Consider the following 61,507-nt stretch of genomic DNA (forward strand, 5'->3'; position numbering starts at 1 on the left):
GTCTTTCCCCTCTCCTCCCCGCTGCACATGGGATGACTTTCTGGTCGCTTTGGACCGTGGCCGCTGCCCTCAGACCAGCCCACTGCTGGGGCTGAGCTAGTCGTCACCTCCTCATCCTTCCTTTCACCAAACTCACTGTGAATTTCCCACAATATGGCCAGACAGCTTTGAACTTGCTCTGTGAATGAGCATTTTCTCCATCTTGTCTTTGGCTCCATAGCCCAATTCCCCCCATCAATTTTCCATTTTTGAAAAGATTCAGAGCTAGAAAAACCTGGGGGTGAACCTGGGAGCCTCCATGGAGGTAGGGATGCCGGACTGATTTTTGTTGGGAGTTTTGCCTAACTCAGGTGGCAGGCATGGACACCCGAAAGCATCGCTCTGTGCACACACCTCCTGCAGTGTGCACTTCTGGAGAAAAATAAACAAAACAACAAAACCCAGGCCTGAATCTGGGCTAAAATTCAGAAGGACTCGGAGCCAGTCGTGCTGATGAGCTCCCCCCAGGACGACAGATGCCAGCAGTGTGCAGCTCACATTTTTTCGGGGCGCCTAGGTTTGGTGGCTGGGGCCTGGCCGGCTCCACCCTGCCCCCAACATCCTTTTCTGTTTATTACTCCTGCCGTAATTGGGAGGCATGTGTGGATGAATTAAACATAGCAGGACGGATGAGAAAACTCTCCCTCTTAGCTGGCTGAATGAGCAAATTTAACTGAGCCTGTTACCCACTGAGTATCGTGCCGACATGCCAGGGTCCGGTTTCCTTTGAGCTCGCCCTTTCATGCAGAGTCCCTCCGTGCCCCCCGCCTTGCTCCGCACAATATCAAACAGCTGGAGTTTCTGCGGCCCCGAGGAGGAGCCTTTGCATCCGACAGCAGCAGCAGTGGGAATTTCAGAGAAGGACGGGGCCGATCCAGGCAACACGGTAGCTGAGGACTGGGGGGCTCTGGCACTTCCCGAGGGGGACAGGTCCCCCCTCCAGCCGCAGCCTATGCCTGGTCAATGCCCACGGTAAAAGCTTCCTTACGCCTGAGGGAATGGGGCTAAAGGAGGGGGTTTTGACTTTCACACTACTTTTGAGTTTCAGACAGGCCAGTGGCACCCAGAATTCAGTTCTGGTGGGTAGTTTGAAATAAATGGGTGCCAGCCTAGAGGCAAGCAGAACTGCCGCTGGCTTGTCTGGGGATGCTGGGGGGACTTGGCCATACGAATCAGCACCCCGCTTCGTCCCCAAGGCATTTCTTCCAGCGCTAACAAAGGAGGCAGGTGGGAAGAGCAGCATACTGCGCCTCGAGTTTCCTGCTCCCTAGGGATAAACAGGGAATGTAATCCTGCAGGGCTGCAATCTTTTTTCCTAGCATTAACCAAGCCCTGGGGCACTTCTTTGCACAAGGTAGCACTAACTCTGCTCCCTCGCCTCTTTCTTCCCACCTCTGTAAGCCTAGAACTAGTCAGGGCTAATTCAATTCCTGTTTTAATTTAGGACAGTTTACGACTGCTCTAAATTAGGAAACCACTGTTTTTCAGACAAGGCAGGTGCTAGAGGTCTCAGCACTTGTAAAAATTAGGCCACTTAGTGAGGTGTCTACATATGGATTTAGCACCTGAGGACTGTGTTACTGAGCAGCGTAAGGAAAAACCTGGAATTTGGGAAACAGTTCTTTAAAAGATAATTAGACACTAAAGTTAAGGCTGTGGAGGAAGGAAGTTTGTGTTCAACCTGATAAGCCTACCCATTCAAATGCAAGTTGAAGAGCCATCAATACATATTCCCTCGGAACTTAAGAAATCCCGCAGAAAAAACAGTTTTGACATTTTCAGTACCTCTGTCATAAAGCAAGGAAATTAGAAACCCCAAATCCTTCAAATCACCCTTATGTGTGAGAAATGGGTAATCCAGGAGCACAGGCCCCTCCTACAGTGCCGCTAAACAGCACTAACTCTGAAACCTAATGATGACATGAAGATAAACTTTAACTCTTTCACCTTCTTCTCTGACTGAAGGACTTCAGATTTAGAAACTACAGATGATGTTTATCATCTATGGTCTGTGCATGGCAAAGGTGTGAGAAACCCATCCTGACCTTTCAGTGACAGCAGATTTGTTTCAAGCTAGTCTTTACTGAAAGGCTTTGAAAGATGGAGCATTTCCCTGCACCTCTGGGTAAATTTATGTTTTGGGGCATGTATTCATCCTTTGGGGTGGGGGAAGGCAGTGAGCAGGAGCTGGTTTGGTTTAATCCCAGGGAGTGGTGTCATTGCTTTTTCTGAAAATTCGTGCCTGAGACACTTTCCCTCAGAGCAAGCACCTGCCAGGAGGGATGGTTGGAAGAAAAGGTCTTTTCCTTCTTGTCTCAGTTTTCTCCACGTCACCACCAGAGAAGCTGCACTTCTTCTTATGGGTTAAGAGAAGGAGTCAGTCACCTTCCTTGAAACCAGCTGGCTAAAATCACGCATACACTGTTTGACCTCCGTGGGAAGGGAAGGGACTGTCTTCATTTAGCAAAATATTAGCCCCCACGCTTTGGGGGGAAACTGCAACTTGAAATAAACATTTGGGTGCATCTTATTTAACCTGGATGCATGCAAAGTTTTGTCTTTTACATAGTCATTTCTCTTCCTCTTCCTCTCTTTCCCTGCCTTCACTTTTGTTTCAGGCTTCCTGACGTCCTGATCCGGATGGTCTGCCCCAGGTCCCACACCAGGGCAAACAGGATGGGAACCCTCTCCTGGAGGGAATGAGCCTGTGGGTGATGCCAGGCAGGGAAAGCACCTCAGCTCCCCTCACAAACACTGGTTATGCCTGTGAAGCAGCGAAGCAGATGCTTGAACTTCAGCCGCACAACCAGGGAAACTGAGGCACGTTGAGTGATGACGGGACTTGCCTAAATCCTGTGGCAGTGCTCACGTATGGTTTCTCCTGCGTCCTTCCAGCAGGTGCCTGGCGGTGTAGGGACAGACGTACAGAAAAGGTGTTCCCTGGGAAGCTCGACAGGTGTTTGGTGCAATTTCTATGCAACTCCCTGGGCTTGGTCCCTTCAGGGAAGAGGCAAGGTGTCCCAGGAGGTCTGCCACAAAGTGCCGTTTATCAGCAGCCCATTTCATCACAAGCTAACGACTGCCCAAGGCCCCGTCACCCGTGACTGGTTCCACAGCCGGGATGAGGCGGGATGGCCGCCGGTGCAGGGGCCACCCGGGGGGGGCTCTCTCAACTGCTGGGCTCGGCCGGGGCGACCGCTTCGGTCAGCGAGACCTGGCAGCTGCCACCCCACCACCGTCCCCCGGGGCCTGGGGGCCCCGCCGGCCCCGTACCCCACCGCCCCGTACCCCACGGCCGGCGGGGCGGCCTCCCTCCGCCCAGGCCAAACTTTTCGGCCCAACTTTCCCGCTTCCGCCTGCCGGGGGCGGGCGGCGGGGAGCGGGGAGCGGCCCTGGGGGTGCCGGCGGCCTCCTTTGGGGGCAGGCACCGGCCAGATGATGCCGGTTAGTGTTATTGGGGGGGTGGGTGGGCAGGGGACAGGGGTGGGCTGCTGCCCGGCTTGTGGGGAAGGGGTTTTATTTTGCGTTTTCTCCCTCTTCTGGCTCCTCCTCTTCTTCCCTCCTCCTCAGGGGGAGGGGAGGAGGGAGGCTCTGGGGCAGGAGTAGCCAGAGCAGGGAATTGTTTGGGAGTTCAGTCATCCAAAAGCCGTCTCCCGTATGGAGGATCTGGCTTCCCGCATCCCGGCGCCTCTTCCCTCCTCCTCCTCCTTCTTCTTCTTCTTCTCCTCCTCCTCCTCCCGCCGCGCCTGAGCTCTGCGCGGCCCCCCATCCCCAGCAGCAACCCGCAGAAAAAACACAACCACCCCCCCACCAAACCAAGGGCCCCCCACCTTCCCCTTCCCCCCCAAAACAGGCTTTCCCCCTCTTTTTTACTCTCTTTCTCCCTTTTATTTTTTTTTTTTATTTTATTTTTTTTTCTCTGTGTGTGTGTGTGCTGAATTCCCCGCAGATCCGGCCTGGAAGTTCCCAGCTCCTGGAGTTAAGCCTCTTTGTTGCTTCCCTTCGTTTGGGGCATCTTTGTGTTTCCCCCGCCTGCTCCACTGGAGACCGCGGTGAGTGAAGCGAAGGGGGCCCGGGCCCGGACCCGGCGGGGCTGGCGAGGGGCCGGGAGGATGGCTGTGGCGGGCGGCGGGGCACGGGGCTTTTCCCCCCTTCTTCGGGCCAGCGGCGGCCAAGCTTTGTGTGTCAGAGTTTGGGAAGTTGGTGTGGGGATGCGGGGAAGGGGGATCCGCACAGGGATGCGGGAGACGTGACAAGGGAGGAGTGGAGACCCGCTGGTCCCCACCAGCACGGGGCTTGTTTTCGCTCAGGCAGGTGAGATGGGGAGGGGGGGGGGCTCGGCGGTTTTGCTTCAGCTCGTCCTCCTCGGTCGGTCGGCGTTAATGGAGGGCCCAGTGCATGCACACACACACGCACCGCGGTGCTCCGGCGCTTGCCTGAAACTTCCCCAAAATCTTGGTCCACCACGTCGCCCCGTTCCTCGCCGCCGGCTAGTCGAGGAGGGACGGACGGTGCGCGGCGGAGCGAGGGAGAGGGAAAAGCTGTGCGAAATAAACCCCAGGTTTCATCCTCCGTTGCTCCAACTCTTGTCAAAAGCTGATGCGAGTTTGCAGGCAAGACCCGGCTCCTGCAGATGCGAAGGCATTTGGGTTTGTACCCTGTGAAGGAAAGGGCTGGTGCTGCTGCTGCTGCTAAGAAAAGCAGGGGTGGGTAATCTGCGAGTAAAACTTTTGTCTTGTGCAACCGTAGAGTTTTTCACGGTTGGTGCAAGGATGTGGAGTTAATTTGGGTCGGGGGAAGTAATTTTCTGCTTTGCGGTGGGATGCTGTAGGATTTGTGCACGCGTGCCTCGCTGCTTGGACTGCAACTTTGGCAGGTCCTCTGGATGGTGCCTGTAAATAGAAAATGTGTTGGGGAGAAAGTGGGATGCTGAATTTGTAGCCGTGTCCAAACAAGACTTTTTAAAGTGCTCTGAAGATATTAATGCTTACTTTGAAAAATAATAATAGACTTTAACCAATACCCCTGACTGCCAAGAGGTATTTAATACAAATCTTGTATCTTTGGGCACTTCCCCAGCTAGTTCTGGTACCCCAAGTGTTATTTCACTGGCATTGTGGGAAAGGCAGTTCAGGTCTATTAAAGGGGTTTTTTTGTTCCTGTTTGTTTTAAAGAAACTCTCTTGACCTCTCCGCAGCATTATGCGAGTGGGATAACAGGAATCCACACACACACTCCGCGCCCTCGCATAATTCCCGGCATGTCTTAAATTGCTTGTTTTTCTTGGTGCCCAATTCTCTTAATTTCTACATCGCTACTGTGGTGTCTTTTTGATACGTTCATTTGCAATCTGCCATTAAAGCTTCTCTTCCCATGGGCTAAAAAACTACTGTGGAAAATATTAGAAGAATGTGGGTGTTTTGTAAGTAGGATTTTATATTAGTTTTCTCTTCTTCTGAAACTAACTGCCTCAGTGTACATACGTTTAGAGGAGGGTTCTTGCATATTTATGCATATATACGTACATGCAGATACTTTTATTTAATGGGTTGGATACTGAGGCTTATGCCTTGGGGAAGGATTTCAGCAGAAACACATCATGGGTTTGCAGTGAAGATTTGTGCTGTTTATTTAAGTGACCGAAAGAAATGAAGGTGAAATAACTTCCCATGCTAATAGGAGTCATCTCGGGATCTTCTGAAGTAAATAGGACAATTGGGGAGAGCTGTGAGCTCCCTGCTGGGTGCATGATATTCTCTGACAAGAAATAAATGGAGTTTTGTTCCATGTACTTTTCTTAACCCTCCCCTCTAGATACAATTACAGGGACTCATCCTGCACGTACAACGCAGGCGAGGTCCCAGTAGGTGTTTGCTGTGAGAGTTGAAGTCAGATGCAGTGCAGTCCTCCCTGCTGGTGTAGTTCCTGCTGGGGAAAATGAGGCAGGTTCATCTGAGGGGTGCACAAGGATCCTATGCAGATTTGAAAGGCAAGTTCAGTTTTCTCCCTCTCTCATACACGCACACACCCACCCACAGGACCTTTCTGTGAGAGATATCCCAGTACAAGTAGCTGAATCCACACACATCTCTTCTCTGCTTGGTGCAAAGAAGTATTACAGGTGAATGTATGTGCTACAAACTGGCATGTAAGTCTTATGGCTGCTATGTATCCCTACAATCTGGAAAATACAGCTTTTCTGTACCTTGTACTGACATGATACAGAAGCACAGAGCAAGAGGTTCTTAAAGATTGCAAAGTGAAACCCAGTGCCTGGTGTTTGCAGAGGTCTTTCCAGCTGTTTGGGTGTGAGACTCCTGGCTTGGAGTTTTGCTCCGTCAAAGGACAGGAGAATCATTGCCCAGTCCTCCCCACTCCTAGAAACTCCGTTCTGTCCTCAAAACTAACAGCAGACAGATCCCTCCAAGCCTTTAGTACCAAACTGGCAGCCCTGCAGTGCTTTCAGGGTGCTGGTACAGCTGTGAAGCAAGCAGCCTGCTTTGTCCCCGTCCTCCCCAGTGATGCAGAGAGGAAACTTCCTTTCCTGAGTTAAGACAACTAATCTGTTTAGGGCAGACCTGAATTTTTGTAGTGTCTCATCATTGTTACTGAATGACCCCACTTGACTGAAACACCACCAGATCTACCTGCCAGTGCTTCCCGGCCTCTTCCTGAATCGCATGTCCTCGGGAGCACAGAAACCTTGCAGTGTGATAACATGCACAGCAAAAAAAAAAAAAGAACTATTACTTCTTCTACCCGGGCTTTGGGAGGGAAGATGGGTGATAGAGCAGGAAAAACACTCTTCAGGTGAAAGCACGGGTTTGGATGTGGAGGTGTTTGGGCTGTGTCCTCAGCCAACACACGCGCGCTCTGTGAGCTTAAACAGTTTCTTCCGCAGCCCTGTGCCTTGTTTTTCCCATGCAGAAAACGGGCTTAAACCCTGTGCCGATGGGGTGAGCACTGTGGAGGGCAGATATTGCCATCCGTGTTGACTCTTGCCAGCTGACCGGCACCCACCCTTGTGTCTCTCGGAGCAGAGCTCAGGCACACCAGGGAGGACCCGCTCTGCCGTGCTGAGCCTCCCCAGGACTGCCGCAGGGCTGGAGAGGCACCTTTACGCCTCCAAAATCGCTCCCTTTTCCCAGGCAGACAGACACCCCCCACCACCACCACCTTGTGTGCCTTACGAAGCAGGGGAGAAGTGGCAGAGAAGAGTGCATTGGGGACCACGTTGGTTGTTTTAGCCCAGGTTGGCCCGTGGGTGGGTTCTCAGAGACCTTGGGCTCACTTAGTCTCAGTTTAGTCGCTCAGCCTGCAAGATGTTACAGCAGCAGTAGGCCAACGTAACTCCAGGTTAACTAAAGTTTCTTTGGCAGTAAATAATGGTGGATTGTTTGTTTTAATGCCTGACGCCGAGTGCCTCAGAGGTATGAGGCACAATTCTCTTGGACTTCTAATGTGCAAAGATGGCTTGATATATTACTGCTGGCATGTTATGGACCAAGGCTTGCAAATCTCTTGGTTTAAACTGTTACCTCCCGGGCTAAAAACTTTACAGTGCGAAGTTACAGTTAGGATGGGATAACCCGCAAGGAAAAAGCTCTCCTGCAAAATCTTCGGAGACTTCCTGTTTCTGGTTAGACTAAAAACATCCTGAGGGAAAAACCTGCTGCTGTGTGTTTTGGTGCTCCTGTGGTCAGTCTCGGTTTAAGAGGTTGTTATGTATTCCAGTTCCTAGGCCAGGAGAACAATTTAAGGTGAATAATGACTAAATGAATTGCAGGTCCTTAGGTAGAACGGGGGTGATTATCATCTTAGAGTTTTCTAAACGTTCTTTGGGTAATTGTTCAACAAAATGTATCGCAAACATCTTTTTTTATTTCCTGGTGTTTGGTTTAGTTCCTCTTGGCCCTGAATCATACAACATTGTTTCTGGTGTTTCGTTGGCTGAACATAGTGCTTGAAGCCAGTTTTCTGGAGGGAATGCTTGCAGGATGGGAGGCTTTCAGAATTTGCTTTGTATGCATATTTGCACATAAGTTTTTTAAAATCAACTCTCCACAGGAGCGTGTGCTCCAGCAACACAGCTGTATGAGTGTCCATGGGAAGCTAGGACAAAAGGAGCATGGATGCAGTGGAAGCAAGTCAGCTGAAGAGCTCAGAAAGATATTTGTTGCAGGGGAAAAAAACACTCGATGCTTACACAGTCCCAAAGCTGCTGCAGGCAGTGCAGGGCTTTCTACAGAAACAGGGAACAACAGGTCCCTGCCCTGAGGATGCTGCATGCTCCTTTTATTAAAATGGCCTCTCCTTCCCTGTGAAAGGACAAATGGGATGGGAGGCTCAGCTGTGCTCGATGGGGTTGTTAGCAGAGCACCTGGCACGGTGCAGACAGGGTGCCTGAGAGGGGCTCTCAGGGCTGCTGTTGTGTGTTGTAGGAGCTCTTGAGTAAGAGGCAGTGCCAATTTATTTTGGCTCTGGTGGGATCGATGGAGGGAAATGTGCTTCAGGGAGCGTGTGGGACGTGCTTGAGCTTCTTCGCCCTCCTCGCAGGCAGTGTGCCAGCACAGAGGTGAGAGCCAAACTTTACCCTTGCTTTCTGCTCAGCTGCTCTGGGGAGGCTGCTGCCCTGTGGCCGAAACTCTTCCCTGAGCTCCCCTTAGACGTGAGGATGGTGACTGCACCTTGTGCCCGTGCAGCATGTTGGAGGCTTGCTGGGCAAAGTCCAAACCACACCACAGCGTGTTGCCCCTATGAAAACCCACTGTTGTCAAGTTCACAGAGGTTTTGGGCTGTGGTGTCTCTATATATGTCTGTGAAAGCCAGATGGTGTTTTGGAAACCGGTCATTTTTCATTAACTTCTGTGCCCGGCATAGGCAGTAAGTCTTTCACCCTGAGCCCTGCGGCGGCAATGCCATTTTGGCTCTCTAAGGTCCACTCTGGCAAAGAGATTAGCCAGCAGGTCATACTCTTATGCAGAACCACAGTCCTGGTGCCCTGCCAAATGCAAGGATGTGTTCACTGGTTGCGATGTCAGCGAGTCTGAACAAGCTTGTGTGTCTAAAGACTGTGCATCAGGCCCTTCTGCTGTTCTTTAGATCATAAGAGTGGAGAGGAAAAGGGTGTAAAGATCCCTGTCAGAACTGCTTCATCAGCTTTCAAATACCAAAATGAGGTTGCTTTTTATTTTTCTTCTAACAAACAAAAGGACAGGTTAGGCAGAGCCCTGTGAATCAACGTGTTAAGCTTAGTGTGTGTTAAGAAAGCTTGCGGTGATGTAAACCTGAGGTAGTCTTTGAGAAGTAAACCTCAAATGTGGATACGCTGGCCTAGAATTTTGTATTTATATGCAAAATGCAGTTTCCTCTGATAATGTCACTGTAATTTATCCTGGTACTTTCAGGTAGAGCAGCCACCTCACTTAGTGATGCCAGTGTTTTAGGGCGCAAGCCTGGGATGTGAGGAGAGCTGGGCTTGGTTCTCTCCCCTATACTGCAGATTTCTCCCCAGGTTGGGGCAGGTTGCTCTTTGCCTCAGCTCTCCACCTGCAAAACCTGTAAGTGGCACTTCCCTGCCTCCTTGTGGTGTTGAGGATAGGTCTGCTGGAGATGGAGAGAGACCGTAGGTTTGCTGGCCCTCGAAAAACCTCTTGAATGAGGACCACAGTTGGTTTCAGCAGAGAGCCTCTTGCGGCATTGGCAGCCCGATGGGAGGCTCCTGCGGTTGCCTCTGGGGACGTCCGCCCCGCGCTGGCTGGATGCGGGCTCTGTAAGGGCTGCGTGATGCTTTTGGTTTGGAGGGTAGGCTGGGTGTGTGGCTGTAGAGAAGCCCCTCTCTCAGCGTGACCCTTGGGGAGTCTAGCGTAGGTAGTAGCACTGCAGCTGCAGCGAATTTATGGCTCCAGCCAGTGGTGGTACAGAGAGGCCATTGTAATCCTATGTACTGTACAGTGTACATCTCAACAGGCAAAGTGGCTCCTGGGTTGGGTTTTTTTTTTTCCCCCTCCTCCTCTCCATCCCTTCACGTCTAGCTTTATGAAGTTCCTCCCCTTAAATTGCAAATTTGGCCTTATCTTCAAAGAAGCCCTTTGGTGCCAAGCTTTTAAAGGTAGGGAGGAGGCGAGAGCAAAAACATCAAATCCATTAACAGCCCAGTTGCCAGAGAAAATGTTTTTTAAAACAAAATCTGAAACCTTAGTGTTTGAGATCCAAAGCTGAGATTGAATACAAGTATGGGCCTTGTCCCCGGAGAGTCGCAGCGCTGGGAATATGCTGGCAGAGACCATGGAGCGAGGATTCTTGTGCATGCACGCACACAAATAGACAATTATTTGGAAGCCAATAGTAATCTGGATGCTGAATAATAATTTACTTCATCTGGTGCCTTCTGTCCCAAGTTGCTCCCTGAGCTGTAGCTGACATGGAGAATGTTCTCGTCGTTCCAGCTCTCCGCTGGATGGCAGTCCCCTCTGGGGCAGGAAGGTGGTGCTTGCTTGCACGTTCCTTGGCCGTGGGTGGTAAAAAGGACTAGCTGGCTCCGCTTCTTTAGAGCCTGCTGCTGTCAGTGAGAGATTCCTTTGGGTCCCCTGAATGGTGATGGGAATGTGATTCCCGCCCCCCCCCCCAGAAGAAAGCTGCTTGTTTAACAAACCCAAGCAGTGTCAGATTGAAGGGGTGGGTTTGAGTCCCAGCGTCAAGAGATGTTTTCAAAAACGTGCTGGGTGGGATTTTTCAAAAACACCTGGGATGACTTTAATGATGTGGTGGAGAGTCAATGAGGCTTGTGCATTGAGAGACCAAACAGCTCTCCCCTCACTTTTAAGTACAAGGTCATGCTTGGCGGGTTTGTGGGATGGTTCCACTGTCACCAGTGTAACAACTGCCCAAATTAGTCCCGACCACCTACTCTTGCATGGAAGTGGACTCTTTATTTCAAAAGTGGCTATCAGGCACATCTTAGCTTGCAAGCAGTTGGAAGTGCAGCTTCTAAGCCAGAGCCATCTCAGCAGAAAGAGAGCAAGATGGCTCAATTATCCAGCCATAATGGGGTCTGAATCCAATGAGGAGCACCCCATCACTGGCTCCTCTGGGGCCTTGTGGCACAGCCAGCCAAACCACAGCAGATTTGTGGGACCCTGGCAGGAGGAAGGCTTGACATCTACTAGCTTTTGAGTCCCTTTGGGGACTTCCCTACCCCTCAGCTAGCCAAGCAGGGTATCTGGCTTGTAGCTGTCAACCACTGCTGGAGCTGCAGGCTTGTAGGGTGACACAGGGCTGTGAGAAGCTGGAGTGTGGAGGCCTCCTCAGAGAGGCATGCCAGCTGCTCTGGATGCATCCATCATCACTGTTTCATCGCTCCGATGTTGCTGTTGGGGTGTCTGGGACTGGCCTGAAGGGAAAAAGTCTTTGCTTCCCAGCAGGTGAGGCGCAAAGCTCATGGTTGCATGCCAGCTTGTGCCTGAACACTTCTGTAAGGCTATAGAGAAAGAGTCCAAGGCACCACAAGGGCTAGTTGCTTTTGAGGACCTTGCTGCTCTGGGTGCCTGAGCTGCCGTGAATGTCAAGAGTAGCTTAGCACCTTGGCACTCCAGCTCCAGGCCCTGCCAGAGATGGCTGCCCAGCCAGCAGAGAGGGAGAAGGTCTTGGGATCATGGTCAACTATGCTGGGTGACCATGCAGCCCATTCGCTCGATGACAGATGCTGAGAAAGGGAGGTCAGTACCAATGTATGGAGCTGGCGCCTGGGTGTGCGTTTGCTGACCCTGCTCCCTTCTTGGCAGGGAGGTGAGTAGCTGGTTTGGGGAAGCGTTAGGAAGGAGCAGTATGGTTTACATGGCTACAGCAAGACAAGCCAGCCCTATATCTCATAGGACAGGCACCAGTCTACTAGCAAGAGCTAGCTGTACTTGCCTGGTACGCAAATATGCAATACAAGCTGTGGGATCCTGCTGATTGCGTCGTGAAGCCTGTTGTCTTTTGTGGGAGCAAGGGTCAACTATTTACATCATGTAGCAAGTTAGGCAGGAACATGCTTGCTAAATATACAGTTGTCCAGTTTTCCTCACGATTGCCTGGACTGCAGATCTGGGGAGGAGGGAAAAGGAGCACAAAGAGAACAACATCAAGAGCAAAGTGGCAAGCCGTGTTTATTGTTGATGCCTGACCTGCACTCTACCCTATAATCTGTGTCCCCTGGGATAGCTTCGGACATCCCTAACCTCTGAGCCACTTCAAAGAACCACCTTTAAAAAATTTTCCCAAACTAGTGACCAAGCAAACAAGCAAAAATTTCAGCAGCCACAAAAATGTGAGCGTAACCCAGTTTTTGCATAGCTCCAGCGTTGAAGATAAGTAGAGGTTTCTTAACATTGACTCTCTGGATGAAGGCCTGAGAGAGGCCTGCCACGCCATCTTCCCCCATCACCGTATTCCAAAACCTAAATTGTTATTTGTATTACAGTTGTGTCTACAACAAGGCTGGGACCTGGCTATGTTAGATACCACGCTAACTTGTAATGGAAGACATCCCCATTCAAAACGGCAAGACAAATGCAGAACAGGCGGTAAAAACAGAGCATGAAAAAGGACACGTGTGCGTTGGACTGACTCAGCAGGTCAGCACTGGAGCTTGGTACAGACCCTGCGTTGCCTGATACCCAGTCCCATGCTCTGCCTTGCCCTGTTCTTCAGAAGAGGAGGTCAAAGTCAAGCATAGCTAGGGCTTGACTGAGAGTTGTCTGCCTTGAAGCTGAGCGTTGTCCATAGCAGAATCTCATCTTCATTAGCCCTCAGCTTGCATCAGTCAATAGAGAGTGATGTGGCTTCATGTGCTCCAGTAAGTGGTTGCCCAAAAGGGGCACTGGGCGCTGCAGGTGGTGTTAGTAGCATCTTGCAACTATGGCATGCCTTGTGTTGGGCCAGGCAGCCGGTCTCGCAGAGCTGAGACTCCTGCCTGTCTTCAGAAGGCAAACGAGCAGGAGCTCTGCTGGGATGCTGGGGGAGTGGCGGATGGAAAGCAAGAGCGTGTGGCTAAAGGGGAAGGAAGGGAGCCAGATATGACTTTAATTCTCTCCTGTCAGCTAGTTTTCAGCTGTGGCATCGTGCTTTGAAAGATAGCTGAGAGAGCTGAGCGCCAGTGTAATAAAAGTGTTTTGCTTGGAGCATGCAATCTCAAGTAAAACAATCTCATTATATAAATATTGTGTGCCTTCTTTCTCGGGGGGGGGGGGGGGGCTGGGACTGTGCTCCTCCTGCTCTGGAGGCACTGGGTTTCAGTGCACAAGCCAAGGATAAAATCTAACAGATGCTGCTAAGGGCAAGTCCGTGGCTTGCACTGTGGCCCAGGTGCAAGAAGAGATGTTGCTCACCTCTCCATGGTCAGCACAGAGGTACCTTATGCTGTAGGGAGGTGCAGGAGGAGGGATGAGGAGCAGCAGGGTTACAAAGAGCTGCTCTTCCTGAGAGCTGCAAGCCACGCTGTGTGGCTGGGGATGCACAGGGGTACCCGAAGGCTAACCTGACCCCTGCAGTCCCAGGTAGCCCAGGGTGCTGGAGCAGCTGTGTGGACACCAATGGCAGGACATGAGCAAAACCTGGCTTGATGAGGTAACTGGGAACTGTCTCTCGAGGGGGATGGGACTGCTTCAGTGAAACCTGGGCAGGTTCCTTCACCCCTCCTTTCTTGTCTGACTTACAGCACTGTTTTGGGGAGCAGGTGGGGATGCGTATGCATCCTCTTCTGGCACCTGTTTTTTTGCAGAAAGCTGTGGGCAAACTCTCCTGGGGGGCTGCTTGTGGCCATGCCCTGCTGCTCTCTGAGTAACAGCCCAAACTGCAGTTGGAGGCTTTTTGCTTAGAGGAATGCTTTAAAACATATTGTTTTTAATGGCACTATGTTGCCAAGGGCTCTTTGTGGCTGGACGAAGAGATGACTCCTTGCTCTGCTCTCTCTGCAGGAAGAGGAACTTATCTGAAGAAGGACTCCTCCATTTTACAAGTGGGTTTTATCTGCCCTCTCCAAGCTAAATAATTTAATTACAGAAGAGATCTTAGCTGAGGTGTTTGGGCCCTTACAGTTTCACCCCGGCTCATTCAGTGCCTTGGGAGTGGAAGAGTGGTGGGAGATGCCAGACAGCTGCACAGTTATGGCTTTTTCTTCTGTTGGTCCCAGGTCACTCCTTGTGCATGAAGGACTGCAGAGAGGCACCAACGTAACTGTTGCCTTCACTTCTGTCCAGCTGAATTAGGCAGGGTGTGGGATGGAGAAGGTGTGAAAAAATGGGTTTGTGCCACCATCCCTCCTTGTGCTTAGGGAAATTAATCTCTTCCTCTTTCCCGGCACACACATCCCTCTCAGTTTTGCCGGGGAGGCTTTTTTTTCTCAGATCCCACAATGGGGCAGGAGAAAGGGATTACAGCTGAGGCTGCTAGCGTGCCCGTTCCCTGTGTGTGCTGCCTCCCAAAGGATGCAGGGGCCGCCGCCAGGCCCTCGCACCCCCCTTTCTCCTCATTTTTCTGTCTTTAATTTCCCCTCCTCTGCCTGAGGTCCCTGTGCCGCCAACAACAGTTGCCGGGGCTGAGAAGGGCTTGTTGGGCCGTATCCTGGATGCCCCTGTCCCTACTTGTTTTGGGAAGGCTGATAAGGAACAACTAGGGGCGGCTCCCCAGGCGCCAGCCCGCTGCCAGAGAGGTGCTCCCAGTGCTCCCAGCCCTCGCCGACCCGGGGCGAGCACAGGCCGCTGGCATGTCGGAGCGGGTTCGGGGAGCCCTTGCCCGGGCAGGGTGGCTGCCTGCAGTTGCAGGCAGGGCTGCTGCCTCCCCAGAGGTTATTCTGGAGAAGTACCATCCTTGAAAGGAGAGCCACGTCTCTCCTGCCCTTCTTTCCCCACCCCTGGCTGGTGGATTGGGGCTCGGGGGTTCGAAGGCAACGTTTTCAAGTCTCCGCCAACGTTTCCGATCTCGCAGCGTTTTGCAAACTGGGAGGGTGTTGTGTTGACCTGTCCCCTTACAGGCAGCCAGGAGAGCAGCGCAGTGGGGCCGGCGGACATGGCATACGCTAAGTGCCAGCATCTGTAAAGGGCATGTAGGCACCAGGCCAAAAAGCCTCAGTGAGCTGTTAATGAGCCACAGATCGACAACTTTATCTGGGAGCCTGCTGCCTTGGGCTTCTAGAGCTTTCTGCTGAAGAAATATATGAGTAAAAGCTGGTGGTGGATAAGGGTTGGGAAGGAAGGCCCTAAAACAAAGATGCTTAGAAAGGCGCGCCTGGGGTGGACCTCAGGAGATCGCCTCTGCCAGAGGCTCCTCGTGTTTTTTCTGAAGGTCTCCTTAACTTCTTGGGGGCTGCAAAAAAAGACTCATTTTCCATGTAACACCTTTGTAGTCGATAGGTAAGACCAGCACAGAGGTTCATCTGTGGCTTTTAGAGTGGCGGCTCTCCAGAGGCTTTGCTGGGGTACAAAGCCCTGGAGGCCACAATGGATGTGTTCCCCTCTTGCACGGGGAAGGACGCTCCCGACAGATGTTTGTTATCGGCAAAGCAAAGCGAAGGAACAGACAAACTTCAGCTGGCGAGAAATGCAGAAGGAAATTACTGTTGTTTCCCTGTTGGGCTTGCAGAGGGAATTCTGGAAGCTGCTTTTTGTCCTGTTGTTACAGTTTATGTAGCTTATCTCTTTCATGAGGGACCATTAAATCCTGCAGCATGTTGTCAATGTGACTATATGAGAACAGCTTGCTTTACCCATCCCAGGGCTGAGTGTGCCAGCTGCACCACTGGATTTAAAATCACGGAGCAGCATTTCCTCAAAACTGAGGAGTGCTTTTCATCCTAAAAGAGTTTATGGTATTTTCCAAATTAAGAAACGGTCAATAATTTCCCTACTGGTAATTCTGAGATTGTATTTCTCTTATATAGCTGAGTTTTTGCAGTTGCTACAGGGAGGGGTGAAGTCCTTATTCCTTTCCACTTGGAGTACTGCATTTGTGGTCTGTAGCAAGTGACAGTATTTAACATAATTTGGAAGGTAGGTACTGACTGAGCTGGTCTACAGATGACTTTGCACTGAACAGTGAAAGTTTTTTCTAGGGGTATTTAGTGCTATGGGACAGTCACAGACTTCCCTTCTCAGAGAAAGTGTTGACAGTCTCTGTAAGCAATTAGAGATAAATGTCCTTGAGGCAGAGGATGTCTTTTTATTGTGGTTTTGTAGAGTACCTAATACTGAGGTCTTAAAGGACTCTCTGTAAAATAAGAGAATCGAATAGTCTTTATGTTCTTTTACTGGACAGTAATGTAAGGATCTTCGAAAGATCCAAAGAGTTTTAAAGATTATTTTTTTTTCCTGGTAGACAAGTGAGCAAATGTCAGAGGTTTGCTGTGTCCTCCCAGATCACTGCTGGGTGAGTCTTTGGAGAGGATGATCTGATCTTTTCTGTGAAACGCCTACTAATGCCTCTCGAGCAAAGGTGATTTTTGCATTAAAAAGGCTTTCTAAATTGATAAAGCAATTCACAGCACAAAAATGTCTTAGTCCTTTGCAGCAGAGGAAGAAGTAGACTTCTTGGCTTAGACTATTGCTGGCGCCTTTAAGAATTTCTTGGGCAAAACAGTGTGCGTTAATAGAGAGTAGATTCACTTATGTTCTGCTTCTGTTGTCACCCCCCAAGGCCCAGGGGCTGGTATCACTGTTTCTTCCTGGTCTCTTTACTGCTCACAGTTTTCTCCAAAAATGACTAAACATATAAAACAAGGATTGGGCTTGGGGGTTGTTCTTTTTTTTTTTTTTTTTTTTTCTTCCCATATTCTAGGACAGACACTGACCACAGTCATGTATTTGTTTTTCTCCCATACTTCCAAATGCAGTCACATAACAATAGCCTGGAAAAAAAGTACTGGAAGTGATTTGGTCATGAATTTGTTTCCTTTTTTGGGCTACAAGGAGCAGTTTAGTATTTGGGTGAGGAGGCTGGGAGCTCCAAGCCATCTCTTCCAAGGTTGAAGGGGGTTTAAATGGGCACCATCCTGGTAAAATGAGAAGTACTGTAGAAAGGCAGCCTTCTGGGGGCAAGCACTTCCATTGCTCCATGTGCAGAGCCTCATGCTTGGGGGCCCTTTTCTCAGCTGGCCCCAAGACATTATTTGCTATTTACGTAATAGTGGAGTCTTGTACAGATGCTGCTTAACATGCTTTGTCTGCCACTGGCAGGCAGGGATGGGCTAGAAGAGAAATGCCGCCTCCCATATCAGGCTGCTTCAGAAGTGGGTGACTTTGCTTTCCTTAACAGATTGCTAATAGAAGGTGGTGGGTGGTGTTGTCTTATTTATTTTACGTAGGATGTCTTGACAGATGGTGATTTTGAATGTTGTCCACAGCTGTAGAAACTGATTGCTTTCTAAACCAAGTTGACTAAGATGGAGGCATGGGAGCTGATGAGATGCGGGATGATCTGCAAAAGAGGAAAACCGATCAGAGTACCAGTTGGCTGTGCTCTGTTGTCTCTCTCCTGAGGAGCAGGAAAAGAAGTATTTTGCAGACAGGGTTGGGAGATACGTTTTCGGTGTCTGGACCTTTGGGTCTTGGGAGGTGGTATCACTGTTTACAAGGAAAATGAAAGGTCATCAAGTGGGACAAAAATGAATATGTGGTTGCTGCACTGGACAGGAGGGTGGCTGTTAAAATCTCAAACAGTACAGGCGGTGAAATCTTGAAATTTTGTTGATAGTTCAATGGATTTGGTCCTTATAGGAGAGAAATCGAAAGCAAGTGGAGCTTATGCGTACTGAAGAGAGAATACCATCTGATAAAGGCTAGACCAGTAGGTAAAGTTTTCAAATCGCAGGAAATTTCCTTAAAGTATTTATTTATTTATGGCTTTGCCGAAAAATTTTTGACCAGCTGTGTTTAAAAATATAACAGTAATGAGATACTTAAAAAAAGGAGTTAATCTCTCCCTCTCTTTGACATGCTGCAGAGCACCAGCTGTAGCACAAGCGAGCCCCGAGGAATCAAAATGGCATAGCCCTGCAGCCTGTGAGCCAAAGTCACACCTTGGGAAGCCAAACCCTGGAGGGAAGCACCGGCCTGTGGCAGGTCACAGGGATGCTGGAGGGGTGACCCTTTGGCCATCCTCCAGGGGCGGCAGGTTCAGCCTGCCCAGTTCTTCAGGGCTCCCCAAATCTCCCCGGTTCCCACAGCCCCCCAGCCTCTTGTCCTCAGGGCAGCAAGACCCAATTTTGTCTGTGGTGCTGGGAGGCCTTGAACTGTCTCTGACACCCCCGATGGGGAAATGCTGGAATGAGGAGGAGGGGAAACCAAGGGCTTTTGTACTGAGGGAACAAAAACCATCCTCTACGTGTCCTTGGGTTCAGCTATTACAGACTCTCCAAATTGGACTGCTTTTTTGTTTTGCTTTTAAATGCTTCTTTAGCCAATGTGATTTAAAAAAATTTTTTTTTTTTTTTTTTTTTTTTGGCTGGAGGGTGTCTTTTTGGGAGACAGAGCCAGTCCAGGGTTCTTCATTTGGCCCATCCAGCTTATCCACAGAGCATGCACAAGCCATCTCCTCTGGGCTCATTTCCTCTAGGATTCCCTGTGGCTTTGCAATGGCCGAGCCTTTGTGTTTGGTATCGAAGGCAGAAGGGCCAGCAAGGACAGGCCAGCTGTGCTGTGTCCTCCAGCCCTCTGCCAATGGGGGCTCAGTGCGAGGTGGGGGAACGCTGGGAGGGCTACAGCTGTGAGAGTGGTGAAAAGTGAGATTGGCAGGAAACTGTTTTGAGGAAGAAGATGCCTCTTCTGATGATGGTGGGGTGGCACATGGGGGACTGGAAAGGTAAAGCAAGTTAGGTTTGGTCCTAGGTGGAGGACTGTGGGGAGAAGTCTTGCCTCCTCTGGGCCTCCTGGTTTCAGCTTCAAGATGACATATCACAAGAGAAAAATCTCCTCTCCCTGCTGTTTCCTTTTTCCACCACTGGTAGCTAATCAAGATTCAATTTTAATGACTTCCCTCTACTCTCTCTGCTTCCTCTCCCCCTGCCCCACACATGCTTTTTTTTTTCATACTTTTTTTTTTAATGCATTTCTTTTTGGCAGGAGTTGAAACGCAAGAAGCGTTTGGACCAAGATGAAACCAGTGGAGGAGCATGTTGGGCAGTGCAGTGCTTTGTTCTGAGTTCAGGGGGAGAAAAGGGGGAAGCGAGGGGGGACGGGATGTCATTTCCCAGATGGGGACCCTGCCAAAGATGTTCTTGCTTCAGAAAGCAAAGAGTAATTTTTGAGGTTATACCAGGTTTAACCCTTTGTCGTCTCACTTCTGCCTTGCAAGGAAACACCAAAGTCCCTGGACCTGAAACGGGGCTGTGTTGTGTTATGTGGCCCAGGTCTCAAGCTAATGTCTGCTGGTATGACTAAATGCTAATGACAGTCCAGGGTTCTTGTTGGAAACCGTAATGAGTGGATGAGAAATCTGTGCTTATTTATCAGTGAGGGTCCAGAACTAGTGCGGTTGCCATTTGAAAAACAAGATCAGCATGTTCCTTACAGGGGGTCAGGACTGCTGTGCTGTTTCCTGCCCTGCCAGAAGCACCTGGTAGGATTTGGGATGCTGCTGAACTCTGCTTCAGCTGTTCCCATCGTGAGGCAGGGAGTACTTTTGCCTCCTGATGTGCAAGATGCTTGGGAAACACCTTGTCCTTTGACCAAAGGAGCGCTGCACTGCTGGGACTGGGGCAGCAGCAAGCCCCAGCCCTGGGTAGCTCATGATTGTGCTGAGGACCGCTGGGAGATCACAGCATTGGTTCCTCATCTCTGTTTTGAGCCAGTCTCCTGTGCAAGAAAATTGTGTTGTTGGAGGGTATGGGGGGTGGAAAACCTCCATAGGCATGTACTGCTGTATTTGTGACTGCCTGGGGCCATAAATATTGCATGGTGTGTGGGCTGCTGATTTAATTGCCCCGGGGCTATTGCACAGTAGGAAACTGAGGGTGAGGATACAGGAGGGGAGCAGAGAAGGGAAAGTTAAAGCAACTCTAGCTCTTCATTAAGATCTCTTCAAGGTTGTAAGTACTTGGAGCACCTGTGTCAGGACTCCAGAGAAGGTCAAATACCTCCTGATTAAAAACACCCCAGGGTTTTGGTCTATGGTGCTGGGCTGTTTGTTGGTATGGAGATCCAGCCTCTTCCATCTGGATGGGATTCTCCTGGGAAGACCACCCTCTTCCCTCAGAGCTGGAGGCGACCAATGCTGTATGCATAAAGTCCTGTTGTGAAAACTAGGGCAGAGTCACTAGTCACCACAACTAAACCTGCAAGACCCTTCTTCATGAGGACCAGCAGTCCCTCTGGCCCTCCGATCTCTCACAGTCCCTTTTCTCTAGCTAGGAGGATAACAGCTTTCCTAATCCCCCCATGAACCTCCTGAACATAAATACAATTTTCAGCTCCAAAGAAGGTGTCAGTAACTTTGGGCTGGAGACCACAAACATCTTCTTCCTGGCAGCTTTGGCCACAGCATGTGAATTTTTGATCACTTGCACAGAGTGCAGCTGGCTACAAACATGCCAAGGGACGGTCACAGCAGCACCACTGTGTGTGCATCGGTGGCCAGCGACTAATAGAGAAATGATGCATCCGATGCTGGCCTTGAAACATGCCTTGTATCTTGCATGCTTCTTTCTAGACAGCCAAGAGAGGTCTGATCTGTAGGAAATGAATATAACACCACTCTGGTGTCACCTGTCAGGATGAGGTGGGGAAGAATAGGGGCACGTGGACAGAAGATGCGTGTGCAGGATCACCTGGATGGGTTTCAGCTTTATTTTTTGACATGTGCAATCTTGAATGCTTTCCCATGGAGGTCAGTAGACCTGGTTGGAAATTTCATGTGCACAACTTACCGCACAGCATATCTGAACTTGCATATTTTTCATCCCTTTTCTTGGACCCCTTAAGTCAGCCACGTACCCTTTTCAGCAGTCTTGTGAACCATGGGTGGGAAGCACTGACCGATGGATAGGCACTTCGGTGGGAAGCAGAAGACCAATGTTTCCCTCCACTTGATCGGTGCCACCGAGCACTCCTGGTTTCAGGGCTGGGCTCAGCTGACTTGCCCTTAGATCTGTGGTGCGTTTGGCCTGAGTCTCTGCCTCCTCATAAGCACAGTACCACCACAGGCTTCTCGGTAAAGTGGGACTAAAAATAAATGCATGACCCCAATAGCTGTTGGTATCACTTGTTATCTTGGAGGACTCCCTTCAGCCTGGAGTTTGGCTTCATTTCACTTGCCCAAGTGGTTGCATGTGTATGCGTGTGGTGCAGGAAGGTATCTGTTGAACCCACACAGACCGCTGTACCCACACCTACCCAGGTCTGCAAATCCTGTGCTGGATGAAAATATTTTGAAGGCCTGAATTGCTCCTTGTTCGTCTAACCTGGTGGTGGGTCTTCCTGTAGTAGCTCAGCCCCTTGGCTTCACTAGTGCCTGCTGATGGGCTCGGTTGGCCTGTGACAGCTGACCATGGGGCATTTGCAAATGGTGCCACATTGACTCTGCTGCTTCTCCTTCTCTGTTTGCTTAGTTCTTGGCAGCTGCACGTTTGAATGTTTGCTTGACAAACACTTTCCCTGGAGTCTGTGATTACAGAAAGTGTAGTCTGACAAACCCCACTGAATTATCTTGTTCTCTGTTGTCAATAATCTCTTGGTTGCTGTCTCCCTTAACCACAATATTTTGTGTGTGGTGCAAATTCGTATTTTTTCCCCTTGTTGTAATCAGTCTGCCCCTCCCTGCTTGGTTCAGTTATTGAGGCTGTATCCACAGAATGCTGACATCTGTATTTTACTAATCCAGAAATCCTGGGGCTACCAGGAAGCAGTACAGATAATAACACTGCATACCTGTCTAGCACCTTTCATGTGAGAATCTGAAATTGCCTGGCTCATGTTCTTCTGGTTACTGCTTGTACCAGCTGGGGTTTGCTATTCCTGTTTTTGCAACCCGGAACAGTGAGACACAAGGTAGGGGTATGTTTTGTCCAATAGATGAAGAAGCAATTCCAGAAGTGTGGTGTCATAACCTCCAGGACTATGAGTTCTAACCCTCTTTGTCTTGCAATACCTAATTTGCCCCCAAAAAGAAAGAGATAAGAGTGCGTTAGTTGGTTTTGAGCAACGTTTTCTTTGCAGCAATCCATGGCTTTTTTTGGCACCCCACTAAATTCCACCCAAGAACAAAAAGGCAACTGCAAGATTTCTCCAAGATAAGTTAACTTCCTTGGCTGCGATCAGGGGTCCGTAATGTAGTTCACAGGAAGAGCGATATCCAAATATTGTCTCTTGTTGTCAGTTTGGTGGTTTGGAGCGATGCTGAGGGACAAGTGTTCACGGCAGGCCCGGAGAGGGGAGAGATCTTGCTGTGTTTCAGGGGTGGTAATGAGACTGGTGAAAGTATGTCTGCAGGTGGTTGGGTGGTCAGCCTTGGACTGTTAATCTGTCCAGCTGCTGGCCTGTTTTGGACAAGGTCCAAGACCAGGTAGGACACTGCTGCTTTTCTTACCACCTCCAAACACAGCTGAGGACCTTCCAAGCAAACCTGGGCTGGTTTATGGTTTGGGTGGAAACCACAAGCAAACCACGTCAAATCGCTGGATTCTACCCCAAACCAGTCAAAGCGCATAGGCTTCTGTTTTGTTTCGCTGGGAGATGAATGGGAGAGGAGGGAGATGGAGGAAAACCTTTGTGGATCCAGTGTTGATGTAAGGCCATAGGTGATCCATTCCTAAAGCCTGCAAGTGCCATTCCCATGGCTAGACCAGACTGGTGAGGGCAGAATAATACCTGGGCTGACGTCCCCTGGGAGCTTGGGTGTAAAGAGGAGGGATATTTTGTCTGAAACTCTTCCAGAAAGGGACAGTTGCGGGGGGGGGGGGGGGGGGTGGGGTGCGTGCGTAAATAAATAAATAAATACATAAAAGATGAGAAGAAGGAGGATTAGTGTGAATGCATGCCCTCAACGAATGTAATCTCAGCCGAGGTGATGGGGAAGTTGGGTCAGGGTTTCCTGCACTGTGGGGCCCTGGAGCATAGTGTGCATGGGGAATAAGAAACCCTAAGAAAGAAAGGGGGAGAATTGCAAGCCCCAGGAGGTAAAAGTGTATTTATTTTTCACGTGTTGCATCAGAACACACTAATTTTGCCTGGGAGGGAGGGCAAGTGCATGCAAAAACAGTCCAGCTTGCTAGGAAAGAGGTAGGGAAGCGTGATGCCAAATAGCTCAGGAAATGTTGCTGTAGGCCTGCCTCTCCCCTCCGAATCCACGCAGGGCATGAGATCAGCACTCGTACGTGCAGACCCTCCTGCAGGCGTGCGCCAGGGCTTTATAATAGAGCCACGCTCTCCCCTTGAGGCCGGGGCACCCCCGGCTCCCTGCCCTACCCCCCTTCTCCCCTTCCCCCTTCTCCTATGTGCTTTTATGCCTTTTGCAAACAGCGTATGCCAAATCCGACTTCACAGCTGGCTCCGCTCCACGTGTTTGTTTTCTATGCCTGCGCGCCGCTCGCCAGCTCCGCTGCGGCTCAGAGGTGGAGGCGGCGGGGGGAGAGCAGGGGTGGTGGGGAGGGAAACGGGAGCAGGCTGCTGCTTTCCAAGCCCTTATTTGTTTAAAGCTTAAGCCTGTTTGAGAGAGCCTTTTTGGAGTGAGGGGTAAGTGGCAGGGGCGGGATGCGGGGGAACGGAGAAAGTAAACTGTGCGTCAAGGAAAGCAAACTTTGCAGCTGGAATTGCTGCTGGTGCTTATTGCGTGAAGGGCCCGGGGAGGTGCCTGTGGCTCCGCGCTCGCGCTTTCAACAGGCTTGCGAGCGTAAACGGGCAAGGGCAAAGAGCGGGAAGCCGGCGATGGGTCTGTGCAGTGCCCCATCAGCGTGGGCGCTGCTGCCTGGCAGGCACTGGCCACAGCTCTCACCAGCATGTCCTAGCAGCTGGCCGGGGCACGGGCAGGTAAGCCTCCCTTCCCAGGCTCTGGGGCAGCAGCGTTTTGCCATCCTTCTGTTGTGGAGCATCCCCTTGCCAAGAAGGAGAAACCAGGTGCTGGCCCTGCCCATCTCTGCAGGGCGATGCGAGGTCTTGCTCCATCTTCTGCCCATGTTTGGGTCACTGTCCCCAACTGGACCATCGTTTTTGGAGAGGTATATTGATTGCTGGGATGATAAATGGGGCAAATGATGTGCAGACACAATCTTTAAAAAAGCCTGAGATGCAACCATCTCCTGTTCATCTCTGGGGCAGGGGAAATCTGTCATACATCCCGAGACCCTGCTGCGAGTGCGTCCCCTGTCATTTTTCACCTCAGGGTGGGCCCCATGGGATTTTGGCAGCTGCTGGTCACAGCAGGAACGAGGGCCATGGTTCATCCCGTCTGGGTGCTGGCACTCAGCGCTGAGCCCCCACACCCCACCTAGGCGTTTGCCACCGGACGAAGCATTTTCTATGGGCAGTCATTTCTGTCCCTTTGTTTTGCTGGCCTCGAGCTTCCTCTTGTGTTTTTTGAAGTAGTGGCATGTCTTCCAGGGGAAATTCACCCCAGCAGAGTCCTAGAGGCTTTTGACCTGCTCCCATAACCAAAATGATTATTGTTAGTGAAAAGCATTTAAGTGACAGCTATGGAGAGTAAAAACTCCCATTTATTCCCAAATTTATAAAAGCGAAAAAAAACCCCCAACTTTTAAATACCATCTTCAAAGGACAAGAAAAATGGGCTTGTGCTCTTTTGCATCCCAGCAACAAGTCATTGCTGAAAGGAGTGCAACGAGAAGGCAGTTTCTCTTTATGGTGGTGATGGGGATGTCTCTAAAGCCAGCCATCTGGGGATTAAACTTTGTATTGACGTTACTGGCGAGTACTTTGTCCTGTCTCTTTTGTATGCTCTTCTGGATTTTGATGTCAACTGTGTTAAACTAGCCTCGTGCTTGTTAATGCAGTTTCTGGGCCTGCTCCCATTGAAGTCATGGCAAAGATCAGGCTGATCTTGGAGGCGGCAGAATCAAGTCCTCTGTTATGATCTTCTGGATACATTGTTTTAGCAGGTATTTCTGCTGTGCCACTGGTGTGTATTTAATATAAGCTCGGTCAGTTTTTTACTGCAGCTGTGGTAGGCGCCCCTGCTCTTCAAATACACACTGGAAGAAGGCTCAAAAGCTAGGAAAGCTACCCAAATCCTTGGTCTGCTCCAGCAGGAAAATTTCCCCAATGCAAATTCCCCCAGGGAAGGCTTAACAGTGTCACTGGCAGTTTCTGTGGGCTCTTCTGGTTTGGGCTTTTTTTTGTTTGTGCGTTTGTTTCACTCTATTATTGTTCCTAATAGGACACGGACAAGATTTTTCTATTGTTCCTAGACAGAGATAACTTTTTTTTTCAGTTACTTAAAGGTAGGTTCATGTTTAAGCATATAAGAAGTGGGCTGCTCTCAAAAAGCATCCATAGCTGCTGTCTGTCTGGCTTGTGATCCACTCTGCGAACAAGAGCTTCCGAGATCCGTTTTGGAGGTGGCCGTAGACGACATACATACTGGAACGCTCCCTGCTCCCTGGGCACTCCTGCAGCGCTTCACGCAGATGCTGACTGGTGGTGTTTGTCTGGTATACCCCTTCTCTGGGCTTTGGTTTATATTATATATTGTATTATATGGATTCTGCGTTCAGAGAGAGGACAGCTTCATGTTTCATCTGGTGTTTACCGGCATGAATGGACACTGTGATATTTATTGTCTGTCCTGTTGCAAGCCTGACCCCATCATGTGACAGAGACAATGAAATGGAGATGGGTCTCTTCAGGGCAGCTCCATGTCACACCTTTGCCATGATTTGTGGCCCTCCTTCCCTGGGGCCCGTTCCTGACCACCGGTCCAGCTGCAGAGAGGTCGTAGGGTGATATTAGGTAGCCTAGGATGCGGGATTTATAACGTTGCTGCCAAATCAGTGGCGAAATGCTTGTTTTGATCAACGTGGCAGTGTCCTGCAGTTGGGGGCTGAGGGTTGGCTGGGCGTGTGTGCTCCCCGAGAGCTGCTGAGGGTAGCAACGCAGTGCAGAGGTGAGCAAAACCAGCGTTGGAGGAGAGCATCCTGCTCTCCCCGTGGAAAAATGCTGTTTCACTGGGACCAGAGCACGCTATGGAAGTGCATCTGTTGATTAAACTTCTGTCTTAAAGCAGGATGGAGTTTCTGGTGAGAGCAGGAGTGGTTTTCCTGCCATCATGAATAACCCATGTTTAAACAAAGTGGAAGAGTGGCAGCTAGGGAGAGAGAGATTTGCTTGAGATGTGGTGGTCCCAGGTGACAGCCCCTGCTCCGAGGAAGGCAGGGCAAGGACTTGAGCCTGGGCACACACATGGCAGGTGAGCTGTGGCATTGCCTGCTTCTTGCCTGCCCAGCCCCTGGAGCAGTGGGGACAAATGCAGCATAAGGAAATCAGCCACAATCCCAAGTCCCCTGTTTCTTCTTCTTTCTTAACCCCCTCATCTCAATTTAATTTTCCTGCCTCTTCCTTTCTGCCACCTTTATTCCCCGCTTTCCTTTGGTATCTTGCAGGGCTTTTGCCCAGCATCGCTTTCCCTGCATCTGCCAGGCCTGCCTCCTCTCTGACCTCTCCCTAACCCAAGAGGTGATTAGAAGCTCAACCTTAGACTTCAAGTTTTGGGGGGTTTTTTGTTTGGAAAGGATGAGAAAGGAAAAACAAAAGCAGTGCCCTGACTAATGTAAACCAGCCACAGGCACATCTGTGCCTGTGGGGTGATGGCTCTGAGTGGGAACTGCTTATCCTTCCCAGCACTGTCCTCTGCTGCGTTTGCTGACAGGGAGGGGAACAACCTGATACCTGGCTCGCGTTGGTGTGGGATTTGGCGCGGTGGAGCCCAGACCAGAGCCAGCAGCATTGCCTGATGCTCATCACCCGTCCTGCGGGTCCCACAGCATCAGCCCCCAGTGGAGCCGTCACCTGGGCTCTCCTTGCCCAGGTGCATGCTCTCCCTCATTCCCAGCTCCTTGCTACATGCTTTGCCTCTCTGTCCAAATAGGAGAAGGTGTAGATAGATGAATTTTGTTACTGCTTGTATCAAACATCCTAAAATGAGTAACCCTTCTAGCCAGTGGTGTGAAGTCTCTAGGACACGGGATGATTTTCACTCTATGTTTAGTATGGCATCTGTCTGCAGCTCTGACTGCATTGGCACTGATCTCTGGCTTTAGTTGTGATGTGAATGATAAAGCATGTATTGTTTTCATATGGCAAGAGATAGGTTGCTTCAGGCAAATAATACAGTGCAGTAAATCCCCTGCTTCTAAGACTGAAGCTATATTTTCACATCACACTTGTGTCAATGGGTGACCCCTTTCCTGCTGCCTCCTCTGAAGTGTTTGTCCCCACGAAGATGCAATGTTGTCCCATTGCGAAGCCTCAGATAAGTCAGACTTTCTTGCAGCACCATGAGCTGAGTTTGTAGCAGGCGTGGGGCAAACTGAAAATGCTCCAGAGTACATAACTGATCTCCACACGTGTGTGGCTACGTTGATGTGGTTTTCCAAGGGGATCCTGACCCTTTATCCCAACACCAACTTCGGCATGAGAGTAGGTTGAGCTGCAACCCTGTGTACACTCGGTCAGGGTCTCTCAGGACCTCGATACCAGCAATTCTGCTGATTCTCTGATATTTGACGTTCAGCCCCCCCAGATGCATGGCCTGCACCCCTCAGTAAGTGCTGCAGTTGTGCACTCCCTTTGGGAGTCCTCAGCTCTTTAAATTAGGATGTTAGCTGGGAGGCTGGAGATTCTACAGGTGGATCAAGGGTAAGAAGGATGGGGAACGCCGAGGAAAAGTTGGTCTAAAGCTACGGCAGCTCTCCCAGGTTGGCGCTGAAGTTGGACTGAAAGGTTTTGACCGTCGAGGCATCCTGTCCCAGCCGCAGGGACAGCCCCGAAGATTGCTGCGGGGCTGCTTTCCCCCCTCGTGCGCTTGGGAGAAGGAGCCAGAGAGCAGCCAGCAGCTCCGGGCTTGTTGCAGCAACAACATCTGTTTCCTAGGTGCACTTTGTTTCTGAAGAGGCTCTGCAGCACGCTCCATCTGCGCCCTTCTCTTTTTTGTTTTGTTTTTTTGGTTTTTTTTTTTTTTTTTTGTCTCTTGTGCTGCGTTCGGCAGACAAGGACGGAGGCTCTTAGGGGAGGCGAGCGCTTCCCCGGGAGGACCCTGCGCCAGCCTCCATGCCAGCGCTGGCTGTCGGGCTCTTTGCACCCGAAGCAGCATTGTCAGCATCTTGACAGCTGGCCGGCTGCATGCTTATTAGTCGCTACTTTCCTCTTGCCCTCCACCTCTCCTTCGCCTCCCTAACCACCTCCACCCTCTCCCTTCCCCCTTCCCGCTCCTGCCCGGCCGGCCGGCCCTTTGGGGAGCCCCCAGCCTCTCCAGATTAGAGCTCTCCAGGGACTTGGTCCTTTTGAAAGGAAGAAAGAAAAAAAAAAAAAGGGAAAAAAAAAAAAAAACGGAGGGGGGAGAAGGAGGGGAGGAAAAAAATTTATTAAAAAAAAAAAAAGAGAGAGAGAGAAAAGAAAGAGGGGGAACAGAAGAATGAAAACAGACCCAAGGGGCAATAGTCCCTCGAGCCATTTCACTGCATTACAATGAATATGGACTCTATTAAGCTCCGTTCTGCCTGTTAGTGTTTCCCAGGGCAACACAGCTCCCATATGGCAAGCATGCAGCAGATTAGGGTAGGCCTCCGGGCTTCATTGAGGGCCCGAGGCTTGACTGGCAGTTGAACCCCATCCTTCCCCCCCCCTCCTCACACTTGACACTGCCTGTGTTTATCTAAAGCAAAAAGGGCCGGGGTGGGAGAAGGGGGCATTTGGGGGGTTATTGTCCCGGGCAATGGGAGAGGGCAGGGAGAGGGACGGGGGTGGTGAGGGAGGGAGGTGGGATGGAGGAGAAAGGGGGTGGGGGGGGTGCAGCCCCTCATACATATTCAGGAGGGGTCTTGAATGGGCAGAGGAGAAATAAAGCAGATGGAATTCATGTTAAAGAACAGCCACAATCGCCCTCCAAAAACAAGGAGAGAAAAGCGGGCAGCCTTAAAGGAGCGTAGGGAGCAGCGTTTATCCAATTAGCAGGGTTGTCAAATTGAATTTACTCAGAATGGAGGGGGAAGCCGGGGGGGGGAAGGAGGGAAATTAAGTGTCTAGGGCATGGGGGGAGCACGATATTGAAGAAAGGACGCGGGTTTTCTTTCTTTCTTACTCTTTAGCCTTGTCTTTTCAAGGGCTGGAGCTGTTTTCGGGGCGCGCCCGGGGGCAGCGAGAGCCGGCATGCATACTCTGTTTTAGCACGGGGCTCCTCTCCCGGTAGCTGCAAAAAAAGGGAGGCGTATCCCATGGGGCAAGGCCATCCTCACATCCCTGGCCTGCCTGCAGCAGGTCCAGCCACCCTGGGACCACCGTGCCGCAGGCATCGGCCGAGGCAAGCCACGCTCGCTGCGGTGCCACCACCGTGGTGACACCGGGGAGCCCGTGGCCAGCACGAAGGTGGCATTTCGTTCTTCGAGCGGCCTCACGCTTCCCGGCTGAGGAAATGCCAACGTGAAGGGGTTCGCTGGGGCTCAGCGAAGTCGGCCCTGGTCAATGCCCGCTGGAAAGTGGCGCGCATTTCAGAGGAACCGTTGGATGGAGAGCTGCCAGAAACTGCAGGTGTTGGGTCTTCAGGGGTGCGAGCAAAAGTCAGACGGGCGATGAGAAGGCTTTGCATCCTGTTGCTAGTTCAAAGGCAGCACGCCCGGTCCCCCCTGGTGATACCACGGGCTGTTGTGGAAAGGAGCTGCCCAGGGCAGTAGCTTTGTCTTGAGGAAGACGAAAAAAGTCACAAAGATCACTGTGTGTTTAGTTTGGTTCGTTGGTGGTTTGGTTTGCGTGAGCGGTTGCTGTTCATGTGTTTCCCTGTTCAAGGGAAAAGAGCTGTCTTACCTGCAAGTTTAGTTTATTTTTTAGAGAGGTGTCTCTTGCCACTGAATTGCTCAGGACTTGCTTGGAGAAAATCTGTGGTTCTTTTTTTAGGGTCGCCCAGTGCCCAAGCGCAATTTGTAGTTTGCAGGTGAACTTGCTCATCTGCATGGTGGTGGTGCCGTGCCAGGTTTTGCTCTGGATATTTTCCTTCTCCCAACTATGAGCATGAATTTATCCCAGGCTTTCTCTGTTGTGGCTTCTTGATGGACTTGCTGAGCTCACAAGTAGCCTGTAAGAGAGTCTTTTTTGCCTAATCACTTTAAAAAAGGGGGGGGGGGAACTCCTCACACAGTTAATCAAGGGCTATGTTAACAGAGCTAATGCACTCTGAAGTCAGGAGCTTTCAGTGCTACAGAGGGAAGCAGGCAAGCTTTTATCCCTGTTTGCACATACACTGTGCTACCTCCTTGACTTTAAACGTGATGGTGTAAAGTTGGATGCTGCCTCTCTCTGCTCCCTCCCGACACCACCCGCTTCCCATTTGGGATCCTGCCTCTCCCTACAGCATGCGCACCCTCATCCCCGTTGGATGCCCATGCTCTTACATGGGAGGGGGAGCGTTTCTCCTGCTGTGAACCTCTCCTTTTCCAAACCCTTTCAGAGGCAGCGTGTATAACTTAACGGTGTGAAATTAGTACTTCGGAGTGGGGATGGGGGCTGGTAGAGGTTAATTTTGCCCTCTGGGATGTTACTGTTTGATGGTTTGGGGAGAAACAGTCAGGGGTGCTGATGTTGCCGTCCATGCCCAGGAATCATGTGGGGATTTTGCAGCTGACCTGCTCAGGTGTGTTTACCTGGACAGTATTTTTTCAGCTGAAGGACTATACAGTTGTATGGTGGCTTTTTTCAAACAGGATGCGAAAGATTTGGGATCCAAGAACAACTTGCCTGATGGGATGGAGGTCCCAGTCAGAGAGCTTTTGATTTCCAGCCCTGCCACTGCTTTACTGTATAACCTTGGGCCAGGTTGGCTTCCTCTTCTAGCCCTCAGGTTCCCTCATTCGTAATGCAAAGGGGTACTGTGGCTTTTTTCTCTTTTACATTTTCTTCTTCAGTACTTTAAGCTCTATGGAACAACAAAAAGAACACTGTCTTTTATTAAAAACTAATGATTACAAGTAAAACTGGCACACTGTGTACTGTGTAAGACATTGCTTTTTCTCAAGAGCTTAAGTCTCAATGTATAAAACAGAGAACTGGGAGTATCATTGTCCCTACTTGACCTGTTGGAAATGGAGACCAGTTGCAGTGAATTCTCCGGAGTCACCCGGGGTGTGCCCAGCTGGTAGCCGGACCTGAGTTGCTGCAGCTTTTGCCTTAGTGCAAAGCAGCCCCTTCGCTTTCCTGCCATTCCTCCCCTGCATGAAGAGGTGCTCAGGATCCGGCCGCCTGACACAACCCCAAACCACCCTCATGTGCATGGGTGAGTTTTCCCCGTCTCCCAATCCGCCTCTGCGTTCCCCCCCCCCCCGCCTGCCCGCAGAGCTGGGGTGTGTGGTGCAGGGATGCTGCCCCGGAGCTGGGGCAGAGGCTGGTTCCTATTTGGGAGCCTTGTAAATTAGAGACAGCGTGGCAGTAACAAGGGCTGTGGCCGGCCCTTGTTAAGCAGGAGGGGGCTTGGGGCTGTGAGCAGCATTTCCTCAGTAAAACCTTCAGTTTCTAATCAGCAAACACCTCTCCCGCTGCCTGTGCTTAATTCAGATCCCTTTTTCCTTTCGAGCTTTATCACCACCCCCGCACACACGCGCGCCTTTCTTCCCTTTTATATCTTCACCTCTGGTTTTTCTTTCTCGCTCTGCTCCCTTTGCAGTGCCCTCCATCGCCGCAGCACAGCTGGGGCTGCACGCAGGGGCCTCGGTGGGCTTAGGTGTGTGGTGGGAAGCCGAGCCGACAGATTTTACACCCCCACCACCCCTCCATATCTGATGAAGCTCTCGTTAATTTTGTTCTCCTAATGGCCCCTCCTTTGATTTACTGGGCTGTCTGAAAGGGACTTGGACAGGAAATTGTTATTTTAACCTGGCAGGAAAGAATTAAAAATAAATAAACAAACAATTTTTGTTTTCCCTCCCCCCTTGGAGCTCTTTAAATTACTTTAACTCTTTCTTTTCCCAGGTAGCAATTAAGCAGGAGCTGTCGAGGCTGGTGGTGTCGGTGGCTGCAGAAGTATTGGCAGCCAGGAGTATCTCGTAGCGTACCTGCCTTGGGGAGAGGAGGCAGCAGAGCAGGACGCTGTCACACAGCAGCCCTGCAGCTCCCGGTGCAGCCCCCTGCCCAGGACCCCTGCCCCTGGGAAGGCAACCGGAGCACCTGGGGCCTCCTCCGCTCCCCACCTCTGCTCCCTCTCCCACTGCAGCCCACTCTGGCAGTGCTTGCAGGGACACCGGGCAGATCGAAAGCTGCCTGATTAATAAAGTTCCTTGCTTTGCACTACTGCAGGCTGCTTAAGGGCAGCATTTTCAAAAGAGGTCAGCTCCCATTTAGGCATCGAAATAAGTTGGTTGCCTATTCAGGAGAGCTCAGCATGTCAAGAACTGAATGCTTTTGAAAATCTGGCTTCAATTGTGGAAGCTGAGAATTTCGAAATCTGGCCCTGGATCCTAATAGTTCTTTTGGAATTGATGTTTTCATTCATTTTCCTCATTATTTTTATGCTGGCCATTTACTTTTTGTACTTCACTCAGCTGTGAAAGAAATGGCCACATGTCCCTATTTAGAGCTCATACTCTGCCTGGAGGTTTGGGGAGGTACCATGCACTTGTTGCAACACACCTTCTCTCCTCAGTCTCTGCTCAATACCGTTCAATCTGCCCAGTGCCGTGGCCAAATTTTTTGACCTCCCCTTTTTTCTCCCCACCTATTGCCCTTCATCTTTTTACAGACCTGGGGGCAGCCAGTTTAGTCGTTGCATCGATGTGCCTGGGTGGTCCTAGCTCACGAAGGGTCCGTTACACGTTTCTGCGCCTTTGGCTTTGCCATTCTGGCCAGAGGCTCTGCGCGACACAGAGCTGCAGGGAGGTCTGGTTGGGATCGTCTTTGCCTACCCCTTCCCCCAGCATGGGCTCCAAGGAGCAACTCCATCCAATGTTTTTCCATCCTGCTGCCAAACCCATCCAGATAGGGGGAATGAGTCAGCTTTGCTGTGTAGGCTTCCAGCACTGAGGACCAAGAGACGTTAAGTCCTACCCCAGAATGTTTCTTCTACGTTGGTGGAAGGCTTTCTACCTCCAGCAAACCTTATGGTGTGAGGTGTTTTTAAGCCTAAACTAATTCGAACATCTTTTCCAGATGAGTGTAATTAGTGGCACTTCAACTTGCACGTCAGCAATGGTGTCAACAGTGCATGTTTTGGTACGGACAGACCTCAGGTGCTTTTACAGCTGTGGTCAGTGGTGGTTTGCCCAAGATGGCTGTGGCATAATGAAGGGTGCTTTGGGTGTTGTCTTGCGTGGAGGAATGAACTTGAGTAACTCAGATGGTCTCCAAGTTAATAGCTAAAGGATCTTGTACAACAGTGTGTGCTGGTTGATGGAGGAAACTCTTCAAAGACAAATTGTTGAGACTTTCTTCTCTCCTCGGGTTTGGTGGGTGAATACCAGGAAGGATGAAGTGCGCAGGAGGGAAGTCACTGTCTTGTCACTTTGGTGCTGGAGGTTACCCACAGAGGATTTTCACGTGTAACGGGGCTGAGTGCTGCAGTAGCTAGAGTGTGAGTCTAGCTGATCTTTCTGGTTGCCTTCAGAGTATGCCCAGCCTGATGCCCAACGGCCGAGCTCTGTCCATGCTCCTGCTGCCTGGAAGCCACGTCGGGCCATGCTGAGCTTGACGTAATTTACCCTGCCTCTCAGCAGGGCTTGTCATCTTGGCCTCACGGTCACACTAACCGTGACTGCCTGGCTCCCAGGAAAGAGCTGCCTTGCCTTGAGCCTGCTTGGCAGGCCAGCCGAGTGAGCTGACATCGGCCTGCAAAGTGCCGCATAAAGATGCTCTTCTGTGGCGTTTGCAAAGCTCTAGCTGCAGGTTGCTTTCCTGGGTGTTGCCTCTTTTTGACTGAGATGGTTATGGAAAGGACATGCTCGAACAGGTGATGGCTTGAGCAGTGACCATGGTGGAAGTAAGAAATGTTGCTCTGCAGAGTCCAGGTGCTCTTGAGGATGGTGGTTGCAGCTAATAAGCTTCTTGTGTATCTGCATGGGGAGCAGGCAATATAACTGCTGTTTGGTCTGGCTGCCATGCCTGGTTTGGTCTTGGGTTTCTCCCCTGCCAATGTAGACATGCCACAGGAGCAATTCTGAAATGCTGTTCACAGTCGCAGGTCATCTTAGTGCTGCAGCTGGAGGGAGCTCAAAATCCTGTAGCTGCGTTACAATGTCCGTAGAGGGAAGTCTCTTCTTGACTTCAGCCCTTTGCCCGTGGTTGAAGCTGAACTCAGTCTGACATCGGAGGTGTCTCTTGGGGCAGCCACTTAGATCTTTAATCCCCCTGACCTGGCTTGTCTGCTTTAGCATCTGTTTGTGACAGTCTCTCCAAAACAGCTGCTGCAGTGTGCAGCTCTTCACACCAACCTGGATTGTGATGGGTGGCCTTGGGCTTCAAGTTTTTGGGAGATTGTTGATGCTTTTGAATATGAACCTGGTGGTTTGTCCAGGGTAATTCAACTCAAAATAGGTAGTGTGTATAATGCAGAACAGTTAATCTGAAATTTTTCCATAGATTGGGTCTCTTAGTTTAGAATAAAGGTGCATTATGCCAAATGAGTATAATCTGCCCTCAGCTCACTGCACTGAATTGAAACAAATTTAGAACTGGGCATTTCTTTTCTCCTGAAAAAGTGTCCCCTCTGCTTCAGAACAGTTCCTTCCAGAGATGCCCTGAAAAACTTTTACATCTCCTAAGGACTCCCATCTGGATTGAAACATAGGTATGCCCAGTAGCAACATGGCCAGTGTCTCAGGAAGAGACTGTGAAACTGCGGGATCACCTCTGCCTGCATGTAGCTTAGGACTTGTACTACTCACTGACTTTTGTGTTCAAGCTAGAATATATTCCAGACACAGCCAAGAAGTGGCAGCAACACTTAGCGAATATCTCCAGTGACACTTTGTTGGAAATGTTTGTGTTTTGGTCCTGAAAATTGCCTGGTGTGCATTGCTGGCACAGTACAGGCATTCACTGCACCACGTCTGGAACAGGGAAAGGGAGTATGTGTCTGTGTGCACACATGTAGATTTGTACTGAGAGCTGAGGATGGGATGTCTTGGGAGACTCACAGCCATGCTTGGGGGAGAGGCTGGAGAAGAGAAGGGCTTGCATCAGTGTCTGTAGCCTCCTCGGGCCACTGGCTCGGTGAATCCCTGGCAGTTTAGGGATGTTGGTAGAGAAGCCAGGCAGGGCTGGAATGCAGAGGCAAGTCGGAGGGTTTCATCCATCGTGTCTCTTGTCATCTGCAGGAATCTGCTGCCGCACATCCACTGCATCCCCTGAGGCAGCTTATGGGACCCTTCCCTGGGCGCCCCAGGACACACCGCATGGGATGGCAATGACACGTGGAAAGAAGAGACCCATGTCCCCCATCCATTGCCTCATCCTTGCAGCTGCTAGCTGTTTTGCCAAACTGAGTGAGTTTCTGTTCTTACCCATTTGTTCCATTTCGTTTATGTTTTGCCTTGATGCTGTTTAGCATAGCCATGCCTCAAGCACAAAGTGGTTTCCTCTCTCTGCTGCTTCCTCAGTAGCCTTGACCACAGGTCTAGGTTCAAACACTCCTCCAGAGGAGAAGGCGATATAGTCGGAGTTGGACATCTCTGTCTAGTGGTGCCAAGAAGAAATGGGGCTGGTGTGTATCTCCAAGCACGAGGGTGGGTGTGTGGGGAGCTAAGGGGAAGGTGCAGCACAAGTGGAAGCAATGCAGAATGCAAAATGTACCAGCACTGCAGTTTTTTCCTCTGTCCTTTCTTTTGCTGAGTCTTGCAGAGCTTTCTTATTCCCATTTTTTTTCCCTCTGTGCAGGTGAATCTCTGCAGGTCACAGTGCAACCTGCCTCCATTGTCCAAAAGCTCGGGGGCCCAGTCAGCCTGGGGTGTGTGGTGGACCCCCCCGGAGTGAACCTCACGTGGAGACTGAACGGGAAGGAGCTGGCTGGATCGGACGAGGTGCTGGGTATCCACATCGAGCGAGGGAAACTTGTCATCACGGCTCTCAACAACCACACCGTGGGGCGATACCAGTGCATCGCCCGTGTGCCCGAAGGAGTCATTGCCAGTGTCCCTGCAGTGGTCACGTTAGCTAGTGAGTAGCTTTAGTCCTCTGCCATCCCCTGCATTGCTTGGGCCATCACTCACGCATCTCGAGAGGCTCATCCATGCTCACTTTTTCACGCTGGCATCAAGGGAGGGCTCCTTTGGCTTAGGCTGTTTTGTAGTATTTTTGATCGTGGACTGGCTGTCGTGTTGAGGCCCAGCCATGACCCAAGCAAGTCCTGTGTGGTAGGCTGCAGACCTGTCCTGCAGTGACAGTTCTTGCAAGACCACAAAGAGCAGGGAGTACCCGAGTGATGGGGTTTGTGTGCACGGTTGGTTTCCTGACTGTCATGTTGCCTCATCTGGTTGCTGACTTCTTCATTTTGGTTACCAAAAAGTACCTGCTGGTGCTGATGGCCAAACTGCTGCCTGGGCTGCTGCAGGGCTGTTGCCAGCGCTGGGTCAGTGTGTGCTAAGTTTTACTGCCTTCCTGACCCACAGAAAGTGAAGTCCCTTGCTCTGCTTGTGCTATGATGGGACCTGCACTTTTTTGTGTTGCCCCTGGGTTCATCATAGCCAAAGTACCAGCCCCCACACTCACACTAAGGAAAGGTTAGTCTGGCTGTGGTGAGGGTGCTCCTGAGCACCTGCGTTAAGTGGCTGGCGGTCCTCCGTGTGCTGTTGGGAAGATCCCTTGCCAAAAGGGAAGGTGAGGGAGAGGGATGGTGGGAGAACGGTTGCATGGAGATCTTGAAGGCAGAGACCGTGCTGTCCTCATTTGGTAAGGCAGGCGCAGAAGTCGACAGGAGGCAGGTGCAGGAGAGCAGAGTATCTAAAAGCACTCGTAACGAGGTTTTTGTCTTTAAAGGGCAGGAGGCTGTATTCATTACCACTGCTGTGGTCCCTGGGGGGGCATGCTCCCCCTTTCCAGGGCTTTGTCCTCTTCCTGTAAGGTTGCAGTGGCATGGCAGCAAAGAGCCACCTTTTTTCTGAGCCATAGCTCTGAGTGAGGGACTTTGCTCCTACCTCTGAGCTTACATACTCCTCACTGCTGCCCTCTGGCATTCGTGACAGACCAAGGAGACGTGTGTGCATAGGAGGGGGTGTCTTAGAGTGGGGAACTTCTTTCAGGCACCTCGTTTTGGCCAGATGTTATGCTCAAATGTGAGAAAGTGCTGTATTTGGATGCATCTGAGAAAGGGCAACCCAGGCCTGCTTGGAGATGGTGGGGGGGCTCAGTGTGGACCATCCTTGTTTAGGCAATGGAGATTCTGATCTTCTCAGAGACCTGTGCAGTTTTTGGTGGAGCAAGTGCGTGCTGAGGAGACCACCATCCCCTGGCAGTGACAGCCCCTGGGCGTGGAAGGGGCTTCGTCCTCCCAGCAAGGGGGAGTTTGGGGCTAAGTCTTAAGAAAATGAAGAAGTGAAGATGTTTGTGCAGCGTGGGGGCTGGCTTTGCTCTGAAGCCAAGAGCTATTGGCTTGTCACTGATACATTAATCAGGAGTGAAATGTTTAGGCCAGGCTGGGTGGGAGGAGGAGGTGAGGGAAAGCGAGGGGAGAGCTCTGAAGCGGCGTGGGAGGGGGTTGTCACGGGGCCGAATCTGTCGGGGGATTTGGCCTGAGCCCCATGCCGAGATTAAGTTTCGGAGAACACATTCCAGAGCAGAAAGGGGGCTGTGTGTGCTGGTGGCCTGATAGAGGGAAGGAGAGGAGGGAAGAGGTGGATGGGATTACCAAGGGCATGGTTTGCATTTAGGAGAGCAGGGTGTGCAGAACTCCTCAGTCTGATCGGTTCCCTCTTAGGCTGATCCCCTTTTGTTTTTTTCCCCTCACCCCAACCCACCACCACCAGCTCTGTCTCCTGGGACAAAGCACGGCTGTTTGACCTATCTGTCTGCTTTGGTCTAGCATCAGTGGTGGATGGGAGACAGATCCCAGAGCACCAGAAATTCCCTCAGCACAAATCAAAGCCACAACCAAAGCAGTCCATCAGCCCTTTCCAGGAGCCAAATCACCTTCAGCTACCCGACTGTAACTGGGGATGCGGGTACAAAAGAGGGGGGACTCGCCCATTGCTGTGGTCCCTGCTATGGCAAAGGCACTACCACTGAGGGGAGGTCAGGAGCACCATTCAGTGGAGCTTGCAAAACTGGAGCCAGATGTTGGATGAACAAGCAACTAATCCATCATGGAGCACCCTTGTGCTGCGCTGCATAGGTCCCTTGTCCTTGAGGGGAGGCTGGGGATGGCAGAGGCCATGTCCCACACACCCGGATAGCTTCGGTGATAGAGAACCCCCAGGTGGGGAAGACTTGGCAGTCAACGCGTGAAGAGAGAGAGAGGGCAGCCCAGGAAAGACGTGGGGCTGAAGGTGTAGGAGGGAAACCTTCTGGAGGGGTTCGAATAACCAGTTTCATGTTGGTGAGCTGGAGGCTGCTTGCAACAGTGGCTTTGCAGTAATCTGAAATAACAGGGGGCACCGATTTGTGGTGGGACTGAGTTTGAAAGCTATGGTAGCAGATGTGCCACAGGCTCTCACTCCTGCTCCAGACCTCCTCTACAGGGCCTTGCTCTGAGCTGGTTCGGTGGGGACCATGGTCCTGGGGGTGGAGAGGGAAGCCCCTGGCAGGTCAGCATTGCAGTTGATACATCTCTTCCAGATCACCTGCTGGGCTGAAAGAAAACCCTCTGAAAGTCTTAGCACCATCCAAAAGTTACTTTGAGGGGCCAGGGGGATAGTGAAACTAGAACATGAATGAAAGCAGCAGAGGGGGGTGTGGAAATATTTTCAAGGTTTAGGTTTATTTTGGAAGAGGACCTGGAGTCATTGGAAAAAGTGTCTTGCTAGGTTTCGAGGGGTGTAGGTAACATCATCTGGCCAACTTTTAGGCTATTTCCACTCCTTTCTCTCCGCCTCCTGTGGAGGAAACACCCTCAAGTGCCCCAGGCTGTGCGTGCCTGGTGCCTCAGGGCCTCCTTGTGCTTTGCTGACAGTCAGCAGGCAGATAACTATCGCTGCAGTGCTGGCAGCCACAGCATAGCCTTGGGACCGATACCTCCATCTCCCATCTGTGGCACAGCGATGCCGAGTCCATTTCTGCTCTCCCTGGCCCATAGGGCTGGTTGAAACTAGCATTTAATTCCTCCAGCAGAGATAAAATAGCTATTGTATGGCCGAGAGGTGGAGGGATTTGCAGAAAGGGGAAGACTTCTTAAAGTAACAAAAGGAACAGCACTTCAGGCATTACTTGGGCACTTTTGAGTCCAGTTAGAGCTGACCTGGTGCTCCACGATCCCACACTCAATCTTGGCAGCCTGTGACACCTTGGTGCAGATAGATACCTCCCGATTGCTGCCGGCCTGGCCATGCTGTGCAAGATCAGCCCTGTGTGGCCCGGAGGCAGCCCTTCGGCCCGGCTGAGAGCTGCAAGGAAGAGAAAGGTATTTTCTGTGCCTGCTTCCAGGTAGCAAAGTTGCCATCACACCAGAAGCCCTGTTCCAGTCCCTCCCCTAGATGGAGATGCTATATGAAAAAGGTACAGCTGCAGCAGGCTCTGGTGGGGCCAGATAAATCCACCAGGGACACGAACACAGGGCTGTGGGCTGGTCCTGCAACAGCAAAAAGCTCGGAAGGTCGAGAGCCCTTGGTGTGGCTCACAGGGCAGCTGAAGCGCAGGGCTGGAGCAAAGCCGGCGGGCAGAGGTGGTGAAAGCCGTGCAACAACCAGCATTCAGCTGCGTGCGTGGAAAATCAGTGCAGTAAGCACAGCAGCAAGCCTGACCTAGGCATGACATTTAAAAACAAAACAAAACAAAATAGATGAGGGGTGCAGCAAAGGAACTCCACCTGCTCCAGCGTATCCCCTGTGGTCCGGGACAAGAGGAGCGCGGGGTGCCTGTGTCCTGGGGATGCTGTGGGATAGGGGAGGCTCATTGCCCCACGGCCCTCCATCCTCACCGTCGGGCCTCGGCGTGCAGCGCTCGTGGGCAGCGACCCTGCGCCGGGTCGGGCCGGGCATCCCCCAGGAATTTGCAGCTGCTTTCCGAAGACAGCCTCATTCATTTTCCTCCACCCGGGCCTCTCCTCGGATGGCTCCCCGGAGGCGATGGCGGGAGGGAGGAAGGAGGGAAGGGGGCGGCTGCGTGTTGGAAAAGCATTTGCTGAGGAGGCACGGGGGGCTCTGGCCCCGGGGGCAGAGGTGGCGTGAGGAGGGGAGAGAAGGAAAACACAGGTGGTGTTTGGCGAGCCGGCGGAGCTGTGGTGCGAGGGCTGTGGGGTGGGCCGGGGGAGATGTGGGGGAGTGGGGCTGCGGCATGGCGAGGGGGGGGATGCGCTCGGGGGTCTGTGAGCAGGCGGGAGGCTGGGGGCTGCCCCCGTCCCGGCAGGACGGGACGGGGCTGGTGGTGACGGCGCCGATGCCCGGGCTGCCGTAGTGCCGGACGGATGGACGGAGGGTGAGAGCCATAACCCCAGGCTGCTCTGACAGCCGAGGGGGGATTAGTGGAAGAAGGTGCCTGCCCCGAGGCTGTGAGGGACCCCCGTCCCTGCCCATTCCCCTTCTTGGGGTCCCTCTCTTACCCTTCCCTACAGCAGGGAGGACTCTCACCTGGAAGGCCGGCATTTTATTTACTACTGCTGCTTCTGCGACGTTATTTACGGTCTCCCATTCATTTAATCCTGTCCGTCTCGCCTGCCTTGTTGCTTGGCCCCCGGCCCTGGGATTCAGCTGGTTTCCCTCCCCGATGACAGTGGCGCAGCTAGCCGCAGGGCTGACCCTCCCCGCGCCCCGGCTCGCCCCATCACGCCTCGGAGCAGGGCACAGATGGACACAAGCAGTGGCCTTTGGTTGCACTCCCTTCTAAACAAAAAAAAAGAAAAAAAAGAGGAAAAACATAAGCCCTGTTATCCCGGCACGGCTAGGATTGGCAGTGCTCTGTCTGTCCGTCTGTCCGCAGCACCTCCCGGCCGGTGGCTGGTGGATGAAGGCTTGCTGCTTCCCTGTGATTAAGTGTGTCTTTTAAGGACAAGGACATGGGCTGGCACGCTGGGCGCCGTCATATGAAAAGGAAAACCCAGCCAGTGGTGAGGGGATGTGGTTTCCCCCAGCTGCAGCGGGAGTTAGGCTCGGGGTGCAAATTGCATGTTAGACATGGAGCGTGGCTGCTGCCAGCCAGGCAGCCGAAGGGGCGAGTGCTGCATTTTCCCCCCCCCGGTGCCGACCCTCTCCTCCACCCCTCCCCGCGCTGCACTGCCTGCTGGGGGGAGGCACGCATGGCCCCACGTCTCGGGGTTGGCTCGTCTGAAGCCCCCAGGATGAAGCTGGGTGTCCCAGCCCGGCGCTGCACCCTGCGTTTTGCTGTGCTGGGGCCAAATGCAACGGGATGTGTGACGGGGGGCTCGTCCCATGCGTGGAGGGGGCTGGGGGTGCCCGCCACTGCCCCTCGCCAGCTCTGGCCGACCCATTGGTGTTAATGGACGGCTGTATGCGCCTGTACCGGTGGGGAGCAGGGCAGTTGAGACTGCCCGTGGCCAAAACCCACTGGCAAATAAAACAGTCTTGTTCGCTGTGGGGGAGCAGGAATTTAGGGGAGTAGTTTGGCAGGAAGCTCGTACACTTGCGTATTGGAAAAGAGTTTGTCACGGTGCCCACCTCATGTTTTTCCCCTCTCCCCTGCTGATTTCGCTCCACTTCTTCAGCGGTGCCCAGTTCTTGCTCCCCCAGCCACCCCAGGGTCCCTTTCCTCCGTCCTTTCCGTCCACAGCTTCGCCCCTTGTCCCCTGCGGCCGGGCTGGGGGGGGGAAGGCAGGAAGAGCTGGGCGTCCCGCTCCCCCGCCGTGGGGCTGCAGCGCTCACAGCTGTGAGAGCGGTGGGCTGAGCTGCTATCTGGGGGGCTCGGCACGTGAGGGACCCCCACGTCCGCCCAGCCCAAGGTTGTCCCAGGAGTCCCCCGGCACGGGGACATCATTTTCCATCTTCAAGAGTGTGGTGCTCCCCAGTGGGCTCAGCTGTGCTGGGGCTATGGGTCTGTTCTTCCTCCGGGTTCCTGGGCTCCTTCTCCTCTTCGGGGTCTCTGTGTGTGTGTGCACATGCGCGCGTGTGTGTGTGTGTGTACAGCAGATCCCTGCCAGCATTGCTGGAGCCTATGCCTTGGCTCCGAAATCTTAATTTGGCTGTGATGAATCCAGACCACCAAGGCGCACATTAATTTTCCTGATGCTCGTTTATATTTTGTTGATCAGAGAAATATGCGTGATGTGGTCAGGCAGACACTGGGCTCTTGCCTCTTCTCCACCTCTTTCCATTTCTGTGGCTCTTACTATTTTATTCCTTGATCAAATATAAAAAGCAAAGAGGAGAAAATATCCAGCACCCTTCCCCTCCCCAGCAGTAACTTTCGTTGTTGGAGGAGCGCGAGGCGCTGCCAGCTTTTCACAAGTTAAGAGTTAACCTTCATCTGGCTTTAATACCCAGTGGAAACATGGCTCCCCTCCTCGGCTTGTCTTAAAGGATTAATCACATTTCTGAAGTTCACCCGTATTCCTTCTTTTTATTATTATTTTTTTTAATTGAACGATGCCAAGAAATTCCAGAAGTATTAAGCATGTTCGCTGCAAATCATTTTTATGACATTGCAAAACCTCCCCTTTTCTTTTCAACCTCCTCCTCTTCCCTCAGATCTGGAACGCTGGCTCCCCCGGCAGCCGCCCGGCAGCCCCTCCGCGCCGCGCTTGGGGAGGCTTTCTCGCTGCCTTGCCAAGAGAGCTGGTTTTTATTTAAACTCCATAAAGGATCTTGCTTTAATCAGAAAGTCTGCTTGAGAAATTTCATGTCACTTTTCCATGACTGTGGGTGGGAGAAGCTTGGAGCCAGAGTTGTCTTTTGCTCTTGGAGCACTGCTGCATTTCCCAGAGAACAAAAACACATTTTTCTGCTGGCCGGGTCTGCCAAGGGAGGCTGCCTGCCGTCCGCCCACCGCCAGCCCTCCTGCTTCCCCCCAGCTCTCCAAACTGCCCGAGGTCGCGGGCGCCATGTCCCGGGATGGGTTTCGAGGGGCGAGGGAGCTGTTGACAGCGCCCGGCCATGCCGTGCCATGGCGACGGATGCGACGCGCTGCCTTAGCGTGGGGTTTTGAAAAGGAAGTGCGGTCTCGTCCGGATTTAGTGGCGTGCCGCTCAGGAGACGTGTGTTAGTGTCGGGTCCCGGGGAAGACGGGCCGGCTTGAGCCCTGATGCAACAACGTGACTTGCGACCGACTGCGGGATGTGCAGTTGTCGCTAGTGGTCGCCTCGGCTGGTGCATGGCACTGTAAAAACGCGCGCGCAGGAGTTTTTTCCTGGCACAAAACCTTCTCCCTTCCAGCACAGGCTGACTGTGAGACAAACTTTGGGCTTGCAGTGCGCCGGCAAGATTTGCCATCGTGCCCAGGGAGAGCGGGGACCGGTTTAATCGCCGGGAAGTTTGGCGGAGCCAGGCTGGCGTGCTCCCTGCCCTGCCAGATCCATGGCGTTTCACCGCAGTCCTCCGCTCCTGCTTTGAAAAACAGGGAAAAGAAAACAAAAAGTCAAGTGCCCCTTCCCCCCTCGCCCCTGTGCTTCCAGTCCTGCTGCCCGCATCAGCCCTGCCAGGGGTGACCCCCATCACGGCCTCGTAGGGGTACGTGTGCTGGGACAAGGTCTTTTCACGGCTGCTTTAGGGAGAGGGCAGCTGCGCTGTGTAGGGGTGGAGCTGCTTTTCCTTGCAAGTCCCTGTTCTTTGAACTGGGGTGTGGGCACTGCTTGGGCACACATGAAGTGTCGTGGTTAACCAGCCTTCGGCCGCAAGATATTTGATGGGAGCGAGAGTGCCCAGAGTGGAGACGCTCAGGTGCTGGAGGAGTCAGGGCAGCTCTGGGAGCATCCAGCATTCACACACCTTCTCCCACTGTGTCACCCGGTGTCTGTACACCCTTGAAGCGGGCTGGGCTCCCTGAGTTACGACTACAAAGTTAGCTTCTTGGTAGCAGGACAGCAGATGCATTTGAAATAGCAGGCGGCAGAAGGACCATTTTTGGCCACCCTTCAGTGCTGCAGTAAGTTGGCTCATTTTTTACTCTCAGGCCAGGATTTTTCGCACCCAGTTTCTCGGCCACAGAGTAGGTGGTTCCTCCAGAAGCTGTGTCTTAAGTTATCTATTTTGTAGGAAGGAGGAGGAGAAAAAAAAATAAAGCTCTGAAACCAGGCCGGTTTCCCTAGCTGCTGGGGACAGAGGAGTCCTCTGCCAGCACTGCAGTGAAACAGCCCCGGGTCCACAGGGAGAGGATGAGCTGACACCGAGATGCTGAGCCAGCCACTGAGATGCTCTGTCCTTCGCTCTCTCTGCAGATCTCAAAGATTTCAAGTTCGATGGGCAGCATGTGATCGAGGTGGATGAAGGGAACACAGCTGTGATCGCCTGCGACCTGCCTGAAAGTCACCCCAAGGCTCAGGTCCGCTACAGCGTGAAGCAGGAGTGGCTGGAGGCCTCCCGAGGTGAGTGCCACAGGGGTCTGTGCCGCTGGGTCCCCTCCCAGGACCCTCAGTTTTACCCTTCCCTGCCAGCAGTAGCTTTCTCTGCCTGCTGCCTCCTCGTTGTCCCTTTGCTCCCAGTCTGAGCACAGGCTAGTTCAGGGTCTCTGCCAGGTCTCCCTGATGTCCCTGCTGCCCAGGACTGGGGAGCCACATGTAACACCAGCTTGCGAAAGGAAGCAGAATTAGGTGACGCACAGCGTCATTCTTCGTTGGGCACCTCCATGTGTCTCTGAAGCATTCTTCTTGGCCAGCCTGGATAAAGGCGACTCTGCGGAAATTTTTAAAATTTGGATCTGAATTTTGCAGTTTCCCTCCATCTGCTGCATGTGCCTGTGACAAGCTAGCTTCACCTGAGGCTCTGTTCCTTTCATCATTGCACCATGTCTTCCCCTGATATTTGAACCAAAAGGGACCATTTCAGTGCTGTTGGTGTTATTGTGTTGTGTTTTCCCTTCCCATTGGTCCACCTTTTCTTCAGGGCACTGCATATCTTCCAGGAGGCTGGGTGGGAGCGTATCTTGTGACCATGTGCCACCTCCTCTTCTCTCTCTGTAGACAATTACCTTATCATGCCATCCGGGAACCTTCAGATCGTCAATGCCAGCCAAGAGGATGAGGGGACTTATAAATGTGCTGCCTACAACCCTGTGACGCAGGAGGTGAAAACCTCGGTCTCCAGTGAGAGGCTCCGTGTGAGACGTAAGCTGCTCTCCCTTCACTGCACATCTTCTCCATAGTGCTTCCAGCCCTGGGAGCACGTACCAGTGCTACCACAGCTGGTTTTCTGCGTGAACCGACATTAGCAGTTGCTGGGAAAACTCCTTTCCAGCAGCACAAGGTCCCAGGGTCTGCTCCTGGGGTACGTGTGTGCAACCCTGGGATTGCTGTACCTCCTCAGGATTTGTTCGTGGTGATGGGCGAGCAAAGGCCCTTAGCCCTTCGGCAAGACTGCTTGCTGTGCGCACGCATCCCTTAAGGAATGTCCCTTTTGGCCTGCGTTGCCGTTTATCCGCCCCAGCGCAGGGGAGCACTGCGCTAGCCTTACCATTACTCCTACCTGCAGTCTGCACAGGGTGCTTTCCCACTGGCCACCTTCCTTCCCACCCACCTCCTTCCTCCTCCTCTCCTCACCAGGCTCCACAGCGGAGGCAGCCCGGATAATCTACCCCCCCGAAGCTCAGACCATCATTGTCACCAAGGGCCAAAGCCTCATCCTGGAGTGCGTGGCCAGTGGGATCCCACCGCCGCGGGTCACCTGGGCCAAAGATGGCTCCAGCGTCTCTGCGTACAACAAGACACGCTTCCTGCTCAGCAACCTCCTGATTGACCCCACAAGCGAGGAGGACTCGGGCACCTACAGCTGCACGGCTGACAATGGGGTTGGCGAGGCCGGAGCTGCATTTATCTTCTACAATGTGCAGGTGTTTGGTGAGTGCTGCTGTAGCCCTTTTTTCAGGAAGGGCTTGGACTTTCTCCACTGCTTTCAGGGGAAAATATTAGTGCTGCTGTGCTCTTCCTCTCCCTGGACAAACCACAATTTAATGCAAACCCTTGCTTGTGGTTCCAGTTTCTAGGAGACGGGACAAATTCTTCCTTGAGGGTGGTAGTTCCTCCTTCCTGGCTCCCACCATGGGCTGGAGATGGTGGATCCTCTCTTCTTCTGCAGAAGCTCTTCTCTTGTAATTTGTGGAACTGGGTTTGCGCTAACACTTTCTAGTGGAGGACTGGCTGCTTCTTAGACATATTTGACATTGGCATGGGGAAGACATCAGAGTGTCTTGCTTTTTTTTCTGTTCTGTAGGGAAGGTCTCTACAGGGTGGGAAATGTAAGGGATGCTACACCTTAGATATTTCTACCATGCATCCTTCCCTTTCTCACAAGCATTAGGGAGGCTGAGCCTATGTTTTATTGGATTGCATTTCATCCAGGTGCCGATGTGTTGTTTTGGCACAAGCGCAATCTTTGCAGAGTAGCATTTCAGCTCAGAAAAATGGGACTTGTAGGTGGCTGCTGTCGTCTGAGTGGGGCAGATGGCCTTGGGCCACCTCTCCTTGTGGTTCACGTGGATGCTGAAGGGGAGGTGCAATGAAACAGACCCCTGTGGGTCCCCACAAAGGGAGTGGGTCTTGGGGGTGGGGTAAGGATCCATCGCTCTGCCCTCATCCCTGCCAGAGAGCAAAGTGCAAAGCCATGACCGTGCTGTGCTCCCTGCCAAGGGGCACTCAGCAGCCACGTTTTTTCCCCGCACAGAGCCCCCGGAGGTGACCATGGAGCTGTCCCAGCAGATCATTCCCTGGGGCCAGAGCGCCAAGTTCACCTGCGAGGTGCGAGGGAACCCCCAGCCCTCCGTCATGTGGCTGCGCAACGCCGTCCCCCTCTCTGCCAGCCACCGGCTCCGGCTCTCCCGCAGGGCGCTGCGGCTGGTCAGCGTGGGGCCCGAGGATGACGGCATATACCAGTGCATGGCGGAGAATGAGGTCGGCAGCGCGCAAGCCATGGTGCAACTGAGGACAGCCCGGCCGGGTAAGTCCCTCTCTCCAAGCTTGTGACCATTCAATCCCAGAGCCTAACACACAGGCAAAGAGCAGGGGGAGCAGGAGAATAAAGTTGGTGTGGAACTCTCCCGCTTGTGTTTGAGGTGCCTTGGTCTTCCCTCCCTTTTTGCCTGTGCTTTGAGTGCTTTTTTGACTGGGATCTCCGTATCTCCCTGTAGAAACAGATGGTAGCAGTTTTACTTCCAAGTGCAGTGCCATGTGTGCATACTTGAGCTATCTCTACATGAGAGGCATAGGACATCTGAGTGTAGTGCCTTACCCCATGGCTTACTCAGCTCTGCCACTGAGCTCGCACTGAGCAAGAGCATAAACGCTGACATGGGTGGATTCACCTGGGGTAAGAGAGGTACCACCTGATTCCTTGGACCCTGCTGAACTTATCCAGAGTAAGAGGGGCTTCAGAGAAGGAGGAAGCCCCATGTGGCCAAGGTCTGTTCTCGGAGAGGCCCCAGTGAGGTGCGTTAGGTTTACAGCGGCAGAAGGAGAGGTTGTTGCCGACACCTTTTTGAGCAGCATAGCAGGCAGTGCCGCCTGGGACCCGATACCTCTAAGGTACCTGTGCTGCAATGGGTGTATAGCACCGGTGTTCTGAGAGGTTCAAGGGGCTCACAGCTCTGCCTTCACCCCAGACTGGGACGGGCATTTACCCTGCCTCGACACCTTGTCTTTCAGGAGCTACACTCAACCCTAGGCGAGATGCCCAGCTGGGTTTGGCTCAGCCTTCAATACCACCTTCCAGGGACAGTGCCTTAAAGCTGCCCCTGGATAAAGCTGGACTGCCAAAACCTGGGACGACCCCACTGGCAGCGTCTCCGCAGTGTGCGGAGAACGGGGAGCTGGTGTCTCCAGCCGAGGCCCCCATCATCCTCAGTTCTCCCCGGACATCCAAGACGGACAGCTACGATCTGGTGTGGAGACCCCGGCCTGACAGCAGAGCCCCCATCCTCTATTATGTGGTGAAGCATCGCAAGGTACCGCTGTTTCGCCCTGCTCCCATCTTTCCTCTGCGCCGTTCCACAGGCGGGCTGGTGGCCTCACTGCACGTTTTCACACCTCGTGAGCAGGTGCGTTGGGGCAGGGGCACCCATCGCTCACTGGTGGCGCTGGTTGGTGGGACCTCCTCAGCTGCAGCCTCAGCCTGTTGAGGTGCGATGAGTACAGGCTGCGAGAGGAGGTTTGCTGAGTTGTCCAAGAAGAGTCCATAGCGGTGCCCGTCTGCCTAAGTACGCAGAGGGCGTATGCACACACATGTATTTCCAGTCTGAAGAGCTTCCACTTCCAATTCCCAGTTGTGTGCTTACACAAGTAGGAAGTCCTGAGGGGAGATTGCTTAGTGACTTGTTCCGTAATGCTTTTGTCTTGGCGCAAGCCACGAGGACACCCCTGCCTTGAAAGGCTTGGGCTGCAGGACACAGAGTAGCAGCCTCTCTCTGCTGCACGTACCTGCCCTGCTCAGCAGCCCTGAAGCACCCACGCTCAGCGAATGTGAGGAGCTGGCAGAGAGCCATCAGAGCCATACTAAATCCTCTGGGAAAGGTCCTCAACCACCAGTTTTATTCTGGAAGCTGAAAGGCAGTGCACTGTTGAGCTTGGCTGGTGGCACACACCTAAGGGCTCCTGCCCTCTGCGGTGCTTCTCAGCACCGTGGGCAGGGTGCCAGCAGAGCTGTAGCCCAGCGGTTTCTCTAAATAGCGAAGCGTTGTTGAGATAAAAATTCTGCTTTTGAGGTGTAGAGCATCTCTTCCCTTTTTGCTGGGGATAAGTGCGGAAAAAGGGGGCTTGAATTTATCTGTTCGCTGCTTGTATTTGCTTTGAGTAGGCAGGGAGTTGCAGTAGAGAGGCAGGTTTTGCTTTGGGGGTTTGAGTACATACCAGATCTGGCATGTTTTGGATTCCCAGCCACTGCAAGGCACCATTTTCAATTATATGTGAATATATCTATCTATTTTCCTGGAATTGTTTGAGTTTGTGAAAATATGGTAGAATAGAAGGGTGTTATAATCCCTACCCATCCTTGATTTCTTTCTAAACAAAACTTAGGCTGAGGGTTTCAGCTAACCATCTCTTTAAAGAGCCCTTTAAAACAAAGGCAGAAGATGCCAACACAAGAACACAATAGGGCAAGCTTAAATGAAAAACAAAAGATGCCAAAAGCCTCACCAGACTATTGGCTCTGGTTGTCTGCCAAGAAGAGATTTGTCCCCCAGTGGTGTATCATCTAACTACCAATTCTGCATGCAATCTTAACTTGCAGGCTGGAGTTTGTCCATATTTTATTTGTTTTTCAGCGCTTCACCTGGAAGGGGCTGTAGGGCAGTGGAGGTCACCGTGGGTCACTGCAGTTTGCAGTAATATGTTTTCAGTGTAGTCCAAATTCTCAGCTGGAGACTCTTTCTTGGGATGCTTAAGGATTGTGTGGAAAGGAATTAGTCCCAATAACTGTTAAACTTGTTTAGAAAGAGTCTTTCTATCAGAGATCCTTAGGATCAAGTTATATAATGATCTGGTTTTGACATCTCTGACTGGAAAAGCATGTGTGTGGAGAGGGAAGGAATCGATTCAGCAACAAAAGAAAAGGCTCTTTGTGTGAAAGATGGCTGTAAGGAAAGTAAAACCTACTGATGGGAGGCTTACATTTGTACTGGGCAAGGGTCTGCTTCTCCTCTGGAAAATACCTGCGGATGTCTCTTCTTCCCTGCTCTTACGCTGCCTCTAAAATCTCAGCAGCCTGCAAGCAGTCAGATGCCACGCAGCCATTATTGTTGTTTCTTAAGAATTTCTCTTTTTCTTTCCTGGATATTAGCAGTCTTTAGGGCTCCCCTCCCTGGCCTCACAACTCTGCGGGCTCAGGAATAAAAATAAAACTAGGCAGGCATTAATCAGTCAGTGTCAAACGCTTGCAGAAGATGAATGATACGGCAGAGTCTTGGCATTTCCGTTTTGTTGCGTTGCCTGCATTGCTAATGCTCCTTTTGGCACCGGGTCACTTCAGTGTCCTGCCTATTTGCCTGCAAAAATATTATCCTTGCAGCTGGGGAGGAGGAGGAAGGTCCCACCTTCCTTCCCCCTTCTCATGGGGCATCGGGGCATCACCGAAAAACGAACTGTGTTTCCAAGCCTTTCTGGGGGCCATGGCCATACATGGTCTCTTCCCTGCAGAAACCTGTGCTCAAACATTATGGTTCCTCATTTCAGCCAGAAAGTGCCAGCGGTGAGGCTGGATAAAACTGGATAAAAAGCCATTAGTCAAATTATTTAGGTCCAGATGACCAAACTGGTGTCCAGGTGCGTCATCCCATGGAAATGGCCAGCATCTAAATGAGCAGCTCAGCAGCTGGGTTGCAGGAGAGATTTGGCTCCTAAAGCAGCTCGAGCCTCTGGCTAATGCTGCCTTTTGTGGGCTCACCTGCTCCAGAGCTTTATGTATGTTGAGGGGCAGTGGTATCAGAGGGGACCAGCAGACAGAACAGGGCTGAGTGAACCTCTGGGGTCAAGAAAACACGCTGGTGCTTGGTGACTTGTCCTGCTTATACCTGAATCCTTCAGCTTTGCAAAATTAGGCTGGAAATATCTCCTTCTTTTGCAGGCAGGGAACTGGTGTCCGGGCAGGGAAGGTAGCCCTGGCTGATACACAACCTGTCATGAAAATTTCTGAGCTTGGTGCAGGCAAGAAGCCCAGCCTGCCCCCAGCTTTGCAACGCCTGCGTCGGTCTCTCAGCAGGTCACCAATGCCTCAGACAGCTGGGCAGTGAGGGACGTCCCAGCCTCGCAGCACCGCCTGACCCTCACCAAGCTGGACCCTGGGAGCCTCTACGAGGTGGAGATGGCCGCTCACAACTGTGCCGGCGAGGGACAGACGGCCATGGTCACCTTCCGGACTGGTAAAGGTCAAACCTTTCCCTGGGTGTTTTGCTCTGAGTCAGGGGAGGGCCCCTCGGAGACATCCCACACCAGCCCTGAGGCACAGGCACTGGGACAAAGGGGCTGTTTCTGCTCTGGAAACCCAGCTGCCCTCAGCTTAGAGCGACTCTGTCAGAAGGGAAAGTGGAGGGTAGGGTTGAAATGGGATGGGGAAAATCAGGTCTTCCCCTCTGCCTGGGTTGGAGTAAGTCCCTTCCTGTCTCAGCATCTCAGTCGGACACCTGCAGAACCATAGAAAATAGGTCTGGTGGGGATGTCATTTAATCCATCCTCTGCCTGCAGACAGGATCAGCCTGTGGGGGTTGTTCCCCACGGGTGTTTGTCTAATCTGTCCTTAAAAGCTTGACCTGCACTAAAGGAAACTCCAAGCCTTCCCATGCAGTCTGCTTGGTGCAGAGCTGTCTTAACCACTAAAAGGATGTTCCAAACGTCTATGCTAAGTCCCCCTGTCCCCTGGCTGCTTTTCATGTCTCCAGCAGGTGTAGGGAACGGCGTTCCCTTTGTAGCAACCTTCCCCATGGTGGTAGGCTTGCTCACGTCTCCCCTCAGGCCACCACCCTGTGCTAATTACTACCTTCTCAGGCAGAAATCAAGCAACATTTCAAGAAAATCAATTAAAAGTTTTAGAAAATTAAATACAAGGGCGACCTATTAACAGTTTATCAAACGTGCCCCTTTAGATCTAGTTCCTGCCTGCAGGTTGAGTGCTTTGAACCCCTAGGGCCGTTTGAGTCCAGAAAGTACTTACCTTGCCATTGTGGCTGGGAATATTTTCGTTGCTCATCACAGCAAAAATTAACTCTGAGCCACGTCTCTGTGTCACTGATGCCACCTTCCCCCTTCTGCACAGGCCGGCGCCCAAAACCAGAGATTGTTGCCAGCAAAGAGCAGCAAATCCAGAGGGACGACCCAGGCACAAGCACTCAGAGCAGTAACCAGTCTGACAACAGCCGTCTGTCCCGTAAGGCCCTCTCTGAACTGGGCAAGGAGGGAGGCCGAGGGGTCCTGGATCTCTTGTGGGTGGCAGTGGCCAGGTCGTGCTGGGGTTGAAGTCTCTACTGGGTAGAGCAAGACTGTGCAAAGCTGGATGGATAGTCTCTAGCTCCTGACAAAGAGAGGTCCTTCTCGGACACCCCTGCTACAGCACTTGGCAGGCAGCCTGTCTTAGGAGAGCAGGCTGATCCCACTGCCTGTCCCCATCATTAATGCAAGGACTTGTCAGAAACTCTCTGTCTCTTGCTGAGTTTCACATGCAGGGTTCAGAACGCCCTGCCGTGGAGTCTGCAAATGTGCGGTGCAGAGGACCAACAGGCTGCTGTGCACCAGTGGGTGCTGGGGGAAGGCAAGGGAGAAAGGGGAACAAAGTCCCTGCAGGTCCTGGCATCCTCCTCTCCCAGCCAAGCCCTGACAAGGGGCAGTTAGCGCCCATTCTAGGTGTGCAGGGTGCTCCATTTGGGTATTTTGCTGCACTGGAGAACCATCAGTTCCTTACTGGTTAATCCAATTCATTGTTTCCCACCTTGTGTCTGCCATTACTATTATTCACCAGTGCCATTATCTGTTCTGTGAAATTCTCTCCTTCAATCCTTATCCTTTCCGTGAAGTTCCCTCCTTCAATCCCCTACACTTATTCATGTGTTGCCTTTTCTTTCATCTTCACAGCTCCGTTCATCTCTTTCCCTCCCATCTTTTGATTGTTTTCCTATCAAATTACATTTCTACAGTTCAGAAATTTTCCCTATTTCCTCCTCAGCTGGTTCTTCTCAATCTCTCCTGTTTTCGTCTCCTACACTTGTCTGTCCCCAGTGTCAGTCTCCCCCTGCTCACTGCTTCCACATCAGCCAGGCCTTTTGCTCTGTCTCCAGCCCTGCATCCACAACTCTCACTGCTTTCCCTCCCATGATGGGTGTACACACCTCGAACCTTGTCTCATCCTGCTTGAGCTGGGTATGGAAAAGGAGCAAGATGCAAGCAGGAGTAAAAGACATTTTCAGGGCACAAGCTTGTGGTTTAACCCCAGCCAGCAACTAAACACCACGCAGCCGTGAGGAGTGAGGATTTGGGGGTGCCAGCTCTAATGAAGAAACAGAAAGAGAGCATTCAGGACTTAAAGAGCATGTGGGTGGATGCAATGCAGGTAGTCCTTCACCCACATACCTCTGAGCTACAGGATCCTCGAGACAGGGCGAGAGGAATGTGTTTCATGTCATGATGTCCTTCTATGCCCCTTGCAGCTCCAGAGGCACCAGACCGTCCAACCATCTCCATGGCATCAGAGACGTCTGTGTACGTGACCTGGATCCCCCGTGGGAATGGCGGGTTCCCCATCCAGTCTTTCCGTGTGGAATATAAGAAATTGAAGAAGTTGGGAGACTGGGTCCTGGCCACCAGTGACATTCCTCCCTCTCGCCTCTCTGTGGAAATCCCAGGCCTGGAGAAAGGTAGGCAGGTGTTCTCCTCCTTGCTTCCTGGAGGTCTGTAGGAAAGCTGTGCAGTCCCTGTAGGATGCTTAGCCATCTGTCACATCATGCTTAGGCCCGGCATGTGCAAGCAAAACAAAGCCTTCCCAGCTCCAGTCTTAGATGCATAGGGAAAAGCTGCAGATGCTTCTCCAATTTCTCCAGCTGCAAAGACCAGCATAGATTTGACCTCCCTCAGGGAGGCTTGCACATGCTTTTCTGTATTACAGGATATAGTTACTAGAGGCATTTGGTTTTGCCATTTACTAGACCGGACAGAACTTTCCTTAGCCACAGGCAAGACAGATGGGCACACAATTCCCACTGCGCTTCATGTGAGAAAAGATGGCATCACTGAGCTGGACAGCTTAAAAGGGCAACGTAACTACCCCAACTTAAAGACCAGTAAAACAATCTTTGGGTAAAAATTATTTAGGCTTTGAGCTTTTAACTGATGTTTGTGTACTTAATTTCCATGTAGTAGATGAAGGATGCCTTCCCATACCTGCTTTTGGGTCAGGACATCCTTTCAGGCATCTCTGAATCCACCCACACACCTTCCAGACTTGCTGCCTGACCTCTAGACCATCCAGACAGGAATTGGGGAAGGCAAATAAAAGCAGGCTCCACCTAGCACATGGCTGAGATCTGGCCATTCAGTGTTTGTACTTTGATCAAAACCTCTCTGTAGGCTCTATCTTCCGGAGAAGATGTAGCCTCTCTCCACAGGCAGGCCTGTGCTGACAGTAGAAGTCTTGGAAGACTCCAAGCTCTGCAACTCTTTTATTTCCCATTTTTCCCCTAGGCACGTCCTATAAATTCCGTGTCCGGGCACTGAACATCCTGGGAGAGAGCGAGCCCAGTGCGGCATCTCGGCCATATGTGGTGTCTGGGTACAGCAACCGAGTCTACGAGCGCCCTGTGGCCGGGCCATACATCACCTTCACAGATGCCATCAATGAGACCACCATCATGCTGAAGTGGATGGTAAGGTTTGTAGGGGTGGAGATCTCTGAATGCACAGGAGGCAGGTGTGTAGGTGCTACTTGCCCAGCTTACACATCTTCCAGGTTACCGCACGGGAGCCTGTCACCAGCACAAATGGATCTGGGATCCATTGGCTCCCTCCACCAAAGGAGGACTGGGCTTGGACCACATAGAAGTGGGGGAAGTCAGAGAGCCTAGGAAACCCTTTTTGTCTGAATCCAACACTGTACACAGGAGGCATTTCAGTGGGTAACCTCAGGGTCTTGACCATTTTGTTCAACAAGCACAGTTCAAGAACGCACGGGGCGGCTGCTTGCTCTCTTGGCCAAATTCCTGGAATCCATTAGCATCTCTGTCTGTCCTAGTAGTTTCCAGCAGATATGTCCTTCACTCTCACTTGCTGGGTAGCAGTTCTAAAAGTGCTGATAACCATTTACAGCAGTCCACCCCAGAGGATTTTTAGTGGGCAGGATCTTTTGGATCACAAGCCCAGATCCAAGTGTTTCCAACAGCTTAGATCTTACTCAAAGGGACATATTGCCCTCTTGTCTCCTAGCTGCTTCTAGCCAGAAATTGCTACAGGGCAGGATGGTCACTGCTGTTCATTTAGACACAAACAGTAGCTGACAAAATACTGGGTGAAAGACAGCAAGAACACATGGAGCTGGGACAGTACTGCCCTGGGTGGGGGAAGAACAGAGCTGTCTTCAGGAACACAAGACTTCTGCAGTCACCGTTTTGTGGCAAGATGCAGTTTGCCTGGGAGCCATGAGCCTACTGGAGTCAAGGTGAAGGTGTGCTTGCCCTTGCCCAGCTGAGTCACTGTCATTGAGGAATTTTCTCTCTGAAGCATTGGCTGTGGCTGCTGAGGGGGAGCAGAATACTGGATGCTTGGAGTGACAGGTCCAGAGTCATGGCTTGTCTGTTACCTGAGAGAAGCAAGGTGTGAGACTATTGAATAGCACTGAGCAATTGGTAGGAAGCCCTTACTGTGCAAACCAGTAGCAACACAAGGAAGATCCCCATGCTGGGTCTTCCTCCTGTCCCATTCCATTTATCCCCACTGCTCCTCACCTAGTACAGTATGGAGCACATAGACATCTCTGCTAATTTCTGCTCTCCCTCCCATTCTCTGCAGTATATCCCAGCCAGCAACAACAATACTCCCATCCATGGTTTTTACATCTACTACCGCCCCACTGACAGTGACAACGACAGTGACTACAAGAAGGACGTGGTGGAAGGTAGGAGATACTGAGACACTGGTCCCAGCTGCTCGTTCTCCCCGGAGGAGCACACAGCCAAGAAAGAGCCATGTGCACAAAAGGCACAAAAGTTGGCTGCTGCTGCTGCCCAAGCCTGCTTTACGTAGCACTGCTGCAGAGCTGGGCCAGCTGCATGTTCCCCGAGGAAGCTAACAGCACCATGTGTTTGTTCCCTCCTCAGGAGATCGGTACTGGCACTCCATCAGCCACCTGCAGCCAGAGACCTCGTATGACATTAAGATGCAATGCTTCAACGAGGGTGGCGAAAGCGAGTTCAGCAACGTGATGATCTGTGAAACCAAAGGTAATCACCTTCACAGGGCACCTCTGGGAGCGCAGCCTGCTGCCTTCCTTGCCTGCAGCTGTCAGAGCACAGCAAAGCGGGTACCATCCCTGCCCAACAGTGCATCATCCAAGCTCAGGCAAGGTGATGGAGGCGGCACTGGGGAGAAGAGAGACGTAGGTTTGTTGATGCTGTTGATCAGTATGCGTATATACCCATACCAGTACTCGCAGATCCTTGTGCAGAGTCCATCACTGTTTCCCTCAGAGTGGTAGTTACCTTTTGTTTTCCTAAGTATCACATAGATGGTGACTGGAACCAGAAGGGCTAACTTTCCCTTGCTGTGCCGAACTCCTGTGTTTGGTTATAAGCAGGTCCCATGTCTTCCAAGCAGCTGCACTGTCATGCCAGGAACAACATTAAGTCCAAGTGTGCATTTTGGAGAAGCTACTTTCCTTTTTCCTTTTGCTTTAGCAGTCCAAGAGCCTGGCAGATCTATAAGCCAAGCACAGAGGACTTGTCTGCACTGCAGTATGCATCAGCCTAGGAAATCCTCTGTCATCCAGAAGCACTTCTTTAAAGCCACTGTAGAAGTCTGTCCACTCCACAGCAGCATAGACATCCCTGGAGCGGGCTGCTATTCCACTTGCCATGTCTGTGTCTAACTCTCTCTCTCTCTCTCTCTCTCTCTCTTCCCTTCGCAGCTCGGAAGTCTCTTGGTCTGCCAGGTCGTCTGCCACCCTCCACAGTGCCTCCTCAGCAGCATCCACCACTCAGTGGTGGGCACAGTGGCCTGGGGACAGGAGCCATGGTGGCCCGTTCTAGCGACTTGCCATACTTGATTGTAGGCGTTGTGCTGGGCTCTATCGTACTCCTCATTGTGGCTTTCATCCCCTTTTGCCTTTGGAGAGCCTGGTCCAAGCAGAGTAAGGGTTCTTTCTGGAAGGCTGATTTACAAGATGTGCTCTGCCCTGTGGGTTAGATCTGACCCTGGGTGTAGTTGGGTCAAACACCCAAAATGTGAGGGCTGCACATTCTGGGAAGCAGGGAGAGGGTGGGCAGAGGGCAAGTCTCAAATGTCCTGTGGAACCCCATAAAGACAAAGGCCACTGTTTCTCCCTTGCCCTGCTTACCTTGTTGAGAAGGAACCCTGGGACTGGAACAGGGAAAGGGGTACTCCCTTTGCCTTCGTGTAGGGCCCCTTTCCAACATTTGTCTCCAAGGGTGCTTTGGGTGCCGAAATAGCTGCCTGGCAGGACTCCCTAACACTATCCCTGCTGAGCTTCAAGAAGCTCAACTTTACCTCTGATTTTGTTCTCAGACTTCCTTTTTCTTCCCTCTGCAGAGCAAACCATTGACATGGGCTTCCCAGGAGCTGGGCTGCTGGTATCATCCTGCCAGTACACCATGGTGCCTCTGAGGGGCATCTCTGCTCCTCGTGCCAATGGACATCCCTATGTTAACAGGCAGCCCTACGCCAACGGGGCACATCTGAACGGCATCTGCCCCTCTGCAGGAGTGGGGTATGCAAGCACCAAGCCCCAAGATTACAGTCCAGATGAAGTGCCACTGGTATGTCCACACCTGTGGTTAAAAGTTGGTTTGACATGAGCTGGAGGCTGTGGTTGCAGTGAGAGGGCTGACACCCTTTGCAGCATGTAGAAGTGGCAAGACTGGCTTCTTAAAAGAGATTCCCCCTTTGCAGTGGAGTCTGAGACATGGGAGGAACAGGAGGGTCTCCAAAACACTGGTGAAGAGGTGGTTTCTTGGGGCAGTGGCTCAAAGTATGGAGGAGGCAGTGAGCAAAGGCTACTCTTACGGGAATGTTTCCTGTTTCTCCTGAGCAAAGCTCACAGGGACTGACAACGTCGAGGACTCTGTGTGTAAACAGTAACACAGGCCGAGGCAGTGCCACAGCTGGGACTATAAATCGGTTATTGTCCCTGACTGATTCAGCAGTAAGCATGAAGTGAGTTTTTCAGTGCTCAGTTCCACTGTCCCCTGTAGCAAAAGAAACAGTTTCAGCTTTCTCTGCCGTCTGTCATAAGAGCTTCATCAGTCTGCCCCATGGCTCTGGCTCTGGCTTCGGCTCCCAGATCAGCACCTGCCTCTTAATGCTGCTGTGTGGCATTGCTCTGCTGAGAATCCTTCTCTCTCCTTCCAGTCACATGAGGAGACCAACGCCTTGCTGCAGGCGAGAGTGCTGCAAAACGGGAATGCCCAGCAAGACTACCAGCCCTCCAGGTTAGTCCTGGCTTGTGGAGGGTGGAACAATCCAGTGGGACCCACAAGACCACATGCTTACAAAGCTTGCCCTCACCACACTCCCATCTGTCCCAATTCACTTGGGAAACAAATCCATGCTCCCGCACTAGGCCTTCTAAATTCTCTTCATACAGCTCATTCCTCTTATGGTTTGAGGGTGGGATAATTTAATTGTAGAGATGGCCCAGACCTTCCTCCCCCTGCTCCTAAGCGGGAGACTGAAAAGTACGATGAGAGAAGCTAAAATCTGTGACTGGATGCTGATAAACAGCTGCCCCAGAATCTGGCCAGGGTCCAATTATGAGTGCTTTGTGTCTTGCTGTTCAGATGTCAAGTCATTATTCCCATGCTCCCCGAGAGACACTACTCCTCCCAGCTCCTGTGGCATATCACTTGAATCGTGGATACCAGGTCCCATCACCTCATTCCCATCCTGCAAGTACATCCCAATTTCTACTCGTCCCCTTGTTCAGGAATGCTCTGTGTCATTGCTTTGATGCGACTAGCTGAGATGTTACATAGGTCATATCTTTCAAGGAGGAAAGATCTGTTAATAGTGCTAAACCTTTTTGTCTGCCTGCCCAGATTGCCCAACTCAAGAACAGTAGATGGCTCTTTCCTCTACAGTCTCCCGGATGACTCCACTCACCAGCTGCTTCAGCCACAAGATGACTGTCCTCACCTTCAAGAGCACTTTGTTGGCCTCCATCATCCAGTGATGGGCAGCAAAGTGGGAGGCCCTAGCCTGGATGCTCGACGGGATCCCCTGTTCCACCAAGGTCAGTGGTCTGGAACATTCCACGCTTGCTTCATCTCATCATTTTAGGCTGATCTTGAAGGGAAATCTCACTGTAGAGCCTTTCTGATGGCTCCGTTTATGCTTGCTTCTGTGGTGCAAGGACAGTTTTATCACTGCATAGAAAAACAACAGCATGGAAAGGCCATACTTGCAGTTGGGGACTGTAAATAGCCTCAGTCAGTTTTAGAGGACACGTTTCTCATTTCTCCAAAAGCTTGAGCTGTATGCTGCCGGAAGGGCACATACCCATATACCCACCTGGAGTTGCAGAGACACTGTCCTTTAGTCCTTCTTAATTTTGCATTTTCCAGACCAGCAGTGAAACAACAAGGTCCCTGAAAAATTATGTGAATCCATCTCCCTAGGACCAGATCCATTGATCCACCCCTGTAGTGTGGATCAAACTTGTGTGCAAGTGTAGGATCAAACTCCCATGGAGCCAGGACTTTCAGAATGCAGATCTTCCTCTTTGATCAGAGTACCTATCCTCGTAAAGTGGACTGTTGACTAGAAAGCTACCACAGCATCTCCCAATTCTGTATGCATTGTAATCGTTTCTTTCTCCTTTCCCTTTCAGGAAGCCCTTGCTGCCTAGGCCTAGTGCCAGTTGAAGAGGTAGAAAGACTAGATTGCTGCCAGTCCAGAGGAGACCTACATCCCCAGAATCCAGTGATCACATCTTTGGGTCAGGACCTACCAAGACATCTGAACAGCAGCCCGCCACCACTGAGGCCCTTAGAGACTCATTCTCCCACCAGCTAGGGACCAAGCTGCCTTTTGCAAAAGACTTATTCTAAAGAGAAAAAGAGAATGGGTATTTATTTTTGTATAACACCCCTATTTATATATTTATGCACTTGTATATAGATGTATATGTGCCTTTTATAATGCTATGGAGACAGAAGGCATCCTCAGCAAGGTCACAGGAGGGCCCAAGAAACAAGGCAGCAGCTATCCGTGGCACCGGGCTGTTCATCAGAGCACAAGATTGAAACAGCAGCACAAGAGACGTCGCAGGACATGGGTCCAAACAGAGCTGCCACCACCAAGATCTAGCACCCTCTTGCAGTGAGGGCTTCACAAAGGTCTTTTCCTCTCCCCCACAGGAAGGTTTGTCCCAGAACCACGCTCCTGTGAATGGACTGGAGTTATGCACTCTGCCTAATCAACTTAAACAACCCTTCACATACACGCCATCTGCAGCCGCGTATCTGTAAAGACAAACCCACGCTTTAACATCTAAAATAAAGGCTTTAGTCTTTTCTGTGGCTGGCTGTATGCTAAATCCTCCCACAGAATGAACCTGCTCTTTTTTCTTGCAGAAATACAGCAAGCAGGACACCCGAGGAAAGGTGACATTTTCCTGCAGTTATAGTTTTCCAGCTAGCCACTGATGCAAATCATCTTAATGCTGAGCTCAGGAGAAGAGGGACAGCCACTACCTGTGCCAGTTAAATGACATAAAACTTCTAGTGAGGAGCATAGCTGGAGGAAATTTTCATTTATCTCCAAGGACAGCTGCATGAGTTTGGTGGTGGAGGGGAGACAGATGGACACCCAAATCTCTGCAAATTTTGTTTCCTTATCCCTCACCTCCCATCCTGTGGTTTTCCAGCTTCAAAAGCTTTCAGCATCCAGGCCTGTGGATAAGGGTGGGGTTTTTCCCTTAAGGAAACAGAGGATGCTCAGCACCTTCATAGGGACCCACTGAAGAGGCAGGCAGCACAAGCAGCATTCATTCGGGTGTGCTGGGGCCAGCAGGGGCAGTTCTTGTGCCTGGCTGGGATATGGTTGGATCCTGGCTGAGCAAAGACCAGTGGTAAAAAGCAGGGAGTGGGGAGGAAGAGCAAGAGCAGCTGCAGGTTGTTCAATCTATTTAATGAAAAATTAGCAACAAAGCCCAAGCCTCCCCATGCACCCTCAGAAGCTTTGCACTTGAAGAACAGCACAACACAACCCCTCTGGTTTGGGGATGAAGGAAGTTTTCACAGTAAGACAGGGTAAGTGCTGTAAATGATCATGCAGTGCCACCATACCAAACGCCAGAGGCAAAAAAGAATAAAACCCGAAAACGTACAGAGCCTAGCGCTCTCTCACTCTGATCAGGCAGGTG

The 61,507-nt window shown here is 51.7% G+C and overlaps 1 protein-coding gene across 4 annotated transcripts; it reads left to right on the forward strand.

Annotated features, from left to right (window-relative positions):
• Window positions 1-3,626: 3,626 nt before the first annotated feature.
• BOC (BOC cell adhesion associated, oncogene regulated) lies at window positions 3,627-60,682 on the forward strand. 4 transcript variants are annotated; one of them, XM_052794554.1, is made up of 19 exons: window positions 3,627-4,091; window positions 35,522-35,689; window positions 36,081-36,359; window positions 44,674-44,820; window positions 45,415-45,558; window positions 45,994-46,287; window positions 47,111-47,383; window positions 48,088-48,479; window positions 51,137-51,302; window positions 52,187-52,297; window positions 53,571-53,777; window positions 54,601-54,782; window positions 55,921-56,026; window positions 56,229-56,351; window positions 57,035-57,256; window positions 57,676-57,902; window positions 58,495-58,574; window positions 59,181-59,374; window positions 59,972-60,682. In XM_052794554.1, the coding sequence occupies exons 2-19, from the start codon at window positions 35,605-35,607 to the stop codon at window positions 60,154-60,156; spliced, it is 3,417 nt and encodes a 1,138-aa protein (XP_052650514.1). In that variant the 5' UTR covers window positions 3,627-4,091; window positions 35,522-35,604; the 3' UTR covers window positions 60,157-60,682. The 4 variants fall into 4 exon arrangements, with proteins under 4 accessions (XP_052650514.1, XP_052650515.1, XP_052650516.1 ...); XM_052794555.1 differs by having other exon boundaries at window positions 3,899-4,091; window positions 48,088-48,386; window positions 51,134-51,302; XM_052794556.1 differs by having other exon boundaries at window positions 3,899-4,091; window positions 48,088-48,386; window positions 51,134-51,296.
• Window positions 60,683-61,507: the final 825 nt, after the last annotated feature.

This window comes from Harpia harpyja, chromosome 8, assembly GCF_026419915.1.
Source record: "Harpia harpyja isolate bHarHar1 chromosome 8, bHarHar1 primary haplotype, whole genome shotgun sequence".
In the NCBI taxonomy this organism is placed as follows: domain Eukaryota; kingdom Metazoa; phylum Chordata; class Aves; order Accipitriformes; family Accipitridae; genus Harpia; species Harpia harpyja.

Coding starts and splice junctions, on each gene's coding strand:
- BOC (XM_052794554.1), top strand. CDS start 35,605: ATGGCAATGACACGTGGAAAGAAGAGACCCATGTCCCCCATCCATTGC. Junction 56,027..56,228: donor CAAGAAGGACGTGGTGGAAG/GTAGGAGATACT, acceptor TTCCCTCCTCAG/GAGATCGGTACTGGCACTCC. Junction 59,375..59,971: donor GGATCCCCTGTTCCACCAAG/GTCAGTGGTCTG, acceptor TTTCCCTTTCAG/GAAGCCCTTGCTGCCTAGGC.